The sequence below is a fragment of the Trichosurus vulpecula genome, chromosome 5 (assembly GCF_011100635.1).
Source record: "Trichosurus vulpecula isolate mTriVul1 chromosome 5, mTriVul1.pri, whole genome shotgun sequence".
Classification (NCBI taxonomy): Eukaryota; Metazoa; Chordata; class Mammalia; order Diprotodontia; family Phalangeridae; genus Trichosurus; species Trichosurus vulpecula.
Window position 1 is genome coordinate 48,736,055 of NC_050577.1, and position 52,102 is coordinate 48,788,156.

Genomic DNA, 52,102 nt, shown 5'->3' on the forward strand with positions numbered 1-52,102 from the left:
CCAATCTACGGGGTAAATAAGAATAGCTTGTTTACATAGCACTTTCAAGTTTGCAAAGAGTTTTACATATATTATTTGATCATCACAATAACCCTGTGAAATAGGTGCTATTTTATAGATGAGGTAATGGTTCAGGTTAATAACATTTGGTTAAAATGAATAATATTTTCAAAGCTTTCCAAAGACTTCAAAGAGTCCTACAACCTCTAAACTCTTTCCAAATACAACATATTTAAAAAAAATGAGTCTCTGGACAACCAAGTGACATCAGCGATTGAAGTGTCAGGAGAGCTTTCTCATCTGAAGAAAGTGAGTTTGCTAAACATTCAGGGAATACACCAAAGCATAAGGCTTCGTATGTTTCATATACTCGTCAGCCATCGCAAAGCTATTTAACTTCAACTTTCTTCTGTCCCTTTGGCAACTAACCTGCAAATTTAGCCAGGAGAATCTGAGCGCTTGTTAATGATGGCAAGAGGCTATTTAGAAATATGCTCATTTAGTATTAATGGGGTTTTGGCTCTTAAGGTAGTACATTATCAAAACCATGTATTTAGATAAATTTGATTCTGTAACAAATTTTAAAATTGGGATCATTTCGTGGCTACAAATTCAAGCCGCTTTTTATTCCACATCTTAATCTTGATACAATTTAGTTGCATATCATTTATGTAATCTAGGGATTAGTACATACTCAAAAAGTTTTTTTCTTTTAAATTACATTTTAATAAAACTATTTTATGTTACATTTTTCATTTTACCAATCATTCTTTGCTTAAAACAAATTTTAATTTGATTTCAAATTTGGAATGATGATTAAATGATAACATTTTAAATTAAATTTTTTTATTCTGCATTCAATGACTACCTCCCAAAAAGAACATTTTTTTAAAAATTAGAGCATACAAATATATATGTATCGTATATATGTGTATTTCTAAAAACATGTATATATACATATATATGTGTATTTATAAAAACATGTATAAACATATAGAAATAAAATGGGAAATAGATATGTGAAACTGTGGCTATTATGTTTGGCTTCCTTTTTAAAAAAAAAAGGATATTATAAATTCACTGTTACTTTCCAAGCTGTCCTGGATAAAGCACTTATTAAACATTTAATTATGGGCTAGGCACTGTGTTAAGCACTAGAGATTCAAGAGAGCAAGACAATCCCTGCCCTCAAGGAGTTTATGTTCTAATAGATAAGACAAGTCACACAGGGAAGCCAGGGTATGGTTTGGAAATAGTGGCTAAGAAGTAACTTAGAGGCCTGTTTCTAGGCAAAATGAAGCTGACAGCCTGGAGACAGTAGGTGGTTCAGGTGGAAGGAGGACAGCAGCATGGTCCCGTATCTTCCATCACCTTCCCTCCTCCCTCAGCTGGGATGTTACGTGCCTCTTACTTTACTGAGAAAGAGTTTTGAATCTTCTCTCACTTCATCTCAGAAGCCCTTGGTATCACCCTCCTTTCTCTCTTCCTTCGCTTAGTCTATGGTAAAGAGGGGACCCTTCCCTTTGCCAAGGTCAGTCCCTCCACGTGTATGCCTGATCCCATACACTTCAGCCTCCTCCAGCAGACTCATCCTCAGTCATCTCCACTTCCTCTCATCCATTTCTTGTCTACCAGTTCCCTCCCCCCTGCCTTCAAACACTCATCTCCCCCATGCTTAAAACAATCTTCACTAGACCTGCCCATCCCCTCTAGCTATTGTCCTTTATCTCCCCTCCTTTTCTCAGCCAGACTCCTTGAGAATAGTCTACATTCTGCCTTCTCTTCCTCTGCCATCTGGCTTCCAACCATTCCATTGAACCTGTTCCCTCCAAAGAGACAGGCGATCTCTTCCGTGCCTAGTCTGGCGGCCTCTTCTCAGTCCTTGTCCTTTTCCACCTCTCTGTCTAGATGAGTGCTGTCTACCCCCTCCTCCTGGACACACTCTTCTCTGGTTTTTCTCTGCTCTCAACCTGTATCTGTCAGCTCCCTCTCAGGCTCCTTTGCTCCTTCATCGTCCGGATCATAGTAGGTATGGGTGTTCCCCAACACTCTCTACTAGGCCCTGCACTCTTACAACTCATCAGCATTTTGGAGTTTAATTACCACCTTGAAGCAGATGACTTGCAGATACATAGATGATAGCATCTACCTCCTGGGGCTGTTGTGCAAATCTCCAAGACCTGTCTAAATACTATTGTGGAGCCAATGAAAACTCGTGTCCAAAACTGAACTCATCGTCTTTCCCCACATAGCCACCCTCCCTGCAAACTTCCCTACTTCTGTCCAAGGCACCGCCATCGCTTTCGAGGTCCCCAGGTTTGTAACTTTAACATTATTCTGGATTCCTCACTTTCCCTCAACCCACATATCTCATCAGTCGTTTTCATCCCACAGCATTTCTTGAACCCTTCTCTCCACTTACACAATGACTGCTTTTTGGAGGCCCTCATCACCTAGAAGTCCTGGATCATTCTAACAGCTTCCTGACTGGTCTCACTGCCCCAGGTCTCTTTAACCACTCCTGGCAAAGTAATACTCAAGTACAGTTCTGACCATGTGACCCCTCAGCCACCTCCAGGGGCATTATACATCCTCAAAAATAAAATAGAAGCTCCTCTTTACCTTTTTGAGGCCTGTGCCACCTGGCCCCAACCTCTCTTTCCACTCACTGGGCATTATTCTCCTTCCCATGTCCTGCAATTCTGCCAAAGTGGCATCTTTCCTCCTTCCCACCACAACCCTGCATCTCGTCTCGCTGCTTTGCAGCCGTGATCCCTCGTGCTTGGGATGCTCCCCCTCCTCCCTTAATATTGATGCAGATTAACCCCCATCTTCTGCCCTAAGCCTTTCGAGATCCCCCCACCTGTTTGTGCCTTTCTCCTCAAATCACCTTGTGTTACCTTCATGCTTTCTTCAACCCTGGACAAGCCCATTATGGCTCAGGGCATGACCCCTGTCCCGCCCCTCTGATCTCCCCCAGCATTTGAGCCTTTTTGATTATGGGCTGTTTTTCCCACTAGAATGGAAGCTCCTTGAGCAGGGGCTGTGGTTTGTATTTCTATTCTCAACACTCAGCACAGTGCCTGGCACCTGGTAAGTACTTAATAACTGCTTTATCTAGTTATCTTAGTATGTATTGATATGTTTTCATTCTCAACTAGGCAGTATTGGGATTGTTTCATTCTCTGTACTCCCATCTCTAACTGGCACCTGGCACACAGTACATACTTAATGCTTGTTGCTTGACTGATTGAAATGGCCAGGAAGTGACAGGGAGGCCTGGTTCCCAGTGAGATAAGGCAAAAGCTGAGCTGTGGAGCTGGGGCACTCAGAGCATGGCCCAGGGAGATCTGGTAGGGTAGGAAGAGGATGAGAACCACGGCTGGAGGTTCAGAAGTAGAGAACATCTATGTGTTATATTGACTGTGTGATGATCCAAGACAGGAAAGGCTTAAAGGGAGAGGGCTAGGAAACTGCTGTTTTGCTCATTTATCAATCTCTGCATTAAAAGTGTAAATGAGGGACAGCTAGGTGGCGCAGTGAGTAGAGCACCAGCCCTGGAGTCAGGAAGACCTGAGTTCAAATCCTGCCTCAGACACTTGACACACTAGCTGTGTGACCTTGGGGAAGTCACTTAACCCCAATTGCCCCACCTTTCCCCCCTCCCCCAAAAATGTAAATGAAATACATAATAGCTTTGAAAAATATATTTTAATCCAAAAGTTTTAGGCATTGGTATATCTGAATTATTTACAATGGTATTTACAATGACTCACAACTATGTAGAAGACATAAATAGAGTGCTAAAATACAATGAATTTTAAGACAATTACAGTCAGTTGTACCAGACACAAAACAAAGTGTGTACAGGAAAGGGATAAGAGATGATGTTAAAACTTTTATATTTTAAAACCAGGGGGATGAAATGTCACTCACAGTTTTTGCCTAACAAGTAGGTGGATTCAATCAGAGCCAAAGGAAAGGCCGTTGTAGGCAGGCAAACGCAGGCCCCCACCTCTGACTGCTTCACATCCTGGGGCTGAGCTCACTCCACTCTACACATTCACGAGAAATGTTTCTAAGATCCTTTTTTTTTTTTAAAAGGATTATGATTTGGTCATGCGGTACACTGATAGCCTTTAGTCTGATCTGGTAACGAGCAGCAGTTTTGAACAAACTGAAGAGGTAGGGAATGTGGTCACCCTTTAAAAATGTTTCTCAGTAAGAGAAACTACCATGAACAACTAGCCAACTTAACCACTCCTGTGGCACTTTAAGGACTATCCAGGGTTGCCTGGAATAAGCAAAGAAAGGCATCGGCTCAAACTTTGTTGGAAAGCTTTCATAAAGATATCTGGTGTGTCAAGACTACTCCCCCAACGTCTTTCTAGCTACCATATTAGTTAAAGGTCATAATTACAATTCAGTAATACATATTCAATGTATGTCACGGTCAGATTTCCAAGTGAGTCTTACAAAATGTTTATAGTTTTCTATTTGTTTTTATGACATACTGGTCAAATTAAGACTATGACTGGGGTCTAAGGACTGAGAATTAACTAAGTAATACTTTGGGATGGGAAGCTAGCACCTGCATCATCACACTGATGACAGGAATCTATCCTGTGAGAAGCAGGGGCCACCTCCATCAGAAGCTTCCTCTACTGCAGGAGAACCTAGCTCAGCACAAGAGACACCCATCCTATCCTACCCTAGCCTATATAGGTACTTCTTCAGAATAATTCTAAAAAAAAGGCTGATTAAAAATGAGCGAAGAAAAAGCTAACTATGTCCAAGAAGATACTATCTGCCCATTTGGTAATAATGAAAGGTTTTTTAAAAAGTTATTTCTTCAACTAGCCATCAATGTAAGTACGCCGCAGGACATCCTGTAATGGTGTGCATAGTGGACAGAGGAAAACGGAGTCTTAAAAAGCCATCCCAGACTACAAGTTGTTGGCAACTGTTTCCTTAATGGTTATTGCAGGAGTAGGCCCAACATGAGTCCATATGTACCCTTTCTCTGGTCTAGTGGGAACAGTGGGGAATGGGGAGGATCGAGACTTGAAATATTCTGAAGGTGCATGACAAACAAATTCCAAATATTCCATCTTCCTTGGGAGATCTTCTTCTGGTCCTGTAAGAACCAGAGAAAGTTACACTTACAAAGAGATGATAGGAGGTCACTCTAGCAATCAAAAATCCTAGTTCCTAGCTTACTGCAGCTGATAGAGAAACCAGTCAAGCATCCCTTCAAAAGGCCCCAAGGTGTATGTGGGAGCCATTCTGGGAGAGAGGGAACAGAGAGGGAACAATGAAAAAGAAATGCAGGCTAAATTCCTCTCACACAAGAGGAGGCAGCAGTCAGTTTAATGAATGTGAGGGACCCTAAAAAGTAGTATCCTTGTGGATCTTTCATGGATTGTGCTGAAAATCTTCTCTATATTAAGCACTTTGGAAAATATAAAAGCGCAACTCATGTTACTTGGAGAAATCTCATACACACCTGTGTTTTAAACACTGTAGCTACTGTGCAACTAAATACTTAACTTCTCTTCATGTGGATCAGACTTTCATACTCTTTTGTGCCTAATGGGGGTACAGTTGTCAGCTTGACAAAGTTTTAACAACACGACCCAGCTGAACCACATTTGGATCGAGTTCAGTAACCTGTGCCATTGACAGACTCACCTATAATATAAGATGCTGGATCAAACTGATCTTTGGGACTGGCCATTGTGGGGATGAGCCATGTTAGTGCCGCGCTCTTCTCGCAGTACTGGTCCTGGATAAAGCCCCTTATCTGAGCATAGTATGTTTTTCCATCTTGTTCATCAACTACAGAAACAACATCTCCAATTTGATAATACACTCCCTGGAAAGATCACATGGATAATCCTATTAAAACTTAATAGAACAGAGCTCTGACTTCAATGGTGAGAAGCTAGTGGCTGTCTTCAAATATCTGAAGGGCCTGCTTGTAGAAGCAGGCAAAGAAGGCCCATTTTGACTTGATGTAAGGACAAACATTTCTTAGTGACGGCTCTGGAGGCAGAGGAATTCTACCCTTTGCTGGACATTTTCCAGGAGGGTATGTGGTGGCAGTTGACCGAAGTCCTGGTCATGTACCTGATGGACTCAGATGACCTTGTAAGTCTCTCTTAACTGTGAGATAATGCAAACCTATTTATGGTTGGTCAACAGGGATGTGTTGGTACAAAGTGTTGCCCTCAAAGTAGGAAGACTCCAATGGCTAAGATGATACCACTATCAACAAGAACTTGCATTGCAGAGTGTCTCTTCATTTTCAAAGTGCTTTCCTGCATTTTACTTTGTGTCATAATTGCACTGTATCATAATCCCTGTTTGGGCAGAGGAAAACTATGCACCTCAAGCTCTAAGGCTCCCAAATGGTCCATGACAGCTGAGGCAGAAGGTCACCATTCTGGAGACAAGTGGTGGTGCAGTGGATAGAGCACTGGGTCTAGAGTCAGGAAGACCTGAGTTCAAACCCAGCCTCAGAAACTTGCTAGATGTGTGACCCTGCACAAGTCAGTCTCTGTCCATAGGAATCAGGGAGTCGACAAACTAGCCTGAGTGAGCAGGGGCTACTCTGACGGCCCCCCTTCATCTTATCTGTGGCAGCTGAGCTCATCTGTACAATGGGACAATCCCAGCACCTGTCTCCCAGGTGAGGTGAGGATCAAAGGGGATCCCAGCTGTGAATGTTCAGCACAGGGCCCGGGATGGAGCGGGTGTAGCATGTGTCACATTATTTGTATTACTATATTGGTGTAAAACAATTTATAGATAATATTATGTACTAAATGTTAATACTTATATATGCACGTACATATGTACACACACCAGGACATATCATATGTGCACATATACATGTTATACACATACGGCATGCATGTGTACACTTATCTATCCATGTATACACACAGACACATACATATACACATACTATCTCTGGTCACTGTCTCCGTTTTTGTGGATGATGCAGCATCCTAACATGGGAGGAGTGCCCTGTGCCCCTCTGGACTGACTGATACTTCCTTTGCTCCTTCTCCTATATGTCATCATTTTTCCGTATTATATCTGCTCCAGTCTTGAAATACACACTTTCATTTTTAAGTCAACACCCATATGTCTCCTAGAGTTTAAAAATATGTCCCCATATCTAAGCCTTCTCAGAAAACTTCTCTCCTGCTCCCCCTCAACACTAGGTCTGGGGAAGGGTCCCCTGAAATCAGAATCACCTTTTTAGTGAAGGGAACATTACATCATGGAGATATTTTATAAAAGAAAAAAAAGATTATTCCAGCTTCAAACAGCTTACGATGCAGATCTGGATGATACAGCAGTCTCAGTAACACATTAAACAAAAGAGTGAAGTCTTCATATAGAAAGAATTCATGTTTACCTTGTGAAATATTGATTCTGCAGTAATGATGGTGGAAACTGCTTCAGGAGCTTTGATGGGCTAAAAAAAAAAAGCAAAACATCACCTTTTTTAGAGAGGTGCTGGTGATATTTTTTGCTGGAGTTCTGGTAGAGCTATAAGGTAGAGAAGGAACCTATTCCCCCCTCAGATGTACACTTGCTGTGCCGCACTTACTGTGGCAGGCGCTGCCTCACTTAATCCTCACAACCACCTTGGGAGTGAGGTGCTAGTATGAACCCCATTTGATGCAGACGGAGATGAAGAGACTTGCCTCACAACTCCTAAGTATTTAGGTCCCATTTGCACTCAGGTCTTCCTGCCTCTGGGTCCCCTATGTGGTCTTACCTGGCAAGTATTCTTCTTGTCATTTATTGAGACAAGTTCTTAATAAGTGAGTGGTTGTTTTTTAAAGGAAAAAGATGTTGTTCATGAACACAGCAAGCAGAAGACAACTTGTAAAAGGGCAAAAGCCAAGTAAAACAGTTTCTCACTACATTTTGCAACTCCTGGTCAGTAAAAAGCAAAATCCAGCTACTGGCAAGGAAAAGACTGTGCTTAATCAGCTTAACTCTGGGAAACAAGATAGCGTTTTCCTACCTTTATTAGCAAGCTGCATCTGCTCTCTGCCTGTTCTACCAACCCAGAAGGGAGGCGTTTGTGGTCACTGTTGTTACTAGTTACTGACATACTATAGAAGAAATTCTCATCTATTTAGATGTCATGAATTTGAAACGGGGCTTGAGTTCAAGTCTGTTTGGGGGTTTACTAGGAAAAGAGATAATGTCCGTAGGAACCAGTGAGTCAACTAACTAGACTGAGTGGGGGGGTGCCCTACCCTGAGGGCCCCCCTTCATCTTATCCGTGGCAGCTGAGCTCATCTGTACAATGACAATCCCAGCACCTGCCTCCCGGGGCGGGGGTGGGGGGTGGGGGTGGGGTTGGGAATCAAAGGGGATCCCAGCTGTGAATGCTCAGCACAGGGCCCGGGACGAGCTGGCGGAGCGTGTGTCACGTTATTTGTATTACTATATTGGTGTAAACAATTTATAGACAATATTATGTACTAAATGTTATTACTGACACATGCATGTACATATGTACACACACTAGGACATATGTGCGCGCGTATACACGTTATACACATCTGGCATGCATCTGTACACTTATCTATCCATGTATACACACACAGACACAGATACACATACTCTATCTGGATACGCATATCACAACCGTAGACACGCATGCGTACATATACAGGCAAGCAGACATACATACGCCCACACACATCTGCATACACACAGACACAGTACACACATCTACACACCTCAGAAGCTTCCCACCCGCGGCTCGCCCCTCCCCCCCCCCCCGCCTCGCCCCTCCCCCGGCCCGGCGGCAGGACTCACGTTCTTCAGCTTGAAGATGTGCCTGCGGCCCTTGCCCTTGGTGGACACCTTCTTCTCGGCCGCCGGGGCCGACTTGTACTTGGTGTTGCGGAGGCGCGCCGAGCGCCGGTGAATCTCCTGCTTGCTCTGCCGCGGACACATCAAGGAGCCGGCGCGAGCGGCCGCCGTCAACGGGTGGGGCTGGGGGGGCCCGGCGCAGGGCCGCGCCTCGGATCGCCCGCCCGGGCCCCACCCCCAGAGCCGCGCCCAGGCCCCGGCCCCGCCCCCCGCTCACCTGCTTGCCGCTCCCGCCGCCGCCATTGCTCTGCTGCGAGGCCGCTGCCGAGGTGCCGGCGAAGCCCGATCCCGGCCCGCCGTGGCCGCCGCCGGGCGCGCCTCCGCCGCCCGCCGTGCCCGCCCCCGCGCCGGGCGCGCCCCCGCCGCCCGCTATGCCCCCGGCCCCGCCCGCCGTGCCCGCGCCCGCGCCCCCGGCGGCCCCGCCGCGACCCGTGCAGTGGTTGCAGAGGATCTCGCCCTGCGCGCCCTTCTTCCACATGGACGACGACGTGGTCCGGCACACGCTGCACGTGGGCTTCAGGCCCAGCGGCATGGCGGCCGGCGGCGCGGGCGGCCCCCGGGGCCTCAGCGACACGGGAATCGCGACCGTGGGGCCGACGCGCTCGCCGCCGCTGTAGCCTCGGCCCGCGCCCCCCGCGCCGCTGGCCGGGAGGAAGCGGGGAAGGAGCGGAGGCGCCCGGGAGGCTTGGCGTTCTGGGGCCGCGGTGGCGGGCGGGCGCCCCCTGCCGGCCGGAGGACCCGCTCGCCTGCGCCTCCCTCCCTGCCTGGCCCGCCCCCTTCGGGAACGCGAGCTGTCCCTGAGACCTAGCGGTGCCGGGTAGAAGGAGCACTGGCTGTGGAGCCGAAGGACCCGGGTTCAAATCTCCGCCCTGTCCGCTTTTTATCTCTAGAGCTTGGACAGGTTTCCCTTCCAGGGTCCAAGATTCCCCGCCGGTGAGAGGAAGGGGCAGGCCCGGCCGGCCTCCAATCTCCCCCCAGCTCCTCTCCTAGTGAATGAGTGTGAAGCGCACCCTGGTCCGGCGTCCTACAACCGCCCGTGTGCCTCAGCTAGCACCCCCCCCGCCGCCCTCAGCGCGCCTCCCGCCTCAGTTTCCTCATCCGTTCAGGGGGGTCAGACTAGACAGGGCCTCGGGAGCTCCTCCCAGCTCTGCCTCTGAGAGTGAAAAAGCGGTCAAGTTACGGGTGACGGCGTGCGGGCTGCCCCGTTCAGCACGTGTGTTCGCCTCGGGCTTCGGAGAAGGGGCTGGACCCGATGGCCCTAAGGGGTCTCCCCGCAGGACCGAAGGAAGGACCGCTTACTGGTGCTACTACGTTCCAGTCCAGTGACATTTACAAAACAATCCGTGAATCGGTGCGTATTCCCCGCGCACCTGCTCTGTACCCGGCGCTGCGCTAGGTGCTGGGAGCTGGCATAAAACACTCACACAGGGGGCCGACACCCCAGCGAGGGAGAAGCCAGGACGTGCCTATTTACAGCTAAATACGGTGCAGTTGGAGAAGGGGGGCCGGGCTCTGGAAAGTCTCCATGGAGAAGTTGGTGTTTAAGGGGTTTCCTGAAGGAGCGGACGCCAGGTATGAGGAACAGACAGGTCAGTCTGGCTGGAAAAGGGCAGGTGGGAGCCAAATTGTGAATGAAGGGCTCAAAAAGCTCAATAACCTTATCCCAAAGGCTACAGGACGCCCCTGGAATTGATCGATCCGGTAGTCTGATGCGATAATCCAGTAGGAGGTGATAAAAGCCTGAATGAAGAGGATGCATAGAGAAGAAAAGTGGATATGAGATGTGTGGGGTGGAGGAGAATGAGGAGTTCAGATTCCTACTGAGGGTACAAACCTGGATAACCAAGAATGGTGTGACCTCCACAGAAATAAGGAAGCTTGGAAGAGAAGTGGATTTGGGGGAAAGATGAGAGATTCCATTTTGAACATGTTGAGTTTGATATGTTTCTGAGACATACAGTTCGAAATGCAGAGTGTGCCCCTGGTGATGTGGGACTGAAGAACAGGGGAGAGACTTGGGCTAGATATGTAGATTTGTTATTGGCATGGAGGTGATTATTAAACATAGGGAGCTAATGAGATCTCCAAGAGGGTGAGTGGAGAGAGGAGGGAGTCAGGAAGACCTGAGTTCAAACATGGCCTTAGACACTTCCTAGCTGTGTGACCCTGGGCAAGTCACTTTTCCCTGTTTGCCCGTTTCTTATGTGTCAAATGAGCTGGAGAAGGAGATGGCAAACCACTACAGTATCTTTGCCAAGTAAACCTCAAATACGGTCACAAAGAGTTAGACACGCCTGAAAAACAGCTAAACAACAGCTTTTTTGTATTTAAAACTATGTTCTACTTTCTTACATAATGCTGTTTGGCTATTTTGATAAATAGTTTTCTGTAGGAAAGGAAAAGCAATCTGAGATCTCCATCGCAGATCAACTGTGGCCATGGCATGGGAGGAAACCACTGTCTTAAAACTATATGTTTGCTTTGGTTGTTCTCTACAATGCAAATGACTTGACTGGAGTTGAGCCCCTTCGGTGTCCTTGGTGGCAATGAGCTCCTTTATGTTATCTTAATTATTTGTTCAGCTATGGGAAGAAGAATTTGGGAGGCAGGGGGAAGAATTCAGAGGGGAGGAAGAGGAGAGAGAAAGATGATGTTTTGCTATTTTCCTCTGCCTTCCTTGCCTTTCCAAAAGCCAAGTGTTTGTTTTTGTGCAGTATGTGTCTGTGCTGCTGAAAGCTTGAACCTCACACCAAGCATTTTCTAATGAGACAGGCGGTGGTGTTGCCAAGTGGATAGAGCCCTCAAACAACTGGGCTGGAATCAATAAGTATTTATTAAGCACCTACTAGGGGTCCTGTAGGCGCTATGCCAAGGAGGAGGCAACCCCTAGTCTCCAGGAACTTCGATTCTAACAAGATCCGGTCTTGCTTACTTATTTACTAGCTACATAGGTAAGGTAAGATGTAGGGAAGTTACTTTAACCTGGCTGAGTCTCAGTTTCCGTATCTGTAAAAGTGGAAATAATAGCAGCACCTGCTGAGCTAATGCTTGTAAATAATTTGCCAGTCCTAACACTCTCTATAAACATGAACTTTAATGAGTGATTACTTCCCTGCAGCTGTCTAGGCACTCGAGTGTGAGTACAATCTTTATTATTTTTATTTTAGGAGTGAATCTCCCAGTCTCATCCAGGGGCCATTTCTGGGCCCAATCTCAATATTGATTGTCACAGTAGCTTTAACCTGCTCTGTTTCCACCCTGCCACCCCCACCTCCTCACCCCTGACCTGGGCCAGTTAATCAGCTTTAGCCCCACTGTAGCTCAGAACTCTCAAGTTCGATCAGTCCACCAGCCTCAGCTTCCATGGCTTATGTGGGTGGGAAAGAGGCTCCTAAAATCACCGCTGGTTTGGTTTACTTGTCACCTGAGATGTAAAAGGCCCAGCCCTGGGTTGGGTTGGTGTGAGAGGTTTTAGCATAATTACCCCGGCCACTGGGGAAGGCCTTTCTGACCCAGCGTGCTAGTTGTAGTGGTCAGTGCAGAGGTGGAAAAGAGTCAGTTGAGCATCTTCTTAACTTTAGCAATATGTCCTTTTAATCTTTTGTTACTAGTAAAGTGGTGGTTGTTATTATTTAATTTCATTTTATGCTTCGCAGTGCATTTTAACGCCCATCCTGAATCCCTAGACTGCCTTGAGTTAGGCCTAGCCCAGGAGACTTCCATACTTCCAGAGTTCAGTAAGCCTCATGAAATTGAGGTGCCACTGGGGAGCCCTTTGGTGGAGGAACCTGTGGGTTGTTCTCCTGAAGTTAGCTCTGGGTGGAATGCAACATACTGAGGCAAGGAAGGAGGCGGGGGAATCTCAGTTCTAGACTTGATGGTTTGATTTGAGACCACATCACATAAGTTTAAGGGGAGCCAGGTGGCTCAGTGACTAGAGTATCCAGCCTGGAGTCAGGAAGACTCATCTTCCTGAGTTCAAATATGGCCTCAGACACTTAATAGCTGTGTGACCCTGGACGAGTCACTGAACCCTGTTTGCCTCAGTTTCCTCATCTGTAAAAGGCCCTGGAGAAGGAAATGGCAAACCACTGCAGTCAGCCAAAAAAAAAAAACCCAGATGGAGTCACGAAGAGTCAGACATGACTGACATGACTGAACAACAATCAAATTATTTGTCTATCACCTTGTCAAGTTAATTTAGTGAGATTTCACTCAAGTCCTGTTTTTCCTGACACCTTTGGCCATTCCTGAGCTCCCTCCAACTGTCTCCCAACTGTCATTTCTAGAACTTTGTGGCTGAAGGTCCATTTGTCTCTCATCTCCTGGACTCTTCTTGACAGGACCAGGAGCCTCCTCTGCAGATCCAGGGGAAAGCCAGCCACTCTTGTGATTAAGGCATGAGCCCCCTGTGGTTTCACTCATTAGAATCCAATTCAATTACTTGTTTATTGGACCAAACTAAAAGGGATTTTTTTCTCATTATTTTCTAGACAAACACAAATCCCTAGATTGTTGTCTGAGCACTGTTTATGGCTGTTTGGGTATGTCGCATGCCTCCTGATTTTAGCAAAAGAGGAGATAGTTCTGCTTCCCACGACACTGAAAAAAAAAAAAGACTGTTAGCCCACTAATGTTGATAGACTGTGAGCATTCTGCATTAACTTGATCAGCATGGTAGCAGAGAGAGTTCTGGCTATCAAGTCGAGAGGCCCTGGGTTCAAATCCCACTTGGGATTTGGTGGGCCTTGAGCAAGTTGCTGAAGGTCCCTGGACCTCATTGTCTTCATGTAGAAGATGAGGGGGTTGAATTGCGTGTCTTCTGGGGTTCCTTCTAACTAGTTCTACAATCCTGTGAAATCCTGCACTTCAGCCTCATCCATGTGTTGGGAAAGACTGTTTTCATGAATGTTTAGAAAGCTTTAGGCCAGTCAGTAGTGGCAGATACATTGGTACTGTAAAGAAGGAAAGGGATCATGTAAAGGCCAGGCCTGAAAGGTTAACCTTGGGGCTGTAAATTGGAGTTTTACCTTTAGGAAGAGCTTGTCCAAAATGGGTCAGTTGGAACAGCATTGGTTTGGAAGCACATATTTAATGTGATGGCAAATAACCACATAACTAAGGCCTACAAGCATTTTTACAGTTAAATGCACTGATTTTTTTTAAAGTATTTGGTCAGAACTAATTTTGAACCAGCAATATAATTTGCTTTGCCCTAATCATCGTTGTCAAGTTTTAAAACTTTTTAAAAGTTGGCTTTAAGATCGGGGATAGTGAGATTAAAAAATGAAATACATAGACTATTCTAACCATCTCATCTATACACGTAAATGGAGAAGCATCTCTGAGGATGAGAAGGCCTGGGAGGGCTCTCAGTGAGGACCGCCCTAATGAGATCACAGATACATCAAATTATCTAAGTATGTTTGACAGTCACATACACGGGTAACATGGAGTGGAGTGGTCCTTACCTTCAGACTAAGCTTTAGCCTCATTATGTATCTGTCATTATCAGGAATGTTAAGGCCATCTGCAATTTTTCAAATTTATCGCTTTTATAACTTGCTTGTCCATATTTATTAGTATGTTGTCTCCCCCATGAAGCTGGGAGTTCCCTGGGGGCAGGGACCATCTTTTGCCCTTATTTGTAACCCCAGTGCCTGGTGCATAGTAGATCCTTAATAAATGTTTATTGACTTTTAGAGAACTGTGGTGTGATAGAAAGAATTCCAGTCATGGAGCCAGGAAGACCTGGGTTCAGTTCTCCCTCTGACAGTTTTTATCTGCATGACCCTGGGTAAGTCATAGGCTCATAGATGGAAAGCTGGGATAGACCGCCGAGTCCAGCCCCTCACTTTATAGATGAGTTAAGCGACTTGCCCAAGCTCCTTTAGGTAAACTTTAGAGGCAGGACTGAAGCCTTCCTTGGACACAGTTTGACCTTCGCAAGTCCTATAAGCTCCTCCTCTCTAAAATGGGGATGATCATAGCACTGACCTTCCAGGGTTGTTGTGAGGGCACAATGAGATGTTGTGTAAAGCACTTTACATATGATATTATTGTTATCATTCCCAAGTACTCCTGCTCTAGCACCTGGGCTGTCCCAACCTGTGCCCAAGGTAATTCCTTAGGACTTATTTACAGAGCCATCCCCTAGGTGTGATATTAGTGGAGAGTGGTCCCATAGTAGGAAATACCTATACAGCAAAAAAATCACAGACCTTTGGTGACTAGTCTGTGACTCCCCTAAGCACATGGAGGACCACTGGCTTATCTCAGTCATTCTGTAGATCTGTGGAGAGCACCTTCTGTTTGGAAAGCGCCAGAGCAGCCCATGAGACCACGTTAAAGGGCACCTAGACCTAAACACAGTGAGAGAAAATGTTGAGATTGGAAACCAGGATGATTTTATGGGCACTATTAACAATTGTTCTGATTGAATACTCAAGGTGGATGGCGCAGCAACCTGCTAATTATGTGGTCCAGCTGACAAATGACACTGATGAACTAGAAAGCAGCACAGACAAAATGAATCCATTCAGCGACATGACAATCCGTAAAGGTAAGAGAAGAGTTAGCATTAGACAAAAGTTGCCACGTTGGTAGAGAAAGATGTGTATTGTGATGACATGAGATAGACAATTTTGAGTATATAAAATTTAGAAGTTTTTGTGCAAACAAATCTAATGCAGTAAAAATTAGAAGGGAAGCAGGTCACTGGGGAAAAAAAATCTTTGTAACAAATTCCTCTGGTAAGGATCTTATTTCCAAGATATATAAAGAACTGATTCAAATCTATAAGACTGAGAGCCACGCCCCAACCTATGAATGGTCAAAGGATATCAACAGGCAGTTTTCAGAGGAAGAAATTCAAGTTATCAATAGCCGCATAAAAAAAGATTCAAAACACTGTTAGAGAAATGTAAAATTAAAGTAACTTGCAATTTCTACCTCATACCTATCAGAATAGCAAAAAACTAACAAAACAAGAAAATGGCAAATGTTGAAGGGGCTGTGGGAAAACAGGGACGCTGCTGCCCTGATAGAAGGGTGAACTGGTTCCAGGGGTGGGGAACCTGCGGCCTCGAGGCCACATGTGGTCCTCTAGGTCCCCAGGTGAGGCCCTTTGACTGAATCCAAACTTTACAGAACAAATCTCTTGTCAAAGGGCCGCACTTGAGGACCTAGAGGGCCACATGTGGCCTCGAGGCTGCAGGTTCCCCACCCCTGATCCAGCCATTCTGAAAAGCAATTTGGAACTATTCCCAGAAAGTTACCAAACTTTGTATACCCTGTGAGCCAGCTGTACCACCATCAGGCCTATGTTCTCAAAGAAAGAGGAAAAAGATCTTTATGTACAAAAACATTGATAGTAGCTCTTTTTATGGTAGCCCCAAAATGGAAACTAGCAGAGTATCCTCTTATTCAGGTATAGCTAAACAAATTGTGGTGTCTGAATGTAATGGAATATTATTGTGCTATGTATATAATTATGAAATGGACAATTTCAGAAGAAGCTGGAAAGGTCTTTGTGAAATGAGCAGTGAGCAGAACTGAGAAAGCAATTTATACAGTGGTAACATTATAGAGAAAAACAGCTTTGAAAGACTTAGAACTTGGATCAGTGCAATGATCAACCACGAGTCCAAACAACTGAAGATGAAACACACCGCTCACCTCTTGCCAGATCGGTGAGGAAACTACCTGTAAAAAGAGAATATACATTTCTGGGTATGGCCAGCAGAGGGATTGGCTGAACTATGCAGTTATGTATTGAGGGACTGATTTTTGTTTTGGGGTTGTGGTTGGTTTTTTCCAATGGAGAGGAAATAGTGGGAGGTATAGATTAATTAATAAAAAATAAAAATAAACTTTTTTTGAAAAAGAAAATATTGTTTGAGAAGCCTGGTTTTGGTGTCTTGTTCCCTTTGCTTATTTAATCAAAACCCTGCCCAAGGAAATGATATTCCATTCATGAGTACTTTCTTTGTCATTGGTGCTATCGTCTTCCCTGACCCTCTCCTTACTCCCAACCTCCATCACCATCATTATAAGGAGAAACCTTGCAGCAAACTCCATGAGAAAAGGTAGGAGTAGTGGGAAGCAACGGGGTTTACTGATCATCTGTTCTCTTCTATGTCTCAGGCATGGATGAAGTTGAAAGTGGAACTTCTTTCACACCTGGTTATGAGAAACTTTCTTTAGATTGGGATGTGTGTGTGTGTGTATGAGAGAGAGAGAGAGAGATAAATCTGGAATCTCTCAGATTGTGGAGAAAGGGCCCATCTTTCTTATTCTCACCAGCAACAGTTGCTGACAAACTGCCTCCAACCAGTAGATGGACACAGAGCCCTAGGGTTGGCAGCAACACCTCCCCAGATCACCAGACATGCTACCCGCCCAGTCCTTATAGCTATCACCTGTGGAGAAGTGACCAGCCACCACCACCAACTGTCTGCAATCTTCCACCCCCGATGGAAAGGGAGAGAAGAGAGGAAAACAACCCAACCTAGAAGAAGCAGCAAGGCACCCTGAAGGAGAGATAGTGTGTAACAGGCAGGTCAAATCATTACCACCTTGACCACCACCTATCCTCAGACCCTGATGGAGACAACCTATGACCCTGCACACAAAAGCCTTTGGAATAGCAGTGCTGCCAGACCAGTGTCTTCAGCCAGGACATTAAAGAAAAGACATGACCTGTCTGCTTTGTCACTGCTCCTTAGGGCCCACACAAGGCCTTTCCATCCAACGCCTTCCATGTGTGTTGTCTCACCCATTCGAATGTGAGCTCCTTGAGGGCAGGGATCATCTGTTTGTATCCCCAGCACTTAGCATGGGCTTGCCATGTAGTAAGCACTTAATAAATGCTTCATTCATTTAATAAGAAGAAAGTTTCAGAGTTGATTCCTGTTCTAAAGAGGCTTAAGAGTCTCCATGACTTAGACTGGGACTGAGCCTAAAATTCGGCTGTTCGTAACCTTTACTCATTTCTCCTACTTCTCCCGTCTTGGACCAAATGAAACAAGTTAAATCTGTCTTCCATATAACAAACAGCCCTTCATATGCTTGAAAAGTGACTCTTCTCCATTCTTTCAATGGTACACATGTGACATCCTCTCAAGGCTCACCACAATCTGGGTTACTCTCCAGATTATCAGTGTTGAGGTATTTTTTCCCCTAAAATAGAGCCCCCAGAACTGTACACAATATTCCGCATGTAACCTGAGCAGGGCAGAGTGATGGAGACCATTTTTCACATGTGTTGAAGATGTACACACCTTTTTTTGGGTACGAATTAGACTAGATGGCCCTTGAGATCTTCTCCCAGCTCTGAGGTTCTGTGACTGGGTTCTGAGTACAGTGAGATTATCACTGTCCTAGGGCTGAACACTATGCCTTTCTCCATAGACCCTACCACATTATCTTTTTTAAAAGTTTTATTGACATCCACATCAATCAGCATATATTTATTAAGTACCTACTACGTGCTAAGTACCATACTGGGTACTGGGTATACAAAAACAAAAGCAAGCAGATCTTTTTTCAGGGGGACCAGTCTAACCATGACTCTCTCACATTTTACTTATGAAGTTGAATTTTTGAACCTGAGTGTAAGACTTTACACTTATTAATCTGAAGAAAGAAACATGGAGAATTACAATTTGTTGATGTCTATCCAGCCTTGACCATATATTTAGACCATACTATGAAAGGATGACCTTAATGAAATGTTGTTTAAAACTGTACACTTCTTTTGTTAATCCAACAACCTTCTGAACTTTAGTTTGGTCTCCTGGTAGATCCATGTACCAGAAATCCAGTGTCCTGGGCTGATACCCTGTGTCAGTTGTTTTCAGGACAAATATAACCTATTGTTGATCATTTATCCTGGCTTGCAAATTAGTCACCTCTGAGTTCAGTTCCCAGGAGAAAATACTGGACCACAGTACTCTTTCCACTTTCCTTCTGTGTAAGGAAGAAAACAAATCTTTCCAGCATGGTCTTCTATGGTCTGATCTACTTTCTAAGCATAAAAAGCCATGTAAAGAGACTACCTTAATTATTTTAGGCCATTAAAATATTTAGTTTAATTTTACCTGTTAGGTATAAATTGGCTGATTCTACTAATTTTTTTTCAGTGAGCAAAAATTTCCCAGTTGAAATTCAACTATATTTGACACTTTTCTCACAAACAACTAGCCAGAGTTTCCACCTGTTATTTCAGTAATGAATCACAAAAAAACCTGGAGTTTTAGCCATGTCATTTGAACTATTTCAAAAGTAATCCCCCAAAATTGTCCCGGCTGGTTTCATTATCCTGTAGGGACTATGTCTCTGTTATATCATCTTCCTTGAAATGGACTCATATATAAGATAGAAATTTTTGGATTATGATTTTTGTTTTTAAAAGGAGGTGATTTCTCATAAAAATATTTTAGATATTTTCTAGTGCTATCTTAGTTCTAAACATCAGGTCCAAATTTAGCCTTCAATTTATTTGACAGACGTATTAAAATTTCATTATTTTCAAGCAAAGAGAACCTTTTATGCCCTGGGATTATAAAGATAATGTACATAGACATCAATAATTAAGGACAAACTCTTCAACCTGTTATTAAATGCAAAGGCTAAAAGAGTGGTTACCTCTTCATAGGGTAAGCTTTATATCCATGTATCATTTTCTATCAGATATTTTTATCAAATGAGAACTGATTCCAAACAGTGCAATCCATAGAGTCAGACTATGACTCCCTAACACTGGACCAGTTTAGGTTGTTTTAATGTTATTGCAGCTCAGCAGAGATACAGCTAGTCTTGGAGTCAAGAGATCTGACCCTAGATAAGTCAGATGTCCTTTCTGAAACAGTTTTTCCACCAATAAAAGGAGAGTCATAGTATTTAACTGGCTTATTTCCGTTGTTGGGTGGAAATCATTTTATAAACTTTAAAGCACTATATAAGTGGGTTAATATTATATTTGGGTCAGATACTTTTATACACACATACTACATTTCAGAATCCACCAGCAGGCACTTCAAATTCTTTATTAGATGTCAGTGTTATACAAGTTGTCCTCAAAATAAGACTAAGATTTTGAGGACACTCTGCATATGTCTTGTAAACGAATTTTTTTTTAATGAACAAAAACCTATTTTCTCTCTCTCTTAAATCTCCTTTCTCCCCCCAAAAACCCAAACCCAAACCCTTGCAAACAAATATGCAGAGTAGAACAAAACAAAGGCCCCCATTGGCCATGTCTAAAAATACATCATTTTCCATCTGAGTTTCATCAGCTGTCTGACAGGAGGTAGGTAGTATGCTTCATCATTGCTCCTTGGAATCATGGCTGGTCATTATATTGACTAGAGTCTTTCAAAGTTGCTTGTCTTTACAGCGTTATTGTATAAATTGTTCTCCTGGTTCTACCTACCTTATTCTTGTGATACAAAACCAAGTTAATGTGAAAACTGTCACCTTCACCATTTTTGACAGTACAACAATATTCTATCACATTTATATGCTATCATTCGTTCAGCATTTTCTAGTGGATGGATACCCACAGTGCTTTGCCACCAAGAAAAGAGTTGCTATAAATATTTTTGTAGATATGGGACCTGTTCCTCTTTCTTTGAGTTTTGTAGATCTAATAGCGATACATTAATGACTTTGGTGGAGTAGTTCTAGATTGTTTTCCTGAATGGTTGAACTAGTTTAGAGCTCTACCAATAGTTACATTAATGTGCTTATTTTCCAGCACTCCCTCCAACATTTCTCATTTTCCTTTTTTGTCCACTTTGTCCCTATTTTATTAATGTCAGCTTCATTAAATCATGTAAACAAATTACTTTTATTCCCTTACTAGTAAAATTTAGTAATTACACATCTGTAGTTTTAAATATAGCAACTTGAAAGAAGTAAATACGTGTACTGAATTAAACATGCAGATTTTGAAATCCCATGCTACTCTCATGACCAGTAGCCATATGGAAAAATACCTTTATCTATCACCATGCCTTCCGTATTATGGTCTTTTAGATTTTGAGAATGTACCTTTTATAAATAGAAACGAGAGATGTCACTGTGAAAATTTTCCCACATTCAGTAACATCTACTTTGCTCCCAGGGTGCGCAGAATATTTTATTAGATACTGTCAAAAAATAGAAGAAACCTCTGCCCTCAAAAGGCTCATGATCTGACTGAAAAAAGTTAATATTTGTAGAACATCATATTAACAGAAATCAATGTAATACAAACAAAACACCTAACTACTGTTTCCTGTCATTCTCCCAGCCCATAGAAATATTCAGCCCCCACTGCATTACCAAAATTATCTTGCTTTTAATCAATAAAGCCTTTTACATTTCCCAGATCATCTTTGGTCGTATGAATAAGTCATGCATTATCCTATTTTAAAAAGAGACATAAAATGTTTCTAGTATTTCAAGCCAAGAAAGCTGGAAAGAAACACTATATTGAGTTTATCATGTATGAGTCAGCAGATGGAGCATTGCAAGAAGACCTCAGAGCTTCTTCATCATTAGCTGGCATGTGAGCTTTTGTAAAACAAATGCTTTCGAAAACATTTTTTCTGCAAAAATCTTATAGTAAATATTTTTTATCAGGCAACCACCAAAGTTTGTTGGGAATTCCTGGCCAGCAGGACAACTCAAAGGGTTGACTCATGAAAGCATTTGGAAAAAGAATCAGTAATTCTAATGACCCACAAGTGGAAGTGGGAGTACAAGACTGGTGCTTCTGTCTCCTTGGTTATAAGGGCAGAGAGAGAGAGGACAGTTGGACAACTCTTTTATTTCCATTCTCCCATGGAAAAGATTGATATAAAATGGAGGAGCTAGAGTGACTCAGCCAGAATCCCATAATGATTAAGTGATAAAGCCTAGGGTAGGATTTATTACTCTTAAATCTAGTCTTACACTCATATACTAGTGATAATACCAGTACATAATAGCACCCATCTCCCAGGATTGTTGGGAAGATCAAACAAGATAATATTTGTAAAGTTCTTAGCACTGTGCCAGGCAAACAGTAGGCTATGTAAACATTAGCTGTTATAACGATGATTACGGTGATTATTGCACAACACTATAAGCCAAGAGATTTGTAGTTGGGCGGTTTTTTGGGGGGGGAGGGGGAACTGCCACTTATTTATTGAGTGACTTTTAGAAAGACACCAACTCTGCCTGCCTTTCTTGTTGGGGATGGTAACAGGAGTGTTTGAGTGGGAGTGTAGTGTACAAAGTTAGGTGAAGAGGCCTTCCTCTAAAAATAAATACCAGCGAGTTCAGTTGCACTTTTCCCAAATGTTAAAACCAGGGTTAATACAACAACAATCATTTATCTCAAACTCAGGTATCCAGTAATCTGCCCTGCTTATGACATAACTTAGATCCAGGAAGCCACCATACAGTACCATTGATCAGTCAAAACAGAGGCCACAAAGTCCTGACACTAAAGCCATGGTCACTTTATTCACAAGTGAGCCCCTCAGACCCTCACTTAGGGTCAACTTACTATGATTTTACATACAGTTCTACTAAGGCTTTTAAATTTCCAAATCTGTAACATAGTTAGAAGAACTAAACCAAGTACATTGACTACAGAAAAAGTTCTCACCTAAAACAATGGAGAATATAGAAAAAAGAAAAACTAAAAAAAGCAGACATCAGAAGTAAAGGAAAAATAGCCCTGCAGTACTGTGGAGCAGTCCTCTATATGACATTGGGCCCTGAGTACATCACAGCATGATAGTTGGCACTGATAATGATTTTGTTGAATCACCAAGGGGGTTCCATTTTATACATTACTTTCTGTTAAAGAAAAATAAGTAAACCATGTAGCAGTTTTAGAAAGATTTCCCTATATGATATGGGGAAACTCTTTAAATGAAAGTTTTGGTATTTAAAGAGGCAACTTGAAAGTTCTAGACAGTTTGGAGTTTATTGTATTTGTTCTCTAGCTGTTACCCAAATCTCATATATTTACTCCCCTCCTTACCCTCCAGTGAATCAGAAAATAGTCCCATTTCCTAAGCTTCAAATAAAAAAAAGATATTTACAATTAATTTACTCCTGGATTTTTAATATTTAGTTACAAAAAATAATAGTTATATTTTCCCATAGATTTCATCAGAAAAGTATTCTTCATCTTGACATTTCAGTTGATGATAACGTTGGCATTAATCTGCTTGTTTGTTTTCTGGTAAGCATTATTTCTATATATTAAATTGTTAATCTGTCCAGCATTATTACTAATAACATAATATGTTTTTTAATCATTGTTCAACATCATATCCTTTGTCTGTCTATTACTACAGATAACACTTCTGAAATTCCTGGTGGAAACTGCCTAATCTTTCCCAGATCTTAAGTAATTTTTTTCATTGGGAAACCACCTATTTAAAAGTCCAGTGATTCTGTTTTAAAAGCACCTTTCTAACTTAATGCTTTAACATTACCCTCTTTCCCCCCAACTATAGTAAATCCTGATTTTCTTTATTCGTCAGATTCATCCAGCTCATTCTTATTTTTCAGTTTGGGTCTTTTTCTCCCAGATTGTCTCCCTGTGGCTATTCCACATTCCACAAAAGTATATACATACACACAGTTCCTCTCTCAAAGCTAGGCTCAATGTTAAGAAAATCATATTTACAAAAATTTAAACTTATAATACAGATAAATCAGGACGGTATATCAGAAAACTGGCTTAGGAGTTAATGGTCCTCGATTCAAATCCCAGCACTGTGACCTTGGCAGTCATGTAACTCTTCTCAGGGTTCCTATTTTTTCATCTGTAGAATGAAAGGATTGAACTAGATGATGCCCTTTCTAGATCAAAATCCAAAGATCGATGAACCAGTCAAAAGATGCATTGCAGTCATTGACGCTCGGAATGCCGATCACAGGATACCTTAAGGTGATGGACTAAAATTAAACTGTTAGGGAGCACACTCCATTGTTAGAAACCTGGGAGGCCCAGGGCCAAATGCAGATGCTGGGTAACACTTTGCACTTGAGTATCAGAGTCAATTGATTTTTCTTCCCCATATGATACCTAGCAAATGATCCAGTAACTATTAAAATAAAGATGTCATAAAAAGAAATCTGTACCTAAGGAATATTAATCCATCATTGTTTTGAAAGATGGATTGAAACAGGGAGAGAGCAGAGACAGGAAGTCCTCTTATCAGTCCGTCAGTCGATCCATTTCCTTTTGTAAGCCCTTGAGATCAGGGATTTTTTTGCCTGTGTATCTCCAGTGCTTTGCACAGTGTCTGGCACATAATGCTTAATAAGTGTTTGTTGCCTTCCATATGTTCAATAAACAAGCATTTGCTAAGCACCTATATAGACTACATGTATATATGTGTGTATATGCATATACACACACATATATACACACACACATATATATATATATATATATATGCATATAGATACAAGATAATGGGGGGAGATGGGCAGAGAACTCACTACCTGTTGGGAGTATAAGGACGATTTAAGCTAAGCTTTAAGGAAACCCCAAAGGAGTTCTGAAGTTTGAAGTGAGGTGTGTCTGCATTTTAGGGGAGGGGAACATCTTGTACAAAGACTCAGACAGGCATGGTGGGTTGCGTGTGAGGGCATGAAGCAGGGTAAGTCTGGGAAGGTAGACTGGAGGCAGGTAACGAAGGGCTTTCAACATCAAACAGGAATTCGTTTGTATTTGACTCTCGAGGTGGTAGGAAATGACGGGAGTTTATTAAAAGGAAGCGTGACACGATCAGACCTGTGCTTTAGGGAAATTACTTTGGCAGCTGAGGGGAGGATGGGCTGGATAAGGGAGAGAATGGGGACAGACCAATGAAGAGGCTGCGGTGGCAGTCCAGGGGAGAGGCAACGAGGACCTGCACTGGGCTGATTGTTGTGTAAGTCTAATTGGAGAACTATTGTGGAGGTAAAATGAACAGGCCTCAGCAACTGTGTGGATGAGGGGGGTGAGGGATCAAAGATGATGCCCAGGCTACAAACCCGGTGCCTGCAAGGACAGCTGGGACCACAAAAGAAGTTCAGAACACAGCGAGGCCCAGGGAACTGTTGGTTGGGTACTGTTTGTTGCCAGTCCTACCACCAATAATGCAAAGATAGGGAAAAACAGCAGTTTGTTATGCTCAGAGCACAGGCATCATGGAACAACGACAAAAAATTAGTGAGCCCAGAGCTTCCCTTTCAGCAGCCTTTCATACAGGTTTTGATTTACCTGAGCAAGAGGAATGCAGCGGAATTTGAAAAATCAAATTAGGGAAGAGAGTGATTTATAAACCAAAAAACAGATGACAGGAGGGGAAGAAACTAGGTGGTTAACACCGGCCACATAGTTGATAAGCTTAATTTTACAGCCTCTAGCAACTATGTGATGTCCTCATCTTAAGTAAATGATGCTAAGAAAGTTAAGGCATAAATTCCCTTATGATCTGTGTGTGTGTGTAGGAAGAGATGGTAAATTCAGTCTGGGGCACAATGAGTTTGAGATGTCTCCAGGGTGTCCAATTCTAAATGTCTAAAAGGTGGTTTGGGTGATGCCAAATGGGGATGCTAAGGGGAAAAATGAAGGCTGAAATATAGAGCTTGGAGTTGTCTGCCTAGAGATGATAATTAAACTCATACGAGTGGATGAAATTAATGGGGGAAAGAAGAGGGCCCAGGACTGAGCCTTGGGGAGCCATGCTTAGGAGGTTCATGGTTGATGGCGGGAGGGTCAGGGGGGAGCAGGACAGTGATGGCGAAGACAAGACGCTCAACACTTGGGCCCTGCACATGGCTACTGGAAAATTCTTTTGTAAATCACACTTGGGACTTACTCTTTTCCTCCCATGATGCCTCTCTTTGAGTTGGTCTGAAATACTGTTTTCGTTGCTTATCTGTACTCTTTAGTATTATAAGGCCTATTTTAAACACTGTTATCTTTTTATTTCTGACTAGCATACCTATCAAAACGTGGGTGCTCCTGAATCCCTGGTTCACTTACACTCTCTTGTAAGTATTATCCACTTTAAAACAAACTGTCTTTCTAGTAAAACACACACACAACCTCATTTTTACTCTGGTACTTTTATAATTTAAAATTATTTAATATACTAAATAATCACCACATTGCTCTTGCACTACATATTGTTGGCTATCTTATAATGTGGTTAAGTATTAGATATTAATAACATAGCTTAATGTTGTCTTTTAGCCCTGCACTTTTTGGCCTAATCATTACACTAGCTTGCTTTGAAGATGCCCGTCGTAAAGTGCCAGAGAATTTCTTTTTACTCTTCATTTTTGTAAGTAGAAATCCTTAAGACTTATTATATCTGATCCCTGGGATAAGTCTTGTCATGTTAGCAGACTTTCTTATTTTTAAAATATATTTTATTTATTTTAATCAGCCGATATTTGCCTTTTCACCTTCCCTCCCCAACCCCCATTCTTCAAGAAAAGCAAAACTCATCACAGATGTGTATAGTCACTCAAAATAAATGTCCACTTTGGCCATGTCCAAACAAATATTTGTTTCATTCTTCATTCTCTATCAAGAAGGGGGATAGCATGTGGAATCTTGGCTGGTTATAACACTTTTAAGAACTCAGTAGCATAGTGTTCCATCACATTTATATTCCAAAACTTCTTCAGCCATTCCCCAGTTGATGGGCACCCCATCAGATTCCAGTCTTTGCCCCTTCAAAAAGAGCTGTAAATACTTTTGTTCATCCTTAGGGTGCATTTTACTCAGGACTGATCTCTCCCTTAATCAGATTTCCCCTCTCCCCTTTCTCTCCTGTTTCCCTGTTGAGTGAAATATATTTGTTTGTGTGTGTGTGTGTGTGTGTGTGTGTCCTTTCATCTTGTGACCGGTACAGAAGAGAGTGAGGTCACAGAGTCAGCTGCTCCTCCTCACTCCCTCCTCCTCCTCCTTTGTAGTGATACCAGACTCATTAAAATTAGAAGGTAGATATTCATTGTTTGAGAGAAATTGAGTCTATTTCTGAACTTAAGGAGTTCATGTATGAATTAATAAATTTGCTTATAAAATAGCATTTCTCCCCAAACTTTTGGGTCCCTCTAATAACACCGAGTAGCTGTTGTGTCATCCCCGATGTTATATGTATTTTGGCCAGTCTTTAGCAAATGACTTGGGAGGTTCAATAAGCAGTGTTTTGTGTGACACAGGTATTTTGGTGAATCACTTGGTCATTCTATTAACTACAGGAAGTTTCTCAGTTTACAAAGTGGTTCTATCCTAAAATTTTATTTCCTAGTTATTTGGAATTTGCAACATATTTTGTGGGGCCCATCCAGGATTGTTTGATTTAAGGCATGGGAGGCTGATATCTGGGCTACTTGGCCTTATAAGGCATGAGATAGGACAGCTCTCAAAATTGAACAATAGAAGTACATGGGGTTAACTTGTAAGTTAAAGTCTATGTTTCCTACTATGTTTTCCTACTATGTTTCTATTTGTTTTGGGGACTTGGGACAGATTTTTGCAACATAAGCCTAATGGGACATTGTATGTTGTGTGCTGAGAGTGAATGTGAGAGTTAGGACCACCTAGCTGTGGAAGGTCTGCCAGGGCACAAAGGGTTAATGCTGGGAGTGTTTAAAGAGCTATGCACTTTACACTGAGGAAGGCTTTCAGGAAATTGGCTAACTTCTGTCTTGGGTCAACTGCCTACCATTGTGCAGCTTCCCAGGTCGGCAGAGAAATATGTAGAGCTGGGAATGTGGAGCAGTGTGCCCAGAGGCCCCTTAGTGTGATATACAGGGACTGTACCTTTATAAGTGACGGGAGAGTACAGAAGGAATGACAAGGGATGAGCCTGGACTCTTGATTCTAGACAAGGTTTTATTAGGTCAAGCTGTTGTAGTTCTGAGCTGCAAGCTGGGCCTATGAAAGGGGTCAGGCAGCTCTGCCAGGAGCTCAGAGTAGTCTCTGGGGGTATGGAAGGGAAGAAGAAGAGAGAGAACAATCATAAGCTCCTGCATATTGCCCGTGTTTTTTCTGTTCCTTACGTGGCATGAAATAAAGGGTGGTAAAAGCTGTTCTTTAGCTGACGTTGTTAGCTCGCATCGTTGAATGGGACCTGGGCCCCTTTTACCTACGTGTTCGGTGACCTAAACATGAAGTATATTCTGACAGCCCCGGGGGAAACGTGGCGGGGGGGTGGTAAATGACCCAAATTACAGGGTTACCAAGGGAAATTCTGGGTACAGGCACAAGCCAAAGAGAATAAGTTAGAAGAAACCTTCTACTCCAGCATTGACCTTGGATCGTATAAACCCACGGCTTGAGATTTGGGGTCACAGTTTGCAGAAGGAATGCCATAAATGTTACTTAGGCTGTTGGGTCACCCCACAAAAATCTATTTAGTCTATAGTGTGCTTGGAATATTGTGCATTTGCGATGGCTAATGGCAGAAATAACACTGTTACAATATTTTTAATTAAGCAAAAAATAGAAAAATAATATTGGATAAGACATTTTGAGTTTTTAAAAAGGAAAAACAGATTTAACAAGAGGAGAATGAGGATTTTCTAAAAGGGATTTTTGGGAACCTTCAGAAACTTCAGAGACTGATCTCACTGACTTTCACATTAAAACTTAAAACATTTCTGTTTCTCAATATAGGAGCATCATTCAATTCAGCTCAACCCCACAGACGTTTATTCAGCTTCTGCTATTGACAAGACTCGGTGTTAGGTCCAAATACAAGGGCAAAATTGAAATTGTCCCTGACCTTAAGGAATTTAGAGTCTAGTTGGAATATATGTGGGTGTATGTATTAGGGGCACATGATATGTAGTACATACACATGTATAACATGTCCAGTGTGCTTTAGATGATGTTTACATTTGGAGAATACTTGGTACATTGCTCTTGGAGAGGCTAGAGCAGGTGTGGCCATTTAGGAGGCTAGAGCAGGTGTGGTCATTTAGGAGGCTAGAGCAGGTGTGGCCATTTAGGAGGCTAGAGCAGGTGTGGCTGTTTAAGAGGCTAGAGCACATATGGACTTTTAGGAGCCTTTCTGAGGCTGTGGAGACATTCAAAAAGGCCCAGCAAGTTCAGCTACTGTCTCTCCTACTATTCACTCCTCAGGGGATCTCAGTGACTCCTTTACTCTTAGAGATAGTTTCAAAAGCTGGGAAGAGCAAGCCCCAGGCTTCTGGGAGTCAGAGCCCAGGCAGAGTTGTTCAGCCAGCTCACTACCAGTGTCCTGGGGAGCAAGGGGGCTATCTTGCAGAGGAAGAATTCATCCAGGAATTGTGCTGCATCTAGACATGAACTTGGTGGGACCTATGCTATCCAGGAACTTGGCTAAATTTTGAGCCTACTTCACCCCAGACACCAAGGTAAGGCAAAGTAGCCCTAGAGGTACTGGGGAAAATGTTTGTATGTTTGCTCTGGCTGTATCTTTGAAGGAAATCTCCTTTAGTAATGTTAATGTATTATGTTAATACATTAATAATAATGTATTATGTTAAGTATTTACATGTAATAGGGGTGTCTGTCACCGGCCCCCTTATAATGGGAGTTACACAGCCAGTGGGGCCTTGAGCTAGTGGGAGAGAAAGAGACACCCACAAACCCCTCCAATACTAGAGTCCTGAGGGGCAGATGTAACTTTCCTGAATCTGAGACAGCGGGGCCAGAGAACATATGTAACATATGCAAATAAACAGATATTAGAAGATTTGTGAAAGGAGTGAGTCCTAACAGCTAGAAGGAGGAGGATTCTGGGAGGCAAAAGAGAGAAGCAGAGATGGTCTGTATGAATGCCTCGTTCAGGTGGGAGTTTCAAGTTTTCCGCTGTAGACCAGCTTGGCTAAACATAGAGGATGCTGTATTGGAGAGGTACACTTCTCAAGGGTTTGCTGTATCCAGAGTGTATGATAAACATCTGTTGCTGCTTTGTTTAAAAGTTTGGCCCACGGGAAATGCTAAGCAGGCCATCCATTCCACCTCAGAGTTGGACCTGGACTCTTAGAAGGGGCTCACTCAGCTGTCTGTCTGGAGTCACCCTAATAAAGATATTCCATTGCTGTGGCTTAAACCATGCCATCAGAGTGGGAAAAGGGCAGCCTGAGAAAGGCCCCTTTGGGATTTGCCACTGCCTTCCTGAAGACAGTGAGCCTGTGAAGTGGTTCAGACAAAAGTCACTGCCCTAGGTGATGCTTGGGCACCACCGGATTGACTGCACCTCCAGATTTAGGAAGATTGTAGAGGAATCTCAGCTGAGGGGTTTTGGATGGGACCACACACATCTTAAAATCCAACACAAGTGGCCTCCTTTCTTTCCTTTTCTCCTTCTTAAAGAACTAACAGACACCCCAGGTTTAATAAATTCTGCATGACCTCTGAATTGTCTAGGCATTAAAAAACATGTGGGGCTTAGAGGCTTCTAGAAGCTGCTTTTTTAATTCATCCACTGTTTCTGGAGTTTACCAGTTTTTCTCTCTGTTGTCCCATTCTTATTCTAAACTGCTGCTGGCTGGTTCTTTAACTGACCGTCTCCTGTCATCAAGGGAGAGAAACTTATCAACTATGGTTCTGTTACTTCCTCAACAATATAAATACTTCTGTAGTGAGCTGTTTGCTGGTCTTTTAGTCTACAGGCTACTGAGGATCTCAAGGAGCTTTTGTTCACCTGGATTACATCTATTGATATTTACTGTATTAGACATGAAAATATCTTAATATTCTTATGAAAATGGTTTCAGCCTCAAGAATTCTTTGAAAGGGTCTTGAGGACCCCCAGTAGTCGTTGGATGACATTCTGAGAACTCCTGGTCTGCGGCGTCAGAAGCTACAGATGGATCAAGTGGGATGACGTCCGAGAAAAGGTCATCGGATTGAGCAGATGTTCATAAACTTAAAGAGTTTTGGTAGAGGGCTACTACTTGAATGGCCAGTAAGGAAGTGGATGGAGATGGATTGTAAATTTGGCACAGAAGGGGTGGAGAAACGCAAGATGACAGCTTGAGGGTATGGCAGAGCCGACCAATCGCAAGTTTTGTGAATTTCTTTAATTGACAGGAACACCTTGGCATAGTGTCAGACAAGCTGATTAATAAGGAGGGTCTGAAAAAGCCACACACACAAAATTGTCAGTAAGGAGAAAGACCTCTGATCTCAGAGACTGGAGAGAGATCTTCCTGAGGTCCTGGGTCATAACTGTAACTCCTGGTTTGTAGCCCCAGCACCAAGAACTGTGTCCTCTCTGTAATAGGGGCTTAGCAAAGGCTTATTGCCTTGCATTAAAGAGAGTTGGGGAGGAGGATGAAGAGGATGTGCTTACATGGGAGAAAGAGATTGCCTTGGGCTACGAGTAATAAAAGATGGGAAAAGGGCAGGATATGTTTAAGGGTAAGAAAAATGGAGGAAAGCAAGAGTAGTAGGATGAGTAAATACTTGAATTTGCCACTGGGTGGCACTGTTGGCCCAAGGCAGCTTTAGTGATTGCCAGGATCATGCTGGGTGCTAAGTATTTGTTGGAGGGTTGGGGAGTGGAGAAAGGAGGATACTGAGGGAGGGGGCAGAATGGGGTTGGATAGAAATGGTGATGGGAAGGGCTCTGTGCAAGAAGTCCAGCAGGAGATTCTGCATGTATGGGATGTTCCAAAGTTGGGTGTTTGAAATTCCTGGTGTACCTTTACAAAGTCAGAAACAAAACCAGGAACCCTAGCACAGTCCATGAATTTGCTGATTGATGTTGGACATCAGCCAATTACCAGAGGGCAAACATAGATAAAACCTCCTTTGTTGAACAAAGAATGGTGTTCTGATTCTTAGTTTTGTCAGCTGATCTGTCTCCAAACAAACATGGTGTGTAGCTTTTATAAACTGGGGCTTTCTAACCCAACCTGCACTTGCTCTGACAAGTCAAATCCCTAGAGGAAGGCTACTGGATATGTCACCTGTCAGAACCTGATTCACAGCTAGGCTGGACCCCTTAGGTCATTCCCAGGTGCTGCTCTGGTGGTCAGCTTGGCCATGGACTCACATCCCTGGATCTTTGGAGATCTAACGAGATTGTGCAGCCTAGTCTCTTCCATCTCCAGCTCTCCAGCTCATCAAGAAAAGGACAGGATAGAAACAGAAGCAAAAGGAGAGCCATGAGATCCTGCCTTCCTATCCGCTTGGGTGGGGAGTGGAGGCTGCTGGTGCTAGCCCTCTCTTCCCCACCGTAGCACCACAGTCCTTGCCTCCTCACTCAAAGGCATTCAGGCAGGAACTCAGTTGTCCCTGTGGGAATCTTTTCTATGTACACTCACTTCTGGCTCGGCAGCCAGTCAACAAGTAGATTGGAAATGGAGAGCCTGGCCCCTTCGTTCTGTGGGATCAGGGGCTTCCAGAAGGAGCCTCAGCAAAAGTGCAAGCTGCCGGGACTTGTTGGCCACACCCTGATTCTAGGTGCTACTGTCAGTATGGTCATTGGTGATCAAGTAAGAATTTCTGGAAAGAGACTGTGTGGGATGAAAGACCCTCACCCATTAAAAGTTATTAAGGAGCCACCTCAGGGTGGGAACAGAAATAAATTTTATTCAGTTCTCGAGAATTGGCCATCCTCTGCTAGCATAGAGCAGAACCAGCAAAGGAGGCGCTTTACAAGGGGCAAAGCACCCATAATTCCTAACACCAGAGAATTCCCGCCCACCTCCGACCCTTCTCATCATTGGTTAGGAGGTGAGCTTACAATCTGAGCACGAAAGCAAGACAAAGAACCGGGAAATTGAGGCACAGAAACTCCAATTCCCATTCCCTTAGTTAATGATTACAACTGAGGTGACATCTATAAATCTAAAGAAGGAGAATAGGATAAGGGGAGGGGGAGACCCTCTCCATTCTACAGTAAAGGAAAGCAGGTCACAGTGACCCTATTCCTACTGAGCAAAAAGTTTCAGGGTAAACTTTGCCAGAGGCTGAGCCATCATACTATCATGGCCCCAGAATTTTTTTTTTCACTTCCCTATTTTTTGATTTTTAAACATTTCTTAGTATAGATATAGATATATATTTATACATATCTTCCCTGTGAAGTCATCACATTTTATTTACCTCACAGAGACCAATGAGTTAGTGATGGGAGAAGTGCAGAAAAAGATAAAATAGCTTGTGACTAATAAAAAAAAAGTCACGTGAGACTAAAAAATACAATCAGTTTTAAAGCTTTAGGGTTTCATGCCTCTCCAGTAGACTATTTACGCAGATACACCTCAGAGCTACTGGTTCTGGGCTGTATTTACTTCATGCAGAAGAGGTTGTGACTCCAGATTGGCAGAGAGAACCCTCTTTAGGAGAGGCGCACTGAAAAAGACTTTGGAACCTGCAGACACAGGAGAAGCTGACTTCTCAACATGCCCCTGATTTCTAGCTTGTCCTCCCCTGAGACTTTGAAGAGAGACTTCTCTTGACTAAGATTCGATCTCTAGATAGAGTTGAGACCTTATTTTTCTCGTGTTTAAAGAACTCATTTTTATATATATTTTTTCATACACTCTAATCTGCAGAACTCCAATTTCTGTTGTTGTTTTGTTTGGACATAATGGTTTTTACTCACTACTTGTTGTTTCATTTATTTATTTAGTTTTATTTTTAGTTTGGAATTCTCTCTTCTCCCTCCCCCACCCATTGAGAAGGCAAGAAAAACAAAACCCATTATAAATGTGTATTGTCATGCAAAACAAATGACTTTGTTAACCACATCCAAAAAAGGGGGAAAGAAATAAGGAAAAGAAAATGGGCTTTATTTTGTATTTTGAGCCTATCAGATCTCTATCTGAAGGTGGATAGCATGTCTCATCATGGGACCTTTGGAATTATGTTTAGTCATCGTGTTAATCAATTACTAAGGCTTCCAGAGTTGATTATCTTTACAAATTTGCTGTTATTATGTATAAATTGTTCTGATTCTGTTCACTTCACTTCGCTTCCGTTCGTGCAAGTCTTCACAGGTTTTTCTGAAACCTTCCCCTTTACCGTTTCTTAGAGCACAGTAATATTCCATCACATTCATATATCATAACTTGTTCAGCCATTCGCCAGTTGATAGGTATCCCCTCAGTTTCCGGTTCTTTGCTGCCACAAAAAGAGCTGCAATATTTTTTTTTTTAACATATGAGTCCTTTTTCTCTTTCATTTCTTTGGGTTATAGAGCTAGGTCAAAGGTGATAAGCACAGTGTAACAGCAGTTTTCCAAAATACTTTCCGGAATAGTAGAACTAGTTCACAACTCCACCAGCAATGCATAAGCGTACTTGTTTCCGCACAGCCTCTCCAGCATTTGCCATTTTCCTTTTTTGTCTTAGCCAGTTTGATTAGTGTGAGGTACCACAGAGTTGTTTTAATTTGCATTTCTCTAGGGGCAGCTAAGTGACACAGTGGATAGGGTGCTAGCCTGGGGTCAGGAAGACTGAAGTTCAGATCTAGCCTTAGGTATTTACTAGCATAGTGAAGCTGGTCAAGTCACTTAACCCTGGTTTGTATCAGTTTTTTCATCTGTAAAATGGGGATAATAATAGCACCTACTTCCCAGGGTGGTTGTAAAGCTCAAATAAGATAATTGTAAAGTGCAGTGCCTGGTACACAGTAAGTGCTATATTAATGTTTTTTTAAAATTAGATCATTTTTTTCATGTAGCTGTTGATACCTTGGATTTCTTCCTCTGAAAACTGTCTATTCATTTCCTTTGACTATTAATCACTTGGGCAGTGGCTTTTTTCTTGAAAATTTGACTTGGTTTCCTATGTAACTTAGAAATCAGAAAAATTTGCTGTAATTTTTTCCTCTAGTTTCCCATTTTTCCTTCTAATATTAGCTGTAAGAAATGGGAGGAGGAGTTTTGTTTCCACAGAACTAAGGTGTGCTTCCCTGCCCTCCCCCACCCCAGCTTTAGCAGAGACCAGGCCTCAAGGTCGGTCAGGTGAGAGGTCAGAGGCTTGTACGCATGTGCATACTTTTTGAGAAGGCAGTCTAGGGAATTAGAGAGGCCAAACCCACTTGAACCTGTTCAAGCTTATCTAGGGTCTGGTCTTGGTCAAGAATCCAGGCCTACTGATTTGCATATTTGCATATGTTAAAGAGGGAACGTAGGGGAAGTAAAAGAATATAGTTTAATCCTAAACTAGGACAAGGAAAATCTAATTAACTTCACTTTTGCTTCTGTATCCTTATTACCCTATTTATATAAACTGTATAACCTAGGAAAACTATGTAAAAAAACAAAGATTGTAAACTAACCATGACTCTAGCAGGAGTGGAGGGAATGGTTACCCCTGCTCCTGCGTATCAGTGTGAGTGTTCCCGCGAGCACTACCCCCGCTCTCCCGGGGAGCGTAATAAAATGCCTTCCTCTGCCCACTCTGGTCCTGAATTCTTTGGGTGTGAATGGGCAAATCACATGGATTTTCCTAAGGTCAAGTGAAGGGAAGCAACAGGCAGCGGAAGCTTGCCAGGCTTACTCCTGGATCTTGTCTTGGGGTGTCCTGTGATCCCCACTGCGGTGTTAAGAGGGCTTCCACTCTGGATTCCCTTGGGGAACCCTGTGGTCTGCACGGCCTTCTTAAGGGGACATCACATGGGACTTCCGGCCTTCTTAAGGGGACATCACATGGGACTTCCGGCCCTGTCTCGGGAGCCTTGTGATCTTACTGCCATCCTAAGGGGCCATCACTTGGGTCTTCCTTAGGGTCTGACCCCTAGGAGGCCCTGTGATCCCCACAGATTAAGGGATGGCTACCACTTGATCTTCCTCTGGGAGTCCTGTGGTCTGTACAGCCTTCCCTAGGGTTTATCACAGGGTTCTTCTTCAGGACTTTGGCCCTGCCTAGGAAGTCCAGTGATCGCCAAAACCACGTTTCTCACATTAGCTTCAGTGGTTTTATTTGTGCAAAAACTTTTTAATTTTATGTAATCGAAATTGTCCATTTTACCTCCTATGAGCCTCCCTATCTCTCATTTAGTCATGAACTCTTCCCCGTCCATAGATCTGATAGATAATTTCTTCTCTGTTGCTTATGACGTCACCCTTTATGTCTAAATCATGTACCAATTCTGAGCTTACCTTAGTCCCCTTCTTTCTGATTGTCTTTTATATAACCAACATTTGGTGCATAGAAGTTCAGCTGGCAAAGGTAAGCTAGGGGCTAGCAACAAGGAAACCCCCACCTCAGATCCCCAGGTGGTTTCCCTGCCCTGGTCCTGCAGTGCGTCTTGAGCCTCCCCGCTGCCCCTCTGCGGATTTGCACACCTCAGTAGTCTGACTGGACCATTTCTTCTGACTTTCCTTATAGACACTTGTGGAAGGTCTACTGCTGGGAGCCGTATCCGTGTAAGTCACAGGCTTGGCTTGCTTGCTTTCTCTAGTCATGTGTTTGCTTTCTTAGAGTGAGCTTCTGCTGATGTGTGTGAACAGTGATCATCCTTGTTCGGTTTTAGTTTCTATCATGCCGAAGAAGTGATGTGGGCAATAGGCGGAACAGCCTTGGTGACCTGGGGCCTCACCTTGTTTGCGCTACAGACAAAAGTAGGTATGATTTGATTGTCTGTTTGTTATAAGGGCCATTCAGAAACACCCGTGGGCTTTAATGAGCATTCCATGAGGACAGGGCCTGCTTCCTTTGCCTTTGTATCCTTAGGTCTTAGTAGAATGTCTGAGACATAGTAAGTGCTTAATAAATAGTTTTTGACTGATTAATTATCAAGATGTAAGAGCACCAAGACTGTGAGGAATGAATGTGCTCCCTTAGGAACTTTCAAACCCTTTTAAGAAATGTTGGCTTTTTTTCCCTTTCCCAAGATTGTTTAAAGCAATATTTGAGGGAGATTTTTTTTCCCTTGATATAGTATCAGAGGTAGGATTAGAACCCAGGTGTAAATCTGTCCCAGCCTGGGTTGGGTAGGGTTCCAAGACCTGTTCTCCATCTGTTGCACCTGGAGGCCCCACCAAGAGACTCCCAAGTCTGTTGGTCAAATTCACCAGGAGTCAGGATACTGGTAGGCCTCACCCAGCAGCTTACTCTTTCAGGCCCATATACCCTCAGTTGGTAAACCATGAAGATGGTAGCTCTGTCTACCTGCTTCTCTGTAGCAGCATGTACTCTGTCCACAGGGAATAGTTCCACTTTCTAGGTCTCTGATTACAGACATTAGTGAGGCCACTTTGTAAATGGGTTCTAACGCAAGGGCACGGGGAGAAGGTGTTGAAGACTACATTATTATCCAGCACACTTCATTAAAAGTTAGAAATTAGAATCCAGGTTCAGATTTAGGATGTTTTCAAATTTGCCAATTCAATCCATAGCATTTTTTTTAAAATGTACTATATCACACATGTGCTTACATGCCGAAAGTTTGCCCATTTGCACAAAGGCATGCCTGCTTATAAATAGCCAGAGGCCTGGCCCAAGAATAGAATACTACTAGTGGTAGTAGCTAATGATAGGGCATTTTCACATAAATACTTTGAAAAAAAAAAAAGACTATTGGTGCTGTAGCCATAAGAGGATTTTCAGCTGAGTTCAGAAAAATAAAAAAAGTGACTGTGATTATAAAAACTTTGTTTTGATGATTTTAAACTATTTCTTGTTTAGGCTTCTCTGTTTTATTCCAGTTGGGTCGGGTCTGAGTTATTAGCACTAAAATTCTTTTGAATGGTCCTAAATTATTCTTGTCTGGCTATTTTTTTAGACCAAAATGCTTGTCTGCAAATGGGCAGATTTCAGGCAGCATGCTATAGATGCATCTGCAAAATGGAGCCAACAATCTTTTCAGTTCCTGTGTCTTAGGTTGTGGTGAAGACTGAATGGGACAATGTAAGGGAATTCTTTTTAGGTGAACTGTAAGATGCTCTAATAATGTCTGCAATTAGGCTTCTGGGCAATAACTCTAGGAGGCCACTGGAGTTGATTAAATAGAAAGATGACATGGTAGATGGCCTTGAAAATTGAGTGGAGACTAGACTGCAGGGGGAGAGACCAACCAGCAGTTTCTCTAAGTACAGTGTTTTTTGCATACTCTAATTGGGTGTTTTATTTTTTCCTCAGTTCGATTTTACCAACCACTTTGCGATTCTCTGGGCTTTATCCTTCGTGTTAGTCCTCTATGGAGCGCTTTCTTTCTTTATGCCCTCCTATGTAAGTACAACTGGAAACCCTCTACAAAAGGAATCTTTTAATTACCATCCCATCATTAGGAATGTATACGAGATTTGAGCTCAGAATGGAAGGGAGAGGTGGAGAGTAGGCCAGATGGCAGGTGGGAAATGGTAAAATCTTGTCAGTGACTCCTAAGCTGCTCCCAGAAACACAAATCCATCTTTAACAGAGGCGTCCATCCCAGTGATGTTCTGATCCCCAAACACCTCAGTCTCCAAGGAATTACAGTTGGGGGAGGTCCAAAAACAAGACCTTTCAGAATACGTCCAGGGATGACCTACATGCAAGAAGTGTAAGGGAAATGTGGGATCAAAAGAAGGAAGGGTCCAGTCATGTAGCGAGAGCAAGGGATGGTCGAGGAGGAACAGACAGCCTGTGAGCCGCTCTGAGGAGGTTGCTAAAGAGAGAAGAGTGAGGAAGACCTCCCCAGGGCAGGAAGGAGAATCCATGGGAGGCCACAGACCAGGACTGCCGGGTCATCATCTGGACCAGTGGAAGGTAAAGGTGGGGGGGGTGTGGAGAGAATAAGCACTCATTAGGTGCCTACTGTGTGCCAGGCGCTGTGCCAAGCACCTGCGAAGTGGGTGCTATTATTATACTCGTTTTACAGATGAGGAAATTGAGGCAGACAGAGTTAAGTGATCTGCCCAGAATCACATGGCTAATAAGGGTCTAAATCTGGATTTGAACGCTGGGCTTCCTGACTCCAGAGCTAGTATTCTCTCTGCTGGAAGGAAAGCAGAAAGTGATTTGAACACTGATCCCCTGATTTTTAAAGTGAAGAAAAAGTCATTATTTGTGCCAAATGTTGTTTCTCCAAAAGGAATCTAATACATCTGATAGACAATATTCTGGATGTAGTTGCACCCCACAAGGACCATTGGTCACCATTATTTCCTGTGCAGAGTGGGTAAATTGGCTTTGGTTTATGACTACAATATTGCTCATTGATCACTCCATTTCATTTGTGGCTGTAAGTATTGCTTTTTTCCCATGGCCCATATTTTTTTTCTTAAGAGCACAGCCACCGGGGTGGGGTGGAGCCAAGATGGCGGCTGTAAAGCAAGGACTTGCATGAGCTCCCCACCACGTCCTCCAAAAACCTGTAAAAAATGGCTCTGAACAAATTCTAGAACCGCAGAACCCACAAAATAGCAGAGGGAAGCAGGGATCCAGCCCAGGACAGCCTGGATGGTCGCTGGATGAGGTCTATCGCAAACGGAGTGGAGGGGAACAGAGCTCAGCATGGGAGGCAGCAGGACCAACCAGACCAGGAGCTGGGCAGGACAGGCCCTAGCACCCTGAATCAGTGAGCTGTGGCAGTTACCAGACTTCTCAACCCACAAACACAAAAGACAACAGAGAAGGTTAGTGGGAAAAGCTGCGGGGCACAGAGTTAGCTGTTCGGCCACCGCACCAGGGGCAGTGGGGGAGGTGCACCTACAGAACTACAGCTGCAGTTACTTCCAGCGCCAGGCCCACTTGGTGGGAGTAATTAAGTGGCGGATCAGAGCAGGAGTAAAGAGCCTGCTGAAGATTTGCATCAGACCCGGGTTGGTGGTTCTTGAGGAAGGAGGAGTGCTGGTGTGGCAGAGCTGGCTGTATAGAAATAGCTCTGATGTCAACGGCACATCCCCTCAAGCTTGGAACAAAGTACTCTTTGCTCTACAAGCAGTCATACCCCGACGAAAAACTCAAGGGTCAAGTAAGTTGGCTGGGAACATGGCCAGGCAGCGAAAACACACCCAGATTCAGTCTCAGACTTTGGAATCCTTCTTTGGTGACAAAGAAGACCAAAACATACGGCCTGAAGAAGTCAACAAAGTTCAAGAGCCTACACCAAAAGCCTCCAAGAAAAACATGAACTGGTCTCAGGCCATGGAAGAGCTCAAAAAGGATTTGGAAAAGCAAATTAGAGAAGTAGAGGAAAAATTGGGATGAGAAATGAGAATGATGCAAGAAAACCATGAAAAACAAGTCAATGACTTGCTAAAGGAGACCCAAAAAATACTGAAAAAAATATTGAAGAAAACAACACTTTAGAAATCGACTAACTCAAATGGCAAAAGAGCTCCAAAAAGCCAATGAGGAGAAGAATGCCTTGAAAGGCAGAATTAGCCAAATGGAAAAGGAGGTCCAAAAGACCACTGAAGAAAATACTACCTTAAAAATGAGATTGGAGCAAGTGGAAGCTAGTGAGTGACTTTATGAGAAATCAAGATATTATAAAACAGAACCAAAGGAATGAAAAAATGGAAGACAATGTGAAATATCTCATTGGAAAAACCACTGACCTGGAAAATAGATCCAGGAGAGATAATTTAAAAATTATTGGACTACCTGAAAGCCATGATCAGAAACAGAGCCTAGATATCATCTTTCAAGAAATTATCAAGGAGAATTGCCCTGATATTCTAGAGCCAGAGGGTAAAATAGAAATTGAAAGAATCCACAGATTGTCTCCTCAAATAGATCCCCAAAAGAAAACTCCTAGGAACATTGTCACCAAATTCCAAGCGCCCAGATCAAGGAGAAAATACTGCAAGCAGCCAGAAACAAACAATTTGAGTATTGTGGAAACACAATCAGAATAATACAAGATCTGGCAGCTTCTACATTAAGGGATCAAAGGGCTTAGAATATGATATTCCGGAGGTCAATGGAGTTAGGATTAAAACCAAGAATCACCTACCCAGCAAAACTGAGTATCATGCTCCAAGGCAAAATATGGATTTCCAATAAAATAGAGGACTTTCAAGCTTTCTCAATGAAAAGACCAGAGCTGAATAGAAAATTTGACTTTCAAACACAAGAATCAAGAGAAGCATGAAAAGGTAATCAAGAAACGGAAATTGCAAGGGGCTTACTAAAGTTGAACTGTTTTGTTTACATTCCTACATGGAAAGATGATGTGTATGATTCATGAGACCTCAGTATTAGGGTAGTTGAAGGGAATATGCATATATATGTATATGTTTATGTATATATATATATATGAGAATGTGTATGTATGTATATATATGTGTATATGTATGTATGTGTATATATATGTCTATATATGTCTATATATATATGTAAAAGAGAGAGAGCAGACACAGGGTGAGTTGAAGATGAAGGGAAGATATCTAAAAGAAATAAAATGAAATTAAGGGATGAGAGAGCAACATACTGAGAGAGGGAGATAGGGAGAGATAGAATGGGGTGGATTATAGTAAAGGTGGCAAGAGGAAGCAGTTCTGTGGGAGGAGGGGAGAGGGCAGGTGAGGGGGGAATGAGTGAACCTTGCTCTCATCAGATTTGGCCTGAGGGGGAATACCATACATACTCAGTTGTGGAAGGGTTTTACACAATGATACGCACGTGGCCTATGTTGAATTGCTTGCCTTCTTAGGGTGGGTGGGTGGGGAGGGAAGAGGGGAGAGAACTTGGAACTGAAAGTTTTAAAAACAGACATTCAAAAACAACAACAAAAAAAAGTTTTTGCATGCAACTAGGAAATAAGATCCACAGGCAATGGGGCATAGAAACTTATCTTGCCCTACAAGAGAAGAAGGGAAAGGGGGATGGGAGTGGAGTGGGGTGACACATGGGAGGGCTGACTGGGGAACGGGGCAACCAGAATATATGCCATCTTGGAGTGGGGGGAGGGTAGAAACGGGTAAAAAATTTGTAATTCAAACTTTTGTGAAAATCAATGCTGAAAACTAAATATATTAAAGGAAAAAAAAAGAGCACAGCCACCTACCTTGGTTGATAAATCTAGTCTATGACTATCTCTTCTTAAGGATAAAAAATGTATAAGTACCTCCTCCCCCCTTAGAATTGCCCAGTAACATTTTACCCCTTTTTACTTCCTTCAGGGGCTCACGTCACCAAATATTTAAGTGCCCACTGTGTGCTAGGCACTGTGCTAAGCACTAGGGATACAAAGAGACAAAAAACAGTCCCTGCCCTCAAGGAACTCATAGTCTAATGGTGGAGACAACATGCAAACAAATACGTACAAACAGGATACACATAGGAGAGACTGGAAAAGCAGGAGCATTAAGGGGGACTAGGAAAGCTTTCATGCAGAAGGTGGGATGTTGGCCAAGTTTTAACGAAAGCCAGGGCAACCAGAAGGCATAGTTGAGGAGGTGGACAATTCCAGGAATGTGGGACAGCAAGTGAAAATGCAGAGTTGGGAAGTGGAGTGTTTGGCTTGAGGAAGGCAGTGGAGGGGAGCCAGTGCCACTGGATTGTAGAGAGAGAGTAAGTTGGGAGAGAGTAAGCTGTAAGAAGACTGGAAAAATAGAAGGGAGCCTGGCTGGAGGATTTTATTTTGGATCCAAAAGCAATAGGGAGCCATTGGAGTTTATTAAATGGGAGAGAAAGGGGTAATATTATCAGATCTGTACTACAGGGAGGGTGGCTAGGTGGTGCAGTGGATAGAGTGCCTAACCTGAAGTTAGGAAGATTTGGGTTCAAATCTGGCCTCAGACACTCACTAGCTGTGCAACTCAGGGCAAGTCACTTTACCCTATTTGCCTCATCTGTAAAATGAGCTGGAGAAGGAAATGGTAAACCACTCCAGTTCTTTGCCAAAAAAACCTCAAATGGGGTCACAGAGAGTCGGATATGACTGAAATGATAAACAGCAACACTATAGGACAATCACTTTGAAAACTGAGTGGAGGATAAACTGGGGTGGGGAGAGGCTGGGAGCAGAGAGACTGACCAGCAGCCTTTGCAGTCATCCCGGCCTGAGTTGATGTGGGTCCTCACCAGGCTGGTAGCAGGGTCAGAGAAGAGAAGGGGCACGTTCAAGAGACATGGGAAAGTAGAATCCACATGTGAAAATTGGGGTGATGAGAGAAAGGGAGGCCCTGAGGGTGACATCTAGATTGTGTGTCATCTGAGTGATGGGGGATGGCAGTGCCTTCCACAGTAATATGGAACCTGGGAATAAGAGAGTGTTTGGAGGGGAAAGGAAATCTGGTCAGTTTTGGACATGTGAGTTTAAGATGTCCCCAGGACATCCAGTTGGAGGTGTTCAATAGGCAGTTGGAGATATAAGATTGGGGGTCAGAATATCCATGCATACACACACACATGTATGTATATTTGACTAAATTGCTTGGTCAACTAATGTATTGTCCTTTGGTAATTGATTGAATATTGGCATTATGGAGTTATGCTGATCCTTCTGTAGTGTTGCCAATAAAATATTATCACCTGCCAAGTATAGATGTAAATAAGGGTTTTTGGACACTTGGAGTAGGCTTGGTTTATTAGAATGGTAGTGTTATGTCAGTTCTGAAGGACAGTGTTAGAGAGTTAGGGGATGGTGGGATAGTCCCTCTAGGAAGAGGATTAGGACAAGACACTATCCACATGCTCTGTAAATGATCAGAGTCATGTGACCACCACATGCTGCCAGGAAAAAAAATTCAGATGGAGAACAGTTACTGGACATTAGTGTGTGATGCCCCTTCCTCCATGTGAGGGGTGTGTGTGTATGTATGTGGTGGGGGGTCTTTAATAAAATGATGACTCTGATGAGTACAGAGGGCCGCTTAGCGCAGCACTGAGGATAAAGCTTGAAAAATAGAGTTGGGTTTTTACCTGTTCAAGAGGCTAAAGAAAGACCTTTGCCAGCTGTAACAGGTAACTCATATGTGAGTAATGATGAGTATGAATGTTGTCAAAGATGTTGCTTTGATTTATGTGTAGATGTCCAAGCAACCTCTCCTCTAAGTGTGATGGCAGTTTGACTTCGGGGAATGATGAGATGGCAGAAACATTAGGCCAGTGGAAGACAGATCACAAATACCTTATAGAGGGGGTGGAAATATTCTCCATTCCCCTGAGTCATACCGTGAAACCTCACTGGAACGTGAAAAAAGGTTGATGGCCACTAGAACAGGCTCCACCTGAGGGTGGACGTGGCCTTCTGTTCTGCCTCTTGATGATGGCAGCTTAGGAGGCTTGGGAGCAGCCCTGCACCAAGGTGCATTTGCCGTCAAAGCTTTAAGTGACAGATGAGAGTCAGTATTCCATCCATAATCTGAAATGTCTGGCTTTGAAGGGAGCTCTCCCTGAGCCTTTTAAAGACTACTCGGTCTTTTGGAACACGGTTCCAAGTACAAACTGCAACAATTCATTGATTTCTATTCTGACCAGTGCCAGATTGGATGCTGTTTGCCAGGGATGGGTGGCAATGCTGGCTCACTGCTGACTAGGAAGGACTAAAAACGGATACAGACACACTGTCCAGATGCTCTGGAGAAAGTGATACACAGCTCCCCAAAACTACATTTCAAGTGGATGTTAGTACAGCTGAAAGTTGGGATCCAACTGATCTAATCTTCTCCATCAATCTAACATTTCTGAAGTATCTGCTGTGTGCCAGGCACCATGCTGGGTACTGGTGAAGCAGATACAAACATGAGGCAGTCCCTGCCCTTAAAGAGATTCTGTTCTACCCGAGGGATACAGCATATCCTTGGAAAAGGATGTTAAAAAGTAAATGCAAAATGATTGATGGGGTTGGGAGGAGCAGCTGGGACAGGATGTGAGCTGTGAAGGAAGCTGGGGGTTCCACATGGAGGGGAGAATCAGTGGGGAGGCGCGGGGTGGGGACACGGCGGAGACGGAACAGAAAAGGGGGCTTGTTTGGCCACAGCAGAGGTTCTTAACTCTGGGGGTCTGTGAACTTGTTTGTTCTAATTTGAGAGCTGAATTTCCATTATCTCAATAAGCTTCTGTAACTGTATTGTATTTTGTTTGTGAATTTTAAACATTATTCTGAGGAGTCCTTGGGTGTGTGATGCAGAAAATGTGAAGAACCCCAGGCTTGGGGTGTAAATTCCCCATAAGTGGAAATCTTGCTTAAACTTCCTGGAAAGATGCCAGAGCTACCCTAGAGGAGGTTCACAAGCCAAGCGGAAGAGTTTGTCCTAAAGGCCACGGGGAGCCAGGGAAACTTCTGGAGCTGGGGGTGCAGGGGTGATGTGGGTGATATGGCCTGACAAGAATATCAGCTTAGTAACTGTGTGGAGGGTGGAGTGAAGAGGGGAGAAACGGGACAGGGAGAGCAATTAGGAGACTTGCAGCTGTCCAGGTGAGGGGGCGAGGGCGCGAACGAGGACAGTTTGGGTGAGTGGAGGGAAGGGACTGGAGGCCCGACCATTTCAGAACATGAGATTTGTCTCCAGTCAGTTACAAGCTCCCTGAGCCCCTGGTTGTCTTCTTGCCAAGTCCTGACGGTGCCCAGTAAGTCCGATGCTCCAGAGGAGCAGGGACGATGGGCGTCATCCTTGCTCTCTAAATGGTGGGTGCCCATGGCCGCTGGGCTGTTGGTTGGTTGGTTGGTTTTGCCTGCATCAGAAGCCAGAAGCCCCTGACTTTCTCTTCTGGCTTTACAGTGGCTCCATTTGATATACGCCGCCCTTGGAACCCTGTTATTTTCAGGGGTAAGTCCATTTTTCTTGCCTTTTCTAAAGCTTTTAAGAAAGGAAGTAGGCGATTTTGATTACATTGATTACTTAAGCTCAGCCCCAGAGGCCCCTGCAGAAGGACGCTGCCATGTGGCATGGCTGCACATTTGTGGGGCCCAGTAAAGACTTGGTCTTCCTAGATCCAGGGGCAGGGCAGAAGGAAAGGATGAGCATTTATTAAGCACCTACTGTGGGCCAGGCACTGTGCTGAGTGCTTTACAAATATTGTCTCATTCACAACAACCCTAGGAGGTAGGTACAGGTGAGGAAACTGAAGCAAAGAGAGGTTCAGTGACTTGTCTAGGGTCACATGGCTAGTAAGCGTGTGAGGCTAAATCTGACTCCAGGCCCTGCTCTCTAACTATGATAACACCTTAGACCAGTTGTGATGGGCAGGGACTAAACTGGCATAGATACATACAGATAAAGATAACAAGGAATAACTCCTAATTACCTAGCCTTCAGAATGTAGGTGAAGAGCGCTTGGAAACACCAGCACTATCATTCCCAGTTTACATGTGAGGTAACTGAGGCGGAGAGAGGAGGTGAGATGGTTGGCTGAGTGGTGGGCAGGTTAGCCTGGGTTGATGCTTGGGGTGCCCCCATCCCAAATTAGAAGACTGTTGCAATAGACCAGTGAGGGTCCCTTGAGATCACAAATGGCAGGTGAGCTCCAGCTGCTCTTGCGATGACTGAGTTAGTTAGCATGCTTGTTTAGAATGTGATACCTAGAGAAAGATGGCTTTTCTGGGGGAGGACTGCAGCCCTATCTCTGGCCTGTCTTTCTCTGTTCCCTGTTCCCTCATGAGAGGGATAGGATGAGAGAGGGTGGGTAGAATGGCCAAGTCTCTCCCTTGTTCCTCACTCAAAGCCCATGTCCACCTAATGGTAAGTCAGTCATTAACATCGTATGTGGAAGAGCATACAAAGCTGTATCATGCTTGTTTGTAACAGCGGTGCTACACTGATAACACATTTAGCTTGCTAGCCACTGTGATCCCTAGATCTTTTTCAGTACACAATAATTACCTCTTAATGAAGAGGCTGTAGTCTAATTAGTGTTGAAGGGATATCGTCTGTTCAATCCCCAGAAACTTCAAGGGGAAGGTTTCTAGGAGCATCAGCTGGATCAACCCACCTGCCCCTCCTCTTCCTCCTCTTGCCACCCCCTCCTCCCAGTCCTCCTCAGAAAACTAAGTTGAATTTACTGTTAGAGCTACACGGACAAACTGGTCAGAAGCCATAATGGAAAGAGAGCCAAATCTGATGTTAGAAGACCTCAGTGCAAATGCTGACTCTGTCACCTGTGTGGGTCACAGCCTCTGTAGGTCTATTTCCCGATCAGTTGAGGGAGTGGGGGTGACAGCGGACAAGATGACCTCTAAGGCCTCTCAGCCAGGAATCTCCCCGCCCTGTTCCTTAAATGACCCTATTTAAAGCAAGCTCTTTGTGACAGATTTGCAGTCATATGCGTTCTGCTTTTTGTCACACACTGTGTATATTCATGTTTGTTGGTGCTCATCAGTACAGAATAACAGATAAGTCATCTTAAAAATAAATTTCAAATGTCCCAGCTTGCTCAGTAGCATCCCAAATACCTTTAAAATGGCTTTCCCATCATAATTACTTATTACTGCACATGTCTGCTTAAGTTGGCCTTTTAGCGTGGAACAAGTTTTAAAAGAAATTTCTACCCACACGTGGGGTTAACGGATTTGTTCCCTGGAACATTTAAAAGGCATATATCTGGTGCCACTGGTATTTTCAGCACCAACAAGGCCCATGATGACCTTTGCTAAACTCTGTATGTGTATTTCGTAGTTTATAATACATCTGTCTTTGGCAAAAGGTGTTCTATAATCTAGTTTGTTTGGGCTGTTTGAGGGCCTCCTCTCAGGAAATAGCAGAGCCAGGAGTTTTGCTGTGTCTTTTATAGGGGATTTGTTAGAAGCATCCCACCCCAGATGCTGAAACTTCAGGGTCTGCTAGAAAGCTGGCAGATTGGAGTCTGAAACCACTGCCACATGGGATCTTTGTGGGAAGCCCCCACAGACTTGGAGCGGATCCTCTTTGTACTCTGGGTGAAAAAAATTCTCCCAGAAATCAGTGGGCAGGAGAAGCATGCTATGGAGAGGACCACTTTGTAGTGTAGAGAAGCTACATAGAACCTTGTCCTCCTCTCCTGGATGTGCTCTGCTTCCTTTCTAAGCCTTGTGCCATTCAATAATTGGATAAGATTGGAGGGTTGGTTCTGTTGCGGTCTCGTTTAGCGGATCATCCTGAATCTAGTTTCTATGTAAGAGAGTTAATTTCCTCAAGAAAAGATGGGAAAAGCCATTGAAATTAGATGATCATGGGAGAGTTGAGTTTTAGAGGTTTGGAATAATCCTGACCTATTTATGTTCACATTTAATCAAGATTTCATTTTCTGAACAACTAAATTCCAGTTTATTATTAACGCTCATAGTCATATATATCTGTGGTCTGGCTATGATGTGTTCTAAGGAGCACAGGCTCTCTGATTACCTTGTAGATGAGAGAGGCCACCTTATGATGAGGTCTTTGGGGGACTTTTGTAAACAAACTTCTCGAAAAATCACAGAATCTCCAAGGTGGAAAGGGTCTCAGAGGTCACTCCCTGCCGCCACTGTGCTGACAAGTGGTCATTCTCCAGCTTCTGCTGGAAGACCTCTGATGGCCCGGGTGGGGGGTGACACTCATCACCTCCCAAGGTAATCCCTTGTGCTTTTGGAGAGCTCTAATCATTAGGAAGTTCTTCCTTCTATTAAGCCTGAATCGAGGGCCCTCATTGCTCCTACTTTTGTCCCCTGGGGCTAAAAGAACAAATCTTCCACAGCAGGCCTGCAAACATGCGAAGATAGCTCCTAGGCCATGGTTTCTAGTCCTCCTGACATCCTGATTGGCCTCGTCAGGATGTACGTGAGCTGATAAGTCGATCTATCTATCCATCCCACTATCCCTGAGACGGGATGTCCAGAGCTGACAACGGCAGTCCATATGTGGTAGGGCCATGGCAGGGTGTGTGGTGAAACGATTGCCCCCTTTGTGCTAAATAACTCAAGATTAGCATTAATTTGGCCGCCTGTCACCTCTTTGGCCTGTGGTGACTTGGTGGTCCCCTGACACCTCCAGATTTTTCTGTTGTTTGTCCCTTCTCTCTTGTACTTGTGAAGTTGGTTCTTTTAACTCGTGTGGAGCTTTAAATGTATCCCTACTAAGTTTTTCTTTTTTAATTAGACCCCTGACACCTAGTAAGCCCTTAATAAATATTTGTCGATTGATCGATGTAAGGACACAAGTGAGTACAATGCAAGGCAGAATGAGACTGGTGAAGAAGGGGAGATGTAAAATCGGAGGTGGAGGAAATCATCTTCATCTGGGGTTCAAGCAAGGAAGGCTGCATAGAGAGGGGAGCACTTGACCTAGGCTGTAGAGGTGGACAGGGGACATATGCCAGTCAAGGGCAGTGCAGGTAGTAGGACGCTCGCTTCCCTTTTGCTAGGAAGGAAGAAAACAACCTACTATGTTTCAGACATTGTGCTAAGCATTTTATAAATATCTCATTTGATCCTCACAACAACCCCTTGAGGTGAGTGCTGTTATTAACCCCATTTTACAGTTGAGGAAACTGAGGCAAACAGGGTTAAATGACTCGCCCAGGGTCATCCAGCCAGCACGTGTCTGAGGCTGGATTTGAACTCGGGAAGATGAGTCTTCCTGACTCCAGGCCCAGCGGTCTATCCAGGGCACCACCCGGCTGCCTGGGGATCGGGGTTAGGAGTTTAGAGCTCTATTTAAATAGTTAAGCTCTTCTAGGTTTTTAAATACCTTTGTACGCATGTGCCAGAAAAAAGGAAGTGACTTTCCCCAGCAGCCTCACCTGTTTCTGTAGAATGTGCTCCTGAGCAGCTACTGTATTTTGGACGGTGTGGAGGAGGGTTGGTTTATCTGGTGGTTTTTATCCTGCCCTGGTTTGCAGCTGGTGTTTGGGGGTCCAGAATGTAACTGTGTGGTGACGCTAATGGGCTTGAGTCCCTTTAAATCCCCCCAGGCCCGAGTACCCCAAGGACTTCATGTGCAGCCACAGGCCAGTGACCAGTGCTGCCTTTACAAATGTGAACGCTGACGAACCATTGCTTCCCTTTTATTTCTTGAGAATATCTTTTGGCAGGCAGAGCATTCTCATGAAGTACCACGAACACCGGACTTTGAAATGGCTCAGAACTGAACCTGATTCTTGCCCCTGTGTGCTGGGGCTTCTAAGTGGTCAATTCCATGACTCTGAATTGAGCACATGCTGTTTCAGTGCAGAAAAACGTGGAAGTAAGGAAGGCTCCCTGAGCTGGCACGCCTTGTTTCTGGAAGTCACTTGGGACAAATTATCCCCGAGTGAAAAGAGTACTTGTGAATGACGCAGGACACAAGCTGTTACCGCAAACTCACTTTCTGCCATTTTTTTCTGTTGTAAAAATAATAGCTGGCGCTTAGAAAGCACATTAAGTGCCCTCATTTGAGCCTCAGCTGTGGGAACTAGCTACTATTTAATGATAAATAAATCAGGTACCTCATTTTACACGTGAAGAAACTGAGGCTGAGAGTGGTTAAGTGGCTTGTCCAGGGTCACACAAGGATGTACCTAAGGCAGGATTTGAACTGAGGTCTGCCTAACTTCAAGTCTAGCACTCTATCCATTGTATCATTTAGTTCTTTGAAAATGTTACTTCTCTCCCACTCCCCACGCCGCAGGAAACAGTACAAAAACTGTACTGTTTGAATAAGAATGTTGTAAACATTTAAAAGGCAAAAACACTTGGATGATTTTTTTCCTTTTCTTCAAGTACCTGGTGTTGGACACACAGCTTATGCTGGGAGGGAGCCATCAGTATGCCTTGAGTCCTGAGGAATATGTCTTTGCTACCCTGAATCTCTACCTGGATATCATCAATATATTCATTTTTATCCTGCAGTTAATTTCCTCAGAGCGCTATCCTCCATAGTGACTATAGGAACGCTACTGTTGTCCATAGTGTGCTAGTCCACAGCATTCTAATCATCACCACTGGAAACTCCCCCTTCTTCCCCTCTTTAAAAAAATGTTTTAGATATTTTAGATTTTGGCAAATGAAGAAATCCAATGTTGGACAGAATGTAGCAGTTTTATTTTTAGTTCCCCTGTCACGTAACAAAACATTCTCAGGGAAAATATTTATTCTTTAGAATTATTTTGTTAAATCATAAAGTATTCCATCTTAACTTTTACACAAATACTTTTTTTTTTTTTTAAGGAAAATGCTATGCCTCGTTACACCATGATTCTGGCTAATAGCTTTTCCAAACTTTGCAAAAAAGTTTTTTAAAACGTTTTTACATGGAAGATAGGTGTTTTTTTTTTAATTCTTTTAAAAGGTGATTATTTTCCATTTTCACATTGGTTTCTGTGTGGCTACTTTGTAGGATCCAGGCTATCTGACTTTAACAGCTGTAAAGAACTTCTAAATAATAAAGTCGATTCCATAAACCTTCATTCTTTTTCTCTTTTCTTCACTTGACTGGGACATTTAGAGAGGCTGGTTTAGAAAATGATCAGTTTTGCCCAGGGGTGTAAGAAACCAGCTCAAGTGAATTCTTTTGGTCCTTTGACACATATCCCAAGTGGTGGAGGGAGGGACCTACTGCTGAAATTTGTGTCATTTGTTGTTAGGGTCAGCAGGGAAATCCTTGACCAAATGCTTTCATCACTAAGCATCTTGGACAAGCAGGCCCATCCATACCCTTGACCAAGTGGGGTTTCTGAAATGACTTTAATGAACACTTAATAGTTTTATTTTTCGAATGAATTTTAGCTAGTCTACAGATTTTTAAAACCGAGTTAGATAGAATGCAGGTGAGGCTAAAATAGTTCTCTGGTTTTCATCCTTTTAAAGAAAGTTTTGGCTGCTGGACCAGCTTGTTTCTTAGACTGGCCCTTGCTTTACTTGCTTGGTAAAGGACTGATTCACCATTAGGACCAAATATGTATTGAATGCCCCAGGCCATATGACTTTTTCTGAATTCTATGGTACTTATCTCTTCTCTCATGTAACAACTCATTGGTGTTTGGATTTTTTTTTTAACCCCATCTGTTCCAGTCTACGTAGATATTTGCTGGGAGTGACTGAAGAGTTGGACCTGCTAAGAGCCAATCTACCTCTTAAGAGCCTATGGTAAAATAGGAAGCATCATTTTCGAACAAAAATAAACAATTAAAACGCTAAAATATAGCTGAATTATATTACTGAATATAATGCTGAATTTCTGTGTCTAAGAGCTCATATCATTAAGACAAAATGTAGGATAAAGAAAATGTAGAAGAGGGTCGGCCTTGAGGTTGAGAAGTCCTTTCTGTTTTATTTATAGTTATGTGATGTTGGGCAAGCCACTGAACGCACTCAGCACCACAGTGACTAAAACCATGTTATAAATGAGTTGCTGGTTTGCACTGATGGAGGGGGAGT

At 43.4% G+C, this 52,102-nt stretch overlaps 2 protein-coding genes across 2 annotated transcripts; one reads left to right on the forward strand and one right to left on the reverse strand.

Moving 5' to 3' along the window:
- Positions 1–3,692: 3,692 nt before the first annotated feature.
- On the reverse strand, positions 3,693–9,544 carry GATAD1 (GATA zinc finger domain containing 1). Its single transcript, XM_036761838.1, has 5 exons — positions 9,128–9,544; positions 8,854–8,979; positions 7,430–7,489; positions 5,692–5,875; positions 3,693–5,137 (listed from the first exon to the last, which is right to left on the reverse strand). Exons 1-5 carry the CDS (start codon positions 9,440–9,442, stop codon positions 4,947–4,949), a joined length of 876 nt encoding a protein of 291 aa, XP_036617733.1. The 5' UTR covers positions 9,443–9,544; the 3' UTR covers positions 3,693–4,946.
- Positions 9,545–15,171: 5,627 nt separating this feature from the next.
- Positions 15,172–50,605, forward strand: LOC118850876 (protein lifeguard 2-like). The gene is made up of 9 exons (XM_036760515.1): positions 15,172–15,472; positions 23,056–23,134; positions 25,894–25,947; positions 26,150–26,240; positions 36,247–36,284; positions 36,392–36,479; positions 37,999–38,088; positions 45,516–45,563; positions 50,447–50,605. The coding sequence occupies exons 1-9, from the start codon at positions 15,292–15,294 to the stop codon at positions 50,603–50,605; spliced, it is 828 nt and encodes a 275-aa protein (XP_036616410.1). The 5' UTR covers positions 15,172–15,291.
- Positions 50,606–52,102: the final 1,497 nt, after the last annotated feature.

Bases quoted from the DNA above. Each gene is read 5' to 3' on its own strand.
- GATAD1 (XM_036761838.1), bottom strand. From the start codon at position 9,442: ATGCCGCTGGGCCTGAAGCCCACGTGCAGCGTGTGCCGGACCACGTCG. The intron at 8,980-9,127 runs GTGAGCGGGGGG...TGTCCGCGGCAG, and splicing joins GCGGCGGGAGCGGCAAGCAG to AGCAAGCAGGAGATTCACCG. The intron at 7,490-8,853 runs GTGAGTCCTGCC...TTTTTTTTTTAG, and splicing joins ACATCTTCAAGCTGAAGAAC to CCCATCAAAGCTCCTGAAGC.
- LOC118850876 (XM_036760515.1), top strand. From the start codon at position 15,292: ATGTTGAGATTGGAAACCAGGATGATTTTATGGGCACTATTAACAATT. The intron at 23,135-25,893 runs GTAAGCATTATT...ATTTCTGACTAG, and splicing joins ATCTGCTTGTTTGTTTTCTG to CATACCTATCAAAACGTGGG. The intron at 26,241-36,246 runs GTAAGTAGAAAT...CTTTCCTTATAG, and splicing joins TCTTTTTACTCTTCATTTTT to ACACTTGTGGAAGGTCTACT.